The sequence below is a fragment of the Humulus lupulus genome, chromosome 1, assembly GCF_963169125.1.
Source record: "Humulus lupulus chromosome 1, drHumLupu1.1, whole genome shotgun sequence".
NCBI classification, from domain to species: domain Eukaryota; kingdom Viridiplantae; phylum Streptophyta; class Magnoliopsida; order Rosales; family Cannabaceae; genus Humulus; species Humulus lupulus.
In genome coordinates, this window is record NC_084793.1 from 215,646,623 (window position 1) to 215,706,785 (window position 60,163).

The window sequence follows — 60,163 nt, forward strand, 5'->3', positions numbered from 1 at the left end:
CAAATTCAACCCCTAAACTTCATTCATACCTCAACCTCATCAAAACCCAAGCAAACTTCTCTGAAAAACCTCATTGAATTCTCAACCTATCACTTCAAAATTCTCAGCTGAAAGCTAAATGAAAAACGGAGTATAACCAGAATTCATGGATGAATTCTTACCTCAAGCTTGAATTGAGTCCTCCTCAACGGTTGAACTAAGGTTCTAAGCTCCAAACCTTGATTTCCTAGCTTGGTTCTTCAAGTAGGGTTCAAAAATTAGAAAAGGAAAAGAAGAGAAGGAGAGGTACGGGAGAGAGAGATAAGATAGGATGATGATGCTTTGTTTTTCTTATATTTTCTACAACTTTCTTGTTTTATATCTATCCTTTGCCAATTGACCATATTGCCCCTAGGTTTAAATAAAGTCCTTTATAGTCTAGCAAGGGAAAAATCGTCCTTTCTTCTCTAATCCCATTAATCATAATTAACGACCTCTAATTCCTGTTATTCTCAATATTCTCAAATGTTAACAATTCATATCTTGTTACCCTTTAATTCCCGGCAACGTTCTAATCATCAAATTACCCCGTTATGACTAGACCGATAACTTGCATTCCATGATCATCTCATGTCGAATGGCTCGAACAAATCCACATATAACGTGGTATTATTTATAATTCACCCACATGCATGAAAATACACAATCACGCCCTCAACGGCCGAATTACCGAAATGCCCTTATAATTAAAAATGAACCCATATGCATGCATTTAGCATTTTATAATAATATAATACGCATAAACATGCATATAATCATTTAATAACATAGTAAATCAATTATGGCCCTCCCGGCCTCCTAATCAAGGTCCTAACCCTTATTAGGAAATTTGGGGAATTACAATAAAGTCTTGCGGAGCAAGACCATCACCTTAGTTAAAGTGTTGTGGAGAAACAGCAAGGTAGAAGATGCGACGTGGGAACTTGAGATAGATATGCGGGATCAGTATCCCGAGTTATTCAGGTAATTTTGAGGACAAAATTTCTGTGAGGAGGGGATAGTTGTAGTGTCCCAAATTTTCTAATAACGCTTAGGGCCTTGATTAGCATGCCAGGAGGGAAATAATTGATTTAATTACATTAATATGTGAATTTGATAATTATGTGATTAGAAATGCATGTTTAGGTGGATTAAATATGCATGTCGGCCCCATTTGGTTATTTGGGCATATTTGTAATTTTAGCCCATTGAGGGCATAAATGCAATATTTGTGTATATTGTAATTGATACCACATGTGAGTGGTGATAGATTTGTGATGCACAATCTGAGACGGTCCTAGGGAGCAGTTTAGCTAGAAAGTCACAACGGGGTCAAATACCCGGCTCAGGAGGAACCTAGGGGTATTTTGGAAATGTTATATGTGTTCGGGATTTGTTGAGTAATGGGTAGTAATTTAGCAATTATTTGGATATGTTGGGATTAAATGAGGATTTATAGGAATACTCGAGGGATTGGCGGGAATGTGATAAATGATGGATTTGCCCTTTGTAGTATTAAAAGGATAAGAGTTAAGTTATGGGAAATTTGGTCATTTTTGTGCAAAGGGGATAACTTAGGCTTTAGAAGTCTAGAACTGATCAGAAGAAACATACTCTCAGCTCTTTCCACGCTCTCTCTCTCTCGATCACATCTCTCTCTTGAGGCTAGGGAGGTTTTGGGACTTTTGAGGAGAAAGCTTTGAATTTGAGGTTGTGAATTGAGGAATCAAAGCTAGGAGCAGGATTATAGACTGCTGAGGGTCGAAACCATCCTTGAGATTATCAGCGAGGCTTGTGTTAGAGGACTTTGCTTGGGATTGCAGTGCTCAGATAGCTTGGGACACAAGTAAGAAAATTGTTGTACCCGTAGAGTAGGGCGTGGCCCTATTGCTTGTATTGCAGGGCATGACCCTATTGATTGAATTGTAGGGCGTAGCCCTATTGTCTATGTTTAATATATGTTTAAATATTTGTTGAATTCATGCTATGTAATGCATATTTTTTATTGAACGGTGAAGGTCGGGAACGGTGAAGGTTGAGAACGGCAGAAAGCCGAGCACGCCAAGGGGTCGGGAACAGCGTTGAGCACGCAGAGTGCAAAGCCGAGTATGGCAAGGATCCGGGAACGGCATTGAGCATGTGGAGTGCAGACCGTTAGGGAGAGACCCCCCCTAGGATGCTGGAGTCATCCTCTCGATGAAGACTGCGAACCCAGGGCCTGGTAAAGCGCCTGGGACGGCATGACCGCTATATGTTTAGCCTATTGGCTACTTTGTTATATGCTGCTAATAGATATGCATATGTAAATTGTTTTGTGTTGAGTTTTCTTGCCTGTCTTTAGCTCACGGGTGCTCTATGGTGCAAGTAAGGGCAAAGGAAAGGTCGACCAACCATGAGTACGGAGAGCGTGGAGCGACGGGTACATGTTCGGCCTACCTGGCTACCACGACCAGGGTTATTTTGGGAAAATGTAATGTATTGGTACAAATTTGTCGCTTAAGTCGACCTTAAATATATTTTGAGATGTAAATTATTTTCTAAACAATATTTTGGGATCCCAAATGTTTAACTCTTTATGTTTTTAATGAATAACCAAATATTTTATATTTAATGTCGTTAAATGAATTTTGTCTCAGTTTAGTTACACTTTTTACCTAAAACCTCGATTAGCAAGCTAATGGCACGTTTTTAACTCACTTAGTACAACTTTAAGGAAGTAGGATGTTACAAGCAACATTCATGGACATGATGAAGAGGGTATTTAAGGAATACTTGGATAAGTTTGTAGTAGTGTTTATAGATGATGTCCTTATCTACTCAAAGACAAGGGAAGAGCATGAGGAGCACTTGAGGTTGACACTAAATAGACTATGAGAGCATCAATTATATGCTAAGTTCTCTAAGTGTGAGTTTTGTTTGGAACAAGTGACTTTCCTAGGGCATATAGTGTCCAAGAATGGAATAGCAGTTGATCCGGCAAAGATCGAGGCCATTAGAGACTGCCCCAGCCAGAGAATTCCTTAGATGCTCGAAGTATCTTAGGGTTAGCGAGTTATTACCAGAAGTTTTTCGAGGGTTTTTCAAAGATTGCCACACCCTTTACCAACTTGAACCGCAAACACAAGAAGTTCACATGTACCAATAAATGTGAAGAAAGCTTTCAGAATATGAAGGATAAGTTGATCTCTGTACGTATCCTTTGTGTCCCGCAGAGGGCGGGAAATTCGTAATGTATTGTGACCATGAAAGAACGACTTAGGTTTTATGTTGATACAGAATGAGAAGGTGATAGCTTATGCTTCAAGACAGCTCAAGGACTATAAACAACAGTATCCCACCCATGATCTTGAGTTAGCAACAGTGGTGTTCGCACTGAAAATATGGAGACATCACCTTTATGGGGATAAGTGTGAAATTTACACTGATCACAAAAATATGAAATACTTATTCACTCAGAAAGAACTGAATATGAGACTGAAATACTTATTCGCTCAGAAAGAACTGAATATGAGACAGCGGTGGTGGTTAGAGTTAGTGAAGGACTATGATTGCAAAATTCTATACCACCCAGGGAAGGCTTATGTAGTTGTCGATGCATTGAGTAGGAGAGGACATGGGAGTGTCTCAGCTCAAAGTACAATAGAGATGCCTTTGTAGAAAGAGATTATAAATGTCGATATTGAGTTCGTGACAGGAGGCCTAGCGAACCTCACTATACAATCCTCCCTACTGGAACAAATTAAAGAAGGGCAGAAAATAGATGAAGCCCTAATAAAGCAAGAGACTTTAGAACAGAAAAGTGATAGCGGTGACTTCACTATGTCTAACGGTGGAATGCTGCAGTATAAGGATAGGATCTGTGTGCCTAACAATGATGAGATTAAGGAAGGTATTATGAAGGAGGCGCATACAACACCCTTCCAGGGTCGACTAAGATGTACCAAGGCATTATACTGGTGGCCTAGAATGAAGAAGGACATTGCTGAGTTTGTTGCCAGATGTTTGACATGTCAACAAGTCAAAGTAGAGCAGTAAAGGCCAGCAGGGTTACTTCAACCGCTTTATGTTCCAGAATGGAAATAGGAAGATATAGCAATGGATTTTGTGGTAGGGTTACCTAGGACAACAAAACAACATGATTCTTCTTGGGTAATAGTGGATAGGCTCACTAAGTCCGCCCATTTTCTACCAGTTAAGACCACCTACTCAACGAACCAGTATGCAGAATTTTATGTGAGCGAGATAGTGAGATTCCATGGGGTTCCAAAGTCGATTATATCTAATCGAAGGTTAGTATTCACGTTGAACTTTTGGAAGGGATTACAGAAAGCTGTGGGTACAAGGTTAAAGTTCAGTACTGCTTTCCATCCCCCAACCGATGGGCAATCTGTGAGGACTATACAGATTCTAGAGGATATGTTGAGATATTGTGCATTGGACTTTTAAGAATCTTGGAGTCGATATCTACCCCTGATGGAGTTCTCCTATAACAATAGATATTAGTCCACTATTGGGATGGCTCCTTATGAGATGCTTTATGGGCATAAGTGTAGATCTCCCTTGCACTGGGATTAGGTTGGGGAGAAGCAAATATTAGGCCCAGCGTCAATTAGGGAAGCCAGCGAGGCAATCGAGAAAATTCGCCAAAGGATGCTTACCACTCAAAGTAGGCAAAAGTGTTACGCAGACCTTAAGAGAAGGAACATCGAGTTTTCAGTGGGCGAGTTTATATTCTTGAGAGTCTCGCTGATGAAAGGTGTTATGCGTTTTGGGAAGAAAGGAAAGTTGAGCCCCAGATTTATAGGTCCATTTGAGATATTGGACAGAGTAGGGCAAGTTGCGTACTATTTAGCACTGCCCGCAGCACTAGCAAAAACGCATAACGTCTTTCACATCTCAATGTTGTGTAAGTACGTGTCAGATCCCTCTCATGTTCTGAGTTATGAGCTGTTACAGCTAAAGCAAGACCTGAGTTATGATGAAAAGCCAGAGCGCATCATTGAAAAGGGAATCAAGGAACTGAGATCCAAAAGTATTCCATTAGTTAAGGTCTTGTGGAAGAATAGCACGAAACGAGAAGCAACATGGGGGTTGAAGGAAGACATGAGAGAAAGATACCTTGAGTTATAAGGAGGGTATATTGTAGCGCACCAAAAATTTTATTTTATTTTATTAATTTTGTGCTTTGTTATAATAATAATTGTTAAGTGTTAGAAATTGTTTGGTAGGAATTATGTGAATTTAATTGTTAGTTGTTTTATTTATTTATTTATTCAATTAGTAAGAAAATGAGTATTGGTTGAATGCACCAAGATGCATGGTGATTAACGCCCAAATGTGACTTCCACTAAGTGGTAGTCGTAGTATAGATGGGTGGTTGATTCCACAAGGAGGTAAAGAAACAAAGAGACAAATAAAACGATTAGAAGGTAAGTAATATAATAACAGTAAAAAGAAACAATATTTTTGTGGATTTTTTTGTTTGAATGATTAAAATAAAAGACACTAAACAATAAAAGGCTTGGTGGTGACCGGGGTTCCACAATATATTTTGGTCACCTATTTACTTTGATAATTTGCAAATGTATTTGAGTAATAAAATTCCATACTTGAATTACATGCACATGTTATTGTTATGGGAAACCTAGAATCGACGTAATATCGTCGACAATATGCAGTAAAAGAATACTCAGAAAATAAGAAATTAATATCTCATGCTAATACTATTGTTATGAGAAATCTAGAAGCGACACTATACCATCTTGGCGATAATGCAGTAAAAGACTACCCACAAAATTATAAAATTAATATAATTATTTTAGTAAAATTACATAGAAAAAGCTTGATTGAATCTATATAAAATTAATAATAAATATTAATTGCATAAATAATGATAGAAATAATAAAACTCAAATATTTGAATATTAAAACACTTTATAAATTCAAAATAAAAAAATTATAAAATACAAAGCTTCACCCTTATCCTCACCAAAAGAAAACTCTAGCCTAAGTTAAAAGTCATTCTCACATTTTCCATTGAAAACCTGAGAAGACTAGGCTTAGAGATAAAATGGAGAAGAGGACATCGAGAGAAAAGATGGTAGGGAGAGAAATGTGTAGAAAATGTGTGTTTTACAAATGAAAACTACATCCTATTTATAGGAGTAGAATACAAATAAACTATGGTGGAAATGACATGTGGCACGCTACCATTGGTTGCGAGGGAAGCACATGGATTGCTAATTTTTGTTGAAAAGAAGACACTTCTATTGGTTGAAAATGAAGCACATGGATTGCCAATATTTGTTGGAATGAGTTGTAATTGACATCTCTTATCGATGGAAAAGAAATTGCATGGATTGGTGACATGGCATCTTCATTAATTGGATTGGGCTTTTTCAATTCGGGCTTGACTTCTTCAAAATGTCAACTTTCTTCATTTTCTTCCACTTTTACTTCTTTTTCTTTTTGCTTTATTTTATTCAACAAAAATTGTTTCATTTTCCTACAAAATGAAAAAATAAAAATTAATTCCAAATTAAATATTTTCATTTATAAAATATATCACATTAATTCTATGAAAATATTAATTAAAACTTAATTTATTTTGACAATTAAAATCAATAAATGTGTATTTTTGACCCTTAATCACAAGGTAAGTAGTGATGCACTTGAATAATTAGGTGTGTGCATGTGCATAGATTGCATGGTGGGCATGCAATAGTATTTTCTACACTTAATTTCCTTCTATTTTATTTATTAAAGAAATTATAGAATTAAAAAAAGAAGGGGAAAGAGAGTGATAGGCATGACTATAGTGGGAAAGCAATGGTCTTCTTTTTCTTTCTAGTTTGTATTTAAATAAATTAATTAAGGGATATTAGCTAAATTGGGTAAGGAAAATCACCAATTAATCAATAGAGCATTTTTGGTTGGATGTCTTGATTTGGTGAGTAAATAAATTGTAACAAAATAAAAAGGAGAGAGGGAATGAGTGTGGACGGTAGCACAAAGAAACGGAAATGATTGGTTTTGTTTTGTTTTCCTTTTTATATTTTTATTTAATTCTCTTGATTTGGGTCAATGCTTTAACTCCTAGATTCGGGAAAGAGGCTTGATTAGTTTCCCTTTCCATTAGCTTTGATTGATGGACCTTTAGGGGAATAAGAAGGTGAGCAATGGGGAGAGGGAGTTCATTGTGGCTGGCGTGCAAGAGGAGGGAGAGAAAGAGAGAGAGAGAGAGAGAGAGAGAGAGAGAGAGAGAGAGAGAGAACTAGAGAGAGAAAGAAAGAAAAAAAAATAGGGTGTGCGTGAAGAAGAAGAAGAAGAAGAAGAAGAAGAAGAAGAAGAAGAAGAAAGGAAGGAAATCTAGGTTTGTATTTTGTTTTTCCATAGTGATTATTCTCTAGTTCATCTCCCCCACCTTCTTGATTTCTAAGCCTTTATGTTGATGTTATGTTCTTCTCTTCTTTGTGTGAGCTTCGAAACCCTAGGGATGAACAAAGTGGTGGCAATAGTGTGGGTACTTGTGTACTACCAAGAGAGGTATTGGATTTCTCCTTCAATTTTTGGATTTATTTTTGTAAGATTATGATTTGATGTGGGTTGGTGTTTGGGCAAGATTATAACGTTTTGATTTTCCTTGTTATTTATGGTTGTTTTCGAAAATCGTGTTTGGAATGAAAGCTAATGTTTGGGTTATTTTGACCTTGTTGAATAATTGTTTTGGTGTATGCTTTGCACTATTTGATATAATGAAAGCATGGGTTGTTGTGATGGCTTGTTACGAAGCATGTTAGGTGGTTGTAATTTTGGATTCAAGAGTATAAATCCTATGTAGGTTTCAGTCACGACATGTGTAGAGAATGCATGTGGGGTTTTGTTTATGTTTCTCTTGATGGTTCTATGAACTTGTTCATGTTATATGGGAAATAGGAACATGCTAGGGTTCATGTGAATGTATATGAGGTTATTGAAATTTTTATGTTTATATTAAGTGGGTTTCGGCCTATACGGTTATTGATGCATGTTGGTCATTTATTTTTATTTGATGTCACATATATTCATTAGCAACATGATAGGTTATTGTGTTAAATTTGAGAATTTGTTTTAAGTCCCTTACAAATGATGATTTAATGATACATGAAGTTTTGGCCTAAGTATTTGTTTAAAACATGATTAAAAATGGTTTTTCTTCTAAATTATGCTTGTTCTTTTTATTTTATTTTATAATTTGTAATTATATTGGTGAGACAATGTTTTGAAATGCACATGTGATGCCTCAAGTGATATTTGATTTTTAAGTGAATAAAATGACACATTTTTTTCAGATGTTAATGGTGTTTTTGCCAACAACATAATACATGCAGATTTTTTGTGAATTTTATGAAACAAAAATAAAGTTTTAATCCAAGTTTGTAATTTAATTAAAAAAATAGTTGCTGGGATTTTGGATTAAAAATAAGAAAGGTTTCTTCAATGAGATAAATAATGCTAGTGCATCAAATAAATTAAACTCTAAGTTATATATATGATAAATGTTGTATTTTTAAAATGTATTTTTCACATTATTATTTAGGTGCAATTTTAATTTTTATTTAAATGTGAAAAAGATTATGGTTTAAATTCATTTGTGATTTTAAACAAAATAAATGGTTGTTGAAACTTTGAGATATTAAGCTAAAATAATTATTTTATTTAAGATTAATGAGTTCTAAATAATTTAGTCTTAAATAATTTTATTTATAAATTTTCACATTTGAAAGCATGTATTTTTTTTTTAGATTAGTAAATTTATTTTCTAAAAGAAGCAAGAAACTTATTAAGTATTTCTAATAGCTACAAAATTGTCACATATATTTTTTATGCTATTTAAATAATAAATGGAATTATTATTTTATGAGAAATTAGAAAAGGCTTAATGAATTATTTTATAAAACAAATATTATGTGTTAAAAAATTGTTTAACAATTTTGGAGTGTGAGAAACAAATAATGGGAATTAAATTATGTTGCTGAATTTTGATTTAAGAGGCAAGAAATAAGTATGTAGAAATTATCGTTATAAAACGCTAGATTTTAACAACACTCTCACGTATGCATATCGCATGCAAATGCATTTTTACATTCAAATATATGCCTATTATTCAAACACATGACTTTTACTTCGTAACCATGAAGGGTTAATAGGCATAATTAGCATTATTCTGTTATGATTTAATGTGAAAATGTGTATGTTTGGAATTATTGGACAACTTGTACTATGTGTGCATGACCCATGCACACGTGGGGTAAATGTGTTGGGCATGAGTATTTTTTATGTGATTCTAAGAGACGACGTTTGATTATGACTATAGGCTCGTTGTGAAGTTTTTCTCAATTTTTTTTTGCTCGAGTCTGAGGTAAGGATGCTAGATAGAATTTCTATGTTTATGATATGAAATGGTGAGACTAGTATGTTACAAGGAATATTGTGCTTTGTGATATGGAAAATGGAATTCTATCTTGAGATGATATGACAAGTATGATTGCAACATGTATTTCTTTTGTCTTGATGTGAATTGGATTACATGTGCTGTGTGATGAATGAGAATAAAAGGTTGCTAGCGTGATGAACGCAACATAACAAAGGAGTTACTAAGGATATGACATAACTCAAAGGGCGGATGCGCCGAGGTTATTCAAGGACCTGAGATCTTGTTTACCTCATAGAGAAGGTTTTACCATCTTTGCTATACTGGTTACCTCAAGATGTGACATGGACAACATAGGTGCCATGGTCACAAAGAGTATGCTTATGTTGAATGAATGTGATGTATGACTGTGTTTCATTTTAATTATGGGATATGAGTATGATGATGTTATGAATTGCATTGTTATGTTATATATGTTTTTCTTGTCTTATCTTTGATTTTGTTGTACTTTTTTACTAGGCTTTTAGCTCACCCCCCCCCCCCCTTACTTTCCCCCTTTTAGGTAATAAATAGGGTTTTTCTCTGGCATGCGTAGTGATGTGGAGAATTCTGACGTCTGAGTGTGTATGGCGTGGGGGTTTCCTATGGACGAATAAACGATCAACATAAGCATCGAATTTTTTTTAAGAACTATGTTATGGACCTTAAATTTTCAAACTTACCCGTGGGACTTAAATTATATATTGCATATGAACACATTATTTTTATTTTAAACTATTGGACCCAACTTGCATATTTTATCTAGGCCCCACTGAATTTATCTTTTAAGTGGTATTTTTCTAAGTATCTATGAGATAAGTGACGTTTGTACAAAGTAATAGAATAGGGAATTTTACACCTTTCTACGACCTCCATGGTCAACTTTGTGGCAACCTTTGTTCACCTTTTGCCTGTTAGGATTAATGCCCTAGAAGTATGTAAAGAAATTTTATTGAATTACATAAAAGAAAAATTTTATTATATTTGAATATTATAATTGTTGTTTGAATTAATTATATGATAATATCGAGAAAATATTCATTCATGAGAATATGATCTTGTATTAGTACAAGAGAATTAAGATCATATATAATGAATAAAATAGACAGTACCATATTAAAGTACGAAATCTTTAATGAATGGTTGCTAATGCAGTTTACTAAGCATACGGGATGCAAGTGATCTAGATTCGGATTACTGATGTGGATAGACATCTTAGTAAATGTGTTATATATAATAGACATTATATATGACAGGAACGATAAGAATTAATTATTTTTAGAAACTTGTTGTTTGACATAAATATTTGATTCTTATCATAATATATGATCATTTGTAGATCAGTCTATATTATGAGTATTTATGAACTCCTGTTTGTGTTTATTGGATCTTTTGATTCACTTGTTAAGGTTTCTTAGTATAATAAGGCTAATGAATTTTTTTTTGGAGATTCAATATCATGAATGGCTGGGAACATGAATTACAATAATGGAATCCATACTTTCCTAACGAATCGAATATTGGTTCCCTTAAGGGTTAATTCTGGAACTGAATAGTTATTGAGCTCAAATCTATAATTTGATTATAGATTAATTATTCATTAGTGAATTAATGGTACTTAAGGATCAAGAGGTAATTAGAATGGTAAAACGGTAATTTTGACCAGCTCTAATTAACGAACCAATAAATGAAGGACATAACTACATTTATTGATTATATCAATGGACTACAAAAGAAAACTCTATAAATACTTAGAGTGAAATTACATATTTATAGTGGAGTAATCATGGAATTAATAAATAAGAATATTGGATTAAAGAGTTTAATTAATAATCTGGTTTATTGGAGCTTCGTATTGTGGGTCCATGGTCCCCAGATCACCTCTGTCCTACACAATCAAGGGTATGAATGTCAAAAGAAAGATTTGTAGAGAGATGAACTTAATTGCAAAGGAATTAATTTTTCAGGGCAATAAAATAATTATGTGATAATTATAGGCAATTGATTAATTATGAATTAATTAATGATTTAACTATATACTTTTTATTTTGAAAAACTATAGGTTAAAATAAACATTAATATTATTTGGATTAATGTATAAAGAGAGATTAATAACTATCTTATTTAGAATAAGATTTTTATTTATTTAAAATTGATATTTTAAGATAAAGTTAATTTTGAATTAACTGATATTTATATTGGGATAAATATATTGTCTTAAATATTAATTAAATAAACAAATAAGAAAATTAGGGGTAACCCTAATGGTGTGGTCGACACACTCACAGTACAGTGAGTGTGGCGCCACACACAGAGATTTCCTATTCCTGAGATTTGAATTTTGAATTTCAAATAATTTATTTTATTTAATTATTATTTTTTAAATATGATTTAAATTAAATAAGGTTGTAACTGATCATTTTTATTTTAATAAAATAAAGATTATTTAAATTAGTGAATTATCTTTAAAAACCTAAAAAGAAGCTATACTTTTCAAGATTATTGTTTTCATAGACTATCAGACTCTCTCTTTAAGACATAAGTGATAGTTTTCCTAAAGCTGAAAAACTATTCAATTCCTCTTCTCTCTATCAAACCTCTCTAGATCTCACATGTTGACTTTAGTACATCTAGAGAGTCATAAATCAACCTTTTGAATCTTACGTACCCACACATGTCCTTGTGTGTTTGAGAATTAGTCTGCAAGATCAAGGTGTGAGCTTTCAGAACTTGGATAGGAAGATCGTTGATTTTATACAAAATGATTCAAGGACACTTGATAGGCTACGAGAGGCAATCTCTAATCTGATTGTATGTGATTTAATATATTTATATGTGTGTGTGTATGATTTTGGATGGTATTAATAACAATTAAAAAAAATGGTCCATTCTCCGTTGCGTGTCTTTGATTTGCTCTTTTAATACCAACATTACCTTCCCAAGTACATGCCATAAAACATATAGCATACAACATGCATTCCATAAACATTAGCACTCAAGCAAACATGTTTAACATCCTTACCTTGGAGTGTTTGTGGAATCTTTGAAAAAGAAGAAAGTGATCTTGTTTATCGATCAAAGCATATCCTTAAAATAACAATAACCTTATTTAGATCATATCATGCTTACAAAGATAAGTTACACGCCCAAGAATCCCTTTGCATGAGCCATGCAACAAATAGCCTTATTTTATTAATCATAAGTTGTGACAACACCCTATTCTACTCTCTTGGTAAATCTGACACTCAGTTTATAATTATTAGAAAAAATACCATTATTGAGAAAAGTCCAGTGGGACATTGTCAAAACATGCAATATGGGTCCAATATTTTAAAATAAAATAAAGTGTCTTTTATGCAGTTTTAAAAGCACACATAGAACAACTCATCTCAAAACATCATATCTCATACACTCAACATAAACTCATAGAAATTCTAGCTAACTTCCTTACCTCAAGTCTAAACAAAATAATTGGCGGTGTGCTTCACAACGAGCCTAGAATCACAACCAAACATTCTTCTCAATATCAAGTAAGACTACGCATACTAAACAAACATACCCCACGTGTGCATTGGCCAAGCAACAATCATACATTTAATTAAAAACGTATTTTGAACGTAAAACTACGTTTGCATGCAACATGCGTACGTGAGAAGGCTCTTAAAACGCGCTTAGAAGTTGGTCGATTTTAGTCCTTTTATTTCTTATTAAACTCATAAGATTAGTAAACAAACATATTTTACCAACTTGATTTATACTGCATTACTACATTAAAATGATAAAATTTTACTCAAAATTTTATTACAAAGAGTCATTTTATTTTAGTTGCAATTTCCCAATTATTAATTTCATTTATTATCCTAAATGAAATAAAATAAAAAATAGTAACACTTTTCTATTTCTATTTCTCATAAAATAATTCATTTTAACAAAACTAATTAATATTGAATAATTTGGCACTCGCTTACTTTACCAACTTTACCATTAATTTGGCACTCACTCACCAATTAATATTAATGATTAATTTTAACAAAATTAATTAATATTGAATAATAATTTATCTTGTAAAAATATTTATGTCTCAAAGTTACCAACATTACATACATATCATAATTTTAAATAAGTTATAAATTTTTATTTATACTCTCTTTTACTCATATAAATTTACTTAGTCTCATAAAAATAATGTTACTTAATTAATTATTTTCAAAATAAAAATGCATTATTATAATTAAGATATTCCATAATTAAATTATAGAAAAAAACACATTTTTCATGTATAAATTCTAAGGCTTAAATTATTTGAACATATACTTTATATATTGTATTTAAAAGAAACTTTCTTTCAAGAAATTAAAAATTCCGGCAAGCATTTTATTACACTAATTCTTAATAATTAGATTTGTAAGCAAAAAAAATATATAGTTTCTTTCACAAACTTTATAAAAAAAAATGCATGTATTTAATTGAAGAAAAATCACCATTAAAATGAGAAAAATCATCTTTTGCTTACATTAGTTCAAAAATATGAATTTTGAGACATAACTTGTGCATTTTCAAAATCATTGGTAAATTACCATAACATAAAATAAAATAAAATAAAAAGCAAGCATACACTTATTCAACATGTATTTTTAATCATGTTTAAACCATTACCTAGCATGGTTCTACAATTTTATGCATTCCACGAGAACAATTATCATGCATTAAGAATCTAACTCATCTATACACAAGAACCAAATTAGCATTCTTAATAACAACCACATTACCATCACCATTTCAAAGAAGCTTCATACCAAACTTTGAATCCTAAAATAATTTAGCATGCTTCTAAGATCACAAGTGATATCAAATTTGCATTTTTTATTAACAAGATTTCAAGGCTTATTAAAACATCAATCACCCAATATACCTCTTTCAAAATAAGATCATAATTCTTAAAAGATTTCATGAAATCCTAACATGTTTCTATTTTCAAAACATTAAACATACATAACATTAATACTTGTACTATACATAAGAACCCTAGAATAGGCTCAACTAAAATCACCTCATCAAACACCTAAACAAGATGATAGAAAATCAATTAAAACACCGCATGCGTTATCAAGACATGGAGAGAACATAAAATAATAAACCACTCATAAACATACATATAAACCCTAACAAGTTCTAATACAATATTTTGCATAGGTGAGGCCCCAAAATCGAAACAAAACAAACACAAGGTTCTTCCTCACCTTGAGTACAGCCAATGCCAAACCTAATGTCCTTTCCCTTTTGTTTATCAATCTCCAACAGCATGATCATCAAATCATTAGACAAAACAAGAACAAAATCTTATTATCAAATATAAGGGAAAAATATATCCTTACCCAAATCTCTAATATAAACACTAGCCTACAAAAATATCCTTTCATAATTTCTCCCATTATTTCTTTTTTTTCCTAAATAAATAAAATACTCATAAATAAAGAATAAATCAAATAATACATGGGAAACTAATGCATGTTCACCATGCATACATGCACACACACAAATGCTCAAGGCCATCTCTACTATCCATGTAGCCTAAGGCACACAATCAAAACTCAAGAACTCACAATTTACAAATAATTAAATAAAACAATTAACAAACTTAATTTCACTTAATTTCTACCAAACAATTCAAATAATAAAATTAAAATTCTAACACTTAACAATTAACAATTAAATTAATATGAACAAACAATTAAAATAAAAAAAAAAATTTGGTGCGCTACAATATACCCTCCTTATAAGGAATTTCGTCCTGAAATTCTTTCTTACCAAATAATTCAGGGTATCTTTCTCTCATGTCTTCCTCTAGCTCCCATGTTGCTTATATTTCCGTACTATTCTTCCACGGGACCTTAACTGAAAAATCTTCTTGAACCTCAGTTCCTTGATTCCCTTTTTGATTACACACTCAGGTTGTTCATCGTAACTCAGGTCCTGTTTTAGCTGCAACGGCTCATAACTCAAAACACGGGAGGGGTCTGGCACGTACTTATTCTACATTGAAATATGAAAGATGTTATGTGTTTCATCAAGAGATGGGGGCAATGCTAATCTATAAGCAGCTTGCCCAACTCTGTCCAGAATTTCAAATGGTCAACCTATATACCTTGGGCTGAACTTCCCTTTCTTACCAAAGCGCATAACTCCTTTCATTGGTGATACTCTTACAAACATAGACTCGCCTACCGAAAATTCAATGTCCCTTCTATTAAGGTCTACGTAGCTCTTGTGCCTACGCTGAGCGATAAGCATCCTTTGGCAAATTTTCTCAACTGCCTCACTGGCTTCCTTAACAGCCTCGGGGCCTAAAATCTGCTTCACCCCAATTTTATTCCAGTGCAAGGGAGATCTACATTTGCGCCCATAAATCACCTCATAGGGATCCATCCCAATAATGGACTGATAACTATTGTTATAGGAGAACTCCACCAGGGTAAGTATCGACTCCAAGACTCCAAAAATTCCAAAGCACAACATCTCAACATATCCTCTAAAATAGTCCTCTTAAACTGCCCATCAGTCTGGGGGTGAAATGCGGTACTGAATTTCAATCTAGTACCCATCGCTTTCTGCAATCCTTTCCAAAAGTTTGATGTAAATACTAACCCTCTGTCAGAGATAATCGAATTTGGTACTCCATGAAATCTCACAATCTCACTAACATACAACTCTACACACTAGTCTGGTGAATAAGTAGTCTTAACTGGCAAGAAATGAGCATACTTAGTGATTCTATCCACTATTATCTAGGCAGAGTCGTGTTGTTTTGTGGTCCTAGGTAACCTTACCACAAAATCCATTGCTATCTCTTCCCACTTCCATTTTGGGATATGGAGTGGTTTTAGTAGCCCAACGGGCGTTTGGTGTTCTGCTTTCACTTGCTGACATATCATACACCTGGCGACAAACTCAGCAATATCTTTCTTCATTCTAGGCCACCAATACAATGCTTTAAGATATTGGTACGTCTTGGTCGACCATGGATGTAAGGAATAGGGTTTTGTATGTGCCTCTTTCATAATATTTTCTTAATCTCATCATTATTAAGCATACAGATCCTATCATTGTATAGCAGCAACCCTCCTTTGGACATAGAAATGTCGTCGCTGCCACTTTCTTGTACCATAGTGTAACGCCCTACTTCCTTAGAGCCGTTACTAAGTGAGTTTTAAATGTGCATTAACTCGCTATTCGAGGTTTTATATCAAACAGTGTAACTAAGCCATAAACAGAGGAAAAACTTTAGAAATAAATTCATTTCATTGAAAATCATAAAATTTTAACACTTGGGATCCCACAATACAATTTAGAAGCATTTACAACATATAAACTAAACCCAGTCGACTAAACGACAAAATCTAGGTTTATTTACAAACATCTCCCAAATTCGACTGGCTGTGGCAGCCAGGCTGGCCAAACATGTACACACCGCTTCATGCCTGCTACACTGATGGTTGGTTGGCTTTCTCCTTACCCTTACCTGCACCACAGAGCATCTGTGAGCCGAAGCCCAGCAAGAAAACCCACAAGTAGAAAACATATGCAACACATATATCAAGCATATAAATAAGCCACCAATGGGCTAAACACATACGGCCTAGCCGTCCCAGGCGTTTACCAAGCCCTGGGTTCGCAGTCCACACCATGAGGATATCCCAGGTATCCTTTAAGGACTCGCCCTGGCAACTCGCACTCCACGTGCTCAACGCTGCTCCCGACCCCTTGCCGTACCCGGCCTCGCACTCAACGTGCCTAACGCCATTCCCGGCCCTTCGCCGTTCCCGGCCCCAGCTGTTCTCGACCTACACCATTCTCGACTCTTGTTGATCATTCACATAATAGCATACATAGCATAGCAAGCAAATACAAACTTCTAGAATACTCAGCTAAAGGGCTACGCCTCGCAGTTCTAATATATTGGGCTCGGCCCTGCATACCAATTCTATTTCAACACATTGGGCTCATCCCTGCACACAAGCTCTATGGGAACAAGGGTTTTCTTACCTGAGTTCCGAGCTTTCTGAGCATCGCTGCCCCGAGCACAGTCCTCTAATGTGAGCCTCGCTGAAACCCTAGTCACAACACATTAACAATGTCCATCTATCAAATTCTAATCAAATAAATAACTTCGAGCCATAACCCTAACCTTCGGGACCTTAAATTTTATCAATCCAAGTGATAAAATCCATCCCGAGCCTTACCCCTTGAGTTCCCAAGACTAAAATACCCTTAAAAACTCAAACTGGCACTAAGGGTCGCGGCCCCACCCCCAAGAGCCGCGGCTAGCCTCAAAACAGAGGCTAGCACACCCTTGCCACACACACGGGCCGTGGCGCGCGCACCAAGCGCCGCGGCGCGCATGAACTCTCGGCCACCCTCAGTTGCGCGCCGTGGCGCGCCCATCCTAGGGCCGCGACCCTCACCACCGAACCCAGATTTTCCACCATTTTTCCACACCTTTCCTCAAGCCAATTCACCCAAAACTCACCTATCTAAAGCAGATATTTAACACAAACTCCAGCTCAATAATAACTCAGTAACAACATCAAAACCCATTAGAATCCACCCCAAAACTCAACTAGACCACACAAGAATAATTCAAACTTGCTAGCATGCATACTCTAATAACCAGCTGCAACTCTAGACTTATCCACCATAATCAAAGCTTACCTCTTGCTGAATTGAGCCTTAGAACCAGCCCCCTTATGCTCCAAGCTTCCTAAATCCCAGCTGAACTCCTTAGATCCTCAAGTTGATTCCCAAAGTTTTCCCTTTGATTTTGCCTTAGAGAGTGAAAGAGAGAGAAGAATAAAAGCTAACCTTGGCTGAGAAGAGAAGTGCAAGTCGGTTTCTCCAAGTTTCTAATTAATTCCTCTTTTTTGTTTTATTTGACTTAAGTCTAAAGGGTTACCTCAAGGCTCGGGGTACCAAAACGTCCCCGAGGGCAAAATGGTAAATTTCCCCAATATTCCCGCCTAGACATTCTATCCTCAAATATATCTCCAAATATTTATTTTCATGTCCCGATAATCCCATAACACACCTAGTACCCAAATTACCCCTCGACTCGCCCCGAGTCGGAATCTCAACCCTGTTGCGACTCTCTGGCTAACCGCTCCCCAGGATTGTCTCGGATCGTGCTGCATAGACATTTCACATATATATAACATATATCACATTCATGCCCCTAATATCCAAACGGGGCCACATGCACATTTAACTCACTAAACATGCATCACTATCATATATTCACGTTAATTCACCCATTAACATATTAAAGCATATTAAATCATTTATTGCCCTCCAAGCACACCAATCAAGGCCCTAAGCCCGATTAGCAAATTCAGGTCGTTACACATAGCCTCTTGTTTCGTTAGTGCTTCATCTATCTTCTGCCCTTCTCTAATTTGTTCCCGTAGGAAGGACTGTAGAGTGAGGATTGTTAGGCCTCCTGTTACCAGTTCAATTCCTTCACTGATAATCTCCTTCTACAGAGGTGCCTCTATTGTACTCAGAGCTGAGACACTTCTATGTCCTCACCTACTTAATGCATCAGCCAACACATTGGCCTTACCTAGTTGGTATATAATTTCGTAGTCATAATCCTTTACTAGTTCTAACCACCTTCGTTGTTTTATATTTAGCTCTTCTCTGGGTGAAAAAGTACTTCAAACTTGTATGATCGATGTAAATCTCGCACTTATCTCCGTATAAGTGGTGTCTCCATATCTTGAGTGCAAAAACTACCGCTGCTAGCTCTAGATCATGGGTAGGATACCTCTGTTCATAATCCTTGAGCTGTCATGAGGTATAAGCTACTACCTTCCCATTTTGCATCAACACGCATCCTAAGCCATTTTTGGGCACATCACAATACACCACGAATTTTCCCCCTTCAATGGGAACACAAAGGATCGGTGTAAAGATTAACTTATTCTTCATAGTCTGAAAACTCACTTCACACTTCGCAATCCATGTGAACTTTTGGTGCTTGCGGGTCAGGTTGGTCAAGGGTGTGGCAATCTTAGAGAAACCCTCAACAAATTTCTTATAGTAACCTGCTAATCCTAAGAAGCTTCGAACCTCTGAGGCATTCTTGGGTTGGGGCTAGTCTCTAAGGGCCTCGATCTTTTTTGGGCCCACTACTATTCCATTCTTGGACACTATATGCCCTAGGAAATTCACTTGTTCCAACCAAAATTCACACTTAGAGAACTTAGCATAAAGTTTATGATCCTGTAGTCTATTGAGCGTCTACCTCAAATGCTCATCACGCTCCTCCTTAGTCTTTGAGTAGATAAGGATATCGTCTATAAACACCACCATGAATTCATCCAAGTAGTTGTTAAACACATTGGTCATCATGTCCATGAATTTTGTTGGGGCATTAGTGAGTCCAAAAGACATTACTAAGAACTCATAGTGCCCGTAGTGGGTTCTGAATGTTTTTTTGCGAATATCTCCCTCCCTCTCCTTTAACTGATGGTACCCGGATTGAAGATCAATCTTAGAGAACACTGTCACCCCTTGCAGTTGGTCAAAAAGTTCATCTATCCTTGGCAAATGATATTTGTTCTTGATTGTGACCTTATTTAGTTCTCAATAATCGATGCACATCCTCATGCTTCCATTCTCTTCTTCACAAATAGTATCAGTGCCCCCATGGAGAATGACTAGGTCGAATGATATATTTGTCTAACAACTCATGTAACTGGTTCTTAAGTTCTTTCAACTTTACAGGTGCCATTCGATAAGGTGTCTTAGATATTAGTGTTCTTTTTGGTGCAAGTTCGATCACAAATTTGATTTCTTTGTCCAAGGGTAAACCTGGTAAGTCCTCGAAAAACACTTCTGGAAACTCGCAGACTATGTGAACATCTTCTGGTTTCATTTCGGTCTCTCTGGATTTATCTACAACACTTGCCAAGTATGCTGAGCAACCATGCCATGTCATGTTTCAAGCTTCCAATGTCAATATGATGGGTGTTTGAAATCCCATCAATTCTCCCTTAAAAGAGAAAGATTCACCTTCATCTGGTTTGAACTCTACTATTTTCCTTTTATAGTCTATAGTAGCTCCAAACTTGGTTAACCAGTACATGCCAAGGATTACATCATAATTTGACATCTCTAATTCTATGAGGTTTGTTGGACATTCCCTGTCCTCAACTACTATTGAGATTGATTGTAACCACCTAGATGACAGCATAATCATAATTTATCAATTACATTTACAGCTACAGAAGAATGAGTTGCTCTAGAATCAATGAGGACTCTACACATCAAACCAGAAATAAGGAACTGACCTGTGAGAACGGTGTTACTGGCGGCTATCTCTCCTGGAGTCAAAGCAAAGACTCTAGCTGGCACTAGGTTGTCATTGTTGCCTTGCCCAGCTCGTACCTTCCACTGTGGGCAATCCTTCTTCAGGTGACCTGTCTGACAGCACTTGTAGCACTTGTCTGTGCCTACCTGATATTCCCCTAAATTCTGGCATGAGCATTTAGGGCAGCTGGGGTACTCAAATTTTCGGTTCTAATGATTTCCGCGGTTATGACCATTGTTGTGACTTTTGTGATTGTTATGATTGTTGTGGTTGTTACAATTGTTGTGGTTGTTATGATTGTTATGGTTGTTACCAATTGGAGTTGTGGTTCTGGACCTCTTGTCAACGCTACTGCTCTGCCCCTCTTGAGCCTTTCTCTTATTTCCCTCTTCGAAGGCCTTGTTCTTGTTGGCCTCCCTTCTTGCAGCATTGTATTTCCATATAGGGTTCTCTAAGTACTCTACATAAAGGGCCTTATCTAATACTCAGCATAACTAACCACTTATGTACTAGTCATCTTCACATCCCAAGCAATCATGGGCTTTAATACTCTCACAAACATTTGGACTCTCATGGCTTCAGTTGGTACTATCTCGAGAGCAAACATTGCCAACCTATCAAACTTTTGGGCATACTTTGTGACAGAAAGGTTGTTGTGCGTCAATGTTACGAAATAGTCAACCCTGATTGCTAGTACAGTCACACTATAGTACTTCTTGTTGAATACTTGAAGGAAGTCTACCCAATTCATGGTGTTCAAGTCACGTGTTTGCTTCGCCACATCCCACTAGATACTGGCATCCATCTTGAGTAAATGAGTAGCATAGGAAACCCTTTGACAATCATTCAACTCCTTGTGATCAAAGATCACCTTGACTGACTTCAACCAGTCCTCAGCCACCATAGGGTCGGGTTTTCCTTCAAAATTTGGTGGAGACTGTTCCCGAAAGCATTCATAGACCGGCTCGAATCCATAACCCAATAGCATTGGAGCAGATGGAGGTACTGGTTGTACGAGAGGCTTAGGTTGTGCCCTTAGTTCTTGTGGGGCTTGGGGCACTTGTTGGGCTTGGGCCAGCTCATCCTCCCTTTGCATCAATTGATCCCTTAGCCTTTCTACTTCTGCAGCTAGGTCCACAGCTGGGGCTGCTAGTTGAGCTGATGGCACTTTCATGCTAGGGATTTCAATGGCATTAGGGTTTGTAGGGGCGCCTCTTCCGTGGTCTATTCCCCTTCCTCTACCATGTCTTGCGCCTCTTCCTTCTAAGGAACCAAAAGAAATCATCACAAGAGAGGATAAATTGCATAGTGTTTAACTACTTAAGAGTAAGGTTTTCATGCATGCTCTTATTCATACAACATCCAAAGTTCACAAAAAGCGAGAAGAAAAGATAGGACTTTAAAGTATCCAAAATCACCCAAAAGCATCCACATAATTATAATATCCAAAATGTGTCCAAAAACATCTAACAAAACCAAAATATTTAAAAGTAACCAAGGGTCTTAATGGAAGTCCCAATTATTTGAGTAATACTACTAGGTTGGAAATTTGGGAAAGGACTCTAGTCCTCCACGTTGGACTCGTCCCCTGAATCGTAGTAAAAAATGTCATCTGAAGTGTGGAAGTAATCGAGGGTGTTTGCTAGATTCTTCCTCCTCTCATCCACCGCTGCAATGGCATGCATTGCTTCCTGACACGCAATTTATCCTTCCAAGTCATGAACTATCTCATAGCTCTCATCCAACTCCCCATCTTTGTTCCGAACAAGGATCTACTCCAAACATTGGAAATCAAAGTTCTCTATGAACCAATACATGGTGTACTCGAGAGTTACAAAGTCCAAATCATCCTCAACGACGTCGTGACATGCCGCGGTCAGCCATAGGAGAGGCTCAGGGTGTATTGCCAGTGTTTCCCTCAACACCCAATATTGATCAATGGGCCATAGGAGTGCCTCTCTTTCGTTGATTACTCCCTGAATGCGTTTAAAGACTGCTTGGGTTTTTTTTAGCACCGTAAACCTCCAGTCTCTATAGCTGGTGTCGACCTCAACCTTTGTTATCTCTCGAATCTCCTTAAGTAATTATTTCTTGGTGGTCCTAATAATGGGAGGCATCATCTCTATACTGCAGTCACAAAACTAGTCAACTCAAAAGAAGATCAAACAAATAAAAATTAAAGCAAATACTTACAACACGATGAGATGATATTTTCTAGTCTTTAGCATGTATGCGGAGAGTCCTTGGAAACATGAACAATCAGTCTCTAATACAATTTGTAACAATGCCCTATTCTACTCTCTTGGTAAAACGACACTCAGTTTATAATTATTAGAAAAATATCATTATTGAGAAAAGTTCAGTGGGGCCTTGTCAAAACATGCAATATGGGCCCAATAATTTAAAATGAAGTAAAGTGTCTTTTATGCAATTTTAAAAATTATAGATTAAGTCCCACTGTATCATAATAAAACATAAAAATAAACAATTCCATAAGTATTATTGGCATTAAACTAGATTTATTAATCATTCATGGATGCCCCGCGACATACATGCCTAGATCTAGGAACACCCCACATTACAGTGCGTGCTAATGAAAAACCCTATTGCCTACCTGAGAGGGGGAAAAGTAAGGGGATGAGCTAAAAGCCCAGTAAGAAAGTACAAACAAGTAAACAACAATTCACATAAGCACAACACAAGTCTATTCTCATCGTAACATAAGCTCACAACATATCATATCATAATCATATCATCATCATAACATAATCATACACTTTATCTGAATGTTTCATACTAACAAATAAAACAAACAAGTTCTAATAGGCAACCAATAAATCATCCTCTGTGAGGTACTCAGGAGCTCTCGTCCTAAAATAACATCGGCGCATCCGTCCTATGAGTTACGTCATACCTTAGTAACTCCTTTGTTGTGCCACGTTCAACACGCTAACAACCTCTGCTTTTCATACAACATACAAGTAGCTCATCTCATAACATTATATCTCATACAGTCAACATAAACTCATAGAAATTCTAGCTAACTTCCTTACCTCAAGTCCAAGCAAAATAAATAGTTGTGTGCTTCACAACAAGCCTAGATATATGAAAATAATTTTAAATAAGTTTGAAAATTTTATTTATACTCTCTTTTACTAAAATAAATTTACTTAGTCCCATAAAAATAATGTTACTTAATTAATTATTTTCAAATAAAAATTGCATTATTATAATAAAGATATTCCATAATTAAAGTATAGAAAAACATATTTTTCATGTATTAATACCTACCAGGATCATACATATATAGATATATGAAATCAAACACAATTAGATTAGAGATTACCTCTTGTAGCCCATCAAGTGTTCACGAATCTTTTTGTATAAATCACGATCTTCCTATCCTTTTTCTGAAAGCCCACACCTTGATCTTCCAGACCAATCCTCAAACACACAAGGACGTGTGTGGGTACATATGATTCAAAAGGTTGATTTAGAACTTTCTAGATGTACTAAACACATTAGATCTAGAGAGGTTTGATAAGAGAGAGAGGATGTTGTGAATAGATTTTTCAGGTTTAGAAAAATCTATCGCTTTCTTTTTCTAAGAGAGAGTCTAACAGTCAAACAACTTTGATCTCTTAAAAATCCTCTTCCTAAAAGTATGGCTCTTTCAGTTTTATAAAGAAAATTAACTTAATTAATTGTAGTGACCCAAAAAAAATTATTATTTGTCATGTTTTATTTAATTGTTTGTTTATTACAAAATAATTTGAATTGTTTGTTTTATGTGAATTAGGATTTTATTGATTTATTTGGAATAATTGTGTAACTTGTTTATTTTATTATTAATGTACATTTTAGTGTGAAAAATTATGTGGTTAGAATAGGTTGCATTTTTTTATTTTATTTACTTAAATGTGTGTGCCGAAAATTGTGTGTGTGAGAGAGAGTGAATGTGTTTTAATTTTTATTTGTTTATTTCTTTTAATTTAAGAAGAATAAAAGAAAGGTAGCATGAACCAAGACTTAATGTGAGTGTTAGGTTCATTTTAGGTTTGTTTTAGAGATTGTTTTATGCTATGTTTTTAGTTATTTAGGATTGTTTAGTTCAGATTTACGCTTGTTTTCTTCTTGTTTCAGGTTTTAATGGTCAAGTACATAATATGGACTAAAATGAGAAGAAACATGTTAAATATGATGAATAAGATGGATTTAGTGTTGATTGTTGGGTTTCAAGACATTATGTGTGGAAAATACTACATTAAAGAGGCTCAACACACGTTGTTTATGCTCTATAATGCAAGTCTGAGACTTCAAGCCGTATTTTGACTATAATTTCTTCACTTTCTGGAAACACTTCTAGAAACAGAAGTTATAGATATTTCTCTTAGCTTTCCATAGCTTTTTGAATCATTCAATCCGGATTTATATCGGAGTTATGATAAAAAATACGATGAGAAGATGCTGCAGGTTGTTTGAAATGAGTTCAGTTTTATTCTGTACAAAGTAGCGCCCCAGCGCTGTCGAGAAACAGAGAGCATGATTTAATGCAGGTTGTAGCACCTAGGAGCTACATTTCAGCACCCCAGTGCTATCAGTATTCCAGAAACGTGTTTTGTGACTTATCTACAACGCCTCAGCGCTATCTCGTGAAGCCCCGGCGCTAGGGTCCGTACGAAAACAGAATTTAGGGGAATTTTTAGGGGTAATCTTGTCTTTTCATGCAAAAATGAATTAGGGTCTATAAAATCTTCTTTAATGACGTTTTTAGGGGGGAGGTCAGATTAAGCAACAAGGAGGCTAGAGAAGTGTTGATCCCTAAAGAGGGTGTTTTAAAATTTAAACTCGCAAGTGCACGAATTGTTTCAGAATATAATGTTCATGTAAGTACGAGGTCGAACCCATGGGAGTTGACTAACATCAAAAGAAACTATTTCAAACAAAGCAATAATATTCTAACCTAGTTCCAAATATTTGATGAGATTTTGTTTTAGAAAAATAAAAGACAAGTAATAAAAAGATTTAAGATTAAATAGAAAAATGGTTTTCAAATAAGATAAGTAAAATAAGATTATTAATATATTAGAATCCACAAAATGCAAGTTCAATAGTATTTATAAGTATATTGATTCCCAAGTTTTGATATAGTTGAAATAAATCACACTATATATTTTTTCAAAATATATTTTCTATTCAAGCACAAGTTACTCTTTCAAAAAGGTAGGATTTTTCTTCACTTATATAAGATATAATTTCTAAGCATTAGTTGTGTTACAACCTAATGAAACTACAAAAAATCAAAGAGATTATGTTTAGGCAAAATATGATACTTATGCTCTAAGAATTAGATGTGAACAATTTAATGAAAAACATTTAATCAAAGAATATCATATTTTTGCATAATGAAGAACTAAGTGTAATATGCTTTAACACTCAATAATAGATGAAAAATGCATATCTTTGATAGAAAAATCCATAAACAATGTTACACAAATGGGAAATCAACATACAATAAAAAATACTATCTAGTTACATTTTGCTTCATCATCATCTTAATAACCTTTGAAAAAGATTAGAAGCTCATAACTAGATTGAAATAAAAATTACAAAATAACATACTTGACATGCTCTTCAAAAGATGAAAATGATAGAAACAATAGTGAAAAGAAGAGAGAAAATGTGGAGTGTAGAAGAGGTTGAAAAAAGATGAAGAAGAAGAGCTCCCCAAATGGTCTTACAAGACTCTATTTATAGGAAAAATATGGAGATTAAATTAATCAAATTAAAATAATAAATTGATTAATTTAATTGTGTTGGGAAGTGGTAGGATAAATAGAGTAAGTGTAAGAGTATTGGAAAGATGAAATGTTTTGTTGGGTAAAAGATTAGTGAAAAGCTAGGGTAAAAAAAATAAATTAGGAATGTTTATTTAGGTAAGAAAAATAGGGAAGAGTGAATTGATATTTTGGTGAAAAATATTGGGAATAAAAATGTGAGTTTTTGGTCTTATTTTTGTGGCTTTGGCATGGTTGACTTGGGCTAGGCAGATGGTGCTTGAGCCGAAGTGGACTGAAGAAAGGACTTGGGCTTTGGTGGAGAGAAGTCAGGCGTTGGACCTGGTGGCTAATTGGGCTGGAGAGGATTGATATATGCTGAAGAAGCTGGGAGGCACTCCGTACGGACGTTGATGCAATCAGGAGGCGTGATGGAGTTGAACGCTGGAGAGAAGGGACGTTGGTGTGTAGAAGCTTTGCTGAAGGAAGAAAAACGTGATGGGCCTGGCTGGAGCGGGCCCAAGATTGGGCTTGGGCTAGTGGTCCTCAAAAATGTCATCTTCTTATTTATTTTTTCTCAAAAATGCCACTTTTCTTCATTCTTTTTTCCTTACTTTTCAAAGCCCAAAATTGCAATAACTTCCCTACAAAATAAATATAAATTAAGTCATGATAAAATATTTTCAATTATAAATAATTCAACTTAATTCTTTGAAAATATTAATTATAACTTAATTTATATTTAACATTTAAGCTCAATAATACTACATTTTTTACCTCAAATTAAACAACAATAATTCAAATAATTAACTCCAACATTTTACAATAAAATAACTATAAAAACACACAAAAATCTAAAAAATTAAAATAAACCTAATAAATTCAAAATTACTTAAAAACTTAATAAATCAATTAAAAACTCAAGAATTAAGCAACAATTAGCACATAAAAAGTGGTAAAATAACTCAATTTTGTAGAGTTATCAAGAAGAAACAAAAACCTAGAGTTCTTTTCTTTATCTTTTGATTTAGATTATGTTAAATTCTATGTTTATGTTTGATTTAGTCATGTTTATGAACTAAATTTATGTTTAGGTTTTCTAATTGACTCTCTTGAAACTCTATTATGATTTAATGCATTTATCTATTTCTTCTTCACTGAAATCTATTCAGTTTGTGTTTATTGTGTATGTAATTGACTGCGCATCTTTTACATATGATTTATGAATTTGAATCAAAATCTGAAAAGTGAGATTTGAATATGCTAAAATTGAATAGACATAGATTTCAATTTAGAACGAGAGTATCAAATTGGTTTATGTGATTTAGGGTTGTATTCATTGCTTCCTATTGTTTGAATTGACCATAGAAATATAGGGAATTCACATTAGGTCGAGTTTTCTATTTCTTAACTCGAATAGTTAACACTTTTGCATGCCTATCATTTCAGTGAGAAGAGTTTCAGTAGTAATTGAATTAAAGAATAATAGAGTGGATAGTAGAGAAGATTAGGATTCCTAATTGTTTCATAGTGAATTTAATCCTTGTGTTCTTGTTATTATTTGATTTATGCAATTTTCATTTATTTCTATTTTCTTATTTTCAAATTTCACAAATCCAATTTTCATTAGCCAAATAGAAACTAGAAATGAATTATTTGGTAATTGAGAAATCGGTCTTCGTGGGACGACACTCATTCTTATCGAGATTTATTACAAATTGTGATTATGTATACTTGCGTAGCTATAAAATTCGCAACAAGTTTTTGGCGCCATTGCCGGGGACTGAAAAATTATCAATATTAAAATAGTTAATTTTATTTCTAATTTGGTTGTCTTTTAAATAATTTCTAACTTGTTTGGCTGCAGTTGTTCTCTATCTCAGGTACTTTCTTTATATGCGCAGTAGAAGAGGAGCTGACAGTCTAGTTCCAATTAATCTTGAGATCGAGAAGGAGTGCAAGCGAAACCGAAGAAACAAGAGGGCTGAAAGTTCCACTGTTGTTACCGCAGATATTAATAACAGTGTGGAAAACATGAGCGGGGGAGCACTACAAGATCATAATCCTGCTGGTCAAAGACCTCTACGAGACTATGTACTCCCTACAGTCACAGGGGTACACTCATGCATCTGTCCACCAGTAGTAGAGGCAAACAATTTTGAGATCAAGCCTGCTATCTTGCAGATGGTCCAAACTAAAGTTCAATTTGGTGGCCTCCCCACTGAAGACCCCAATATGCACATAGCCAATTTCCTGGACTTGTATGCCACTTTCAAGATGAATTGGGTGAGTGATGATGCCATTAGATTACGATTGTTCCCATTCTCACTAAGGGAGCGAGCGAAAACTTGGCTGAATTCACTTGAGGCCAATACTATCACCACTTGGGATGCTCTAGCTCAGAAGTTCTTAGCGAAGTTCTTTCCACCTGCTGAGACTGCTAAACTGATAGGGGAGATCAATAACTTCTCTCAACTTGAGGGAGAATATTTGTATGATGCTTGGGAGAGGTTCAAGGACTTGATCAGAAAATGTCCCCACAGTATTGAGAAGTGGATGTTGGTCCACAACTTTTACAATGGTTTATGCGGTACCACTCACACAATAATTGATGCAGCAGTGGGAGGAGCGTTTATGAGCAAAAGTGCTAATGAAGCTTATGAACTCTTAGAGGAAATGGCCACTAATAATTACCAATGGCCAAGTGAACGAGCGGGCATTAATAAAAAGGTTGCAGAGGTTCATGAACTAGATGCAATCACAACCTTAACTACTCAAGTTGTGTCTTTAACTAAGCAGCTGCAACAAAATACCAATTCTGCCCAAGTTGTGCAAGCCCAAGTAATGTGTGAATTGTGTGGAGGGCCTCATCCTTTTGACCAGTGTCAAGCTATTTTAGACCCCAACAATGTCCCATTAGATCAAGCTCAAGTCCAGGCAGTGGGTAATTTTCAGAGGCCCTACAACAACCCCTACTCCAACTCATATAATCCGGGGTGGAGAAACCATCCTAACTTTTCTTGGAGAAATAATCAGGACAAGCAACAACCGTTTCAACCACAGTATCAGCGGCCTATGACTCAAGCTCCACCACAAGCATCAACCTCTCAGCAACCTAGGCCACCAGCTCCTACAAAACAGCCTAGTGAATTGCAGGCTGCCCTATTGACTCTCACCAACACTCAAACTCAGTTTATGACTGAGACTAGATCCTCCTTCAGAAATTTGGAGATGCAAGTGGGGCAGCTGGCCAATATGTTGAATACTAGGCCCCAAGGGAATTTGCCTAGCAATACTGTGGTAAATCCTAAGGAGCAATGTCAAGCTATCACTCTGAGGAGTGGGAAAGAAATTGAGGGTCCTTCTTTAAAAGAGACTCAAGAAAAAAAGGCAGAAGAAGAGGAGAGTTGTGAAAAAATTGAGCCCCAAGTGGAGGAAAAGGTTACTGAAGGCCTTGCAACCAAAGAGAATATTCAACCGGTAGTTATTGATTCTAATGTCAAAATCCCGTATCCACAACGACTCCGGAAGAAATCTCTTGACAAACAATTCTCAAAGTTTCTTGAGGTGTTTAAACAGATTTACATTAACATCCCATTTGCTGAGGCTTTGGAGCAAATGTCGAGTTATGTGAAATTCATAAAAGAGATTTTATCAAAGAAACGAAAGTTGGAAGACTTTGAGACAGTGGCACTTACTGAAGGGTGCAGTGCAATTCTCCAAAGGAAGCTTCCACAAAAGCTTCAAGATCCAGGGAGTTTTACTATCCCTTGTACTATAGGGAAATTTGAATGCAAACATGCTCTTTGTGATCTTGGAACAACTATCAATCTCATGCCACTATCTGTATTTTGGAAGCTTGGTCTTGGTGAGGCAAAGCCTACTACTATTACTCTTCAGCTCGCGGATCGATCAATCAAGTACCCAAGGGGAGTTATTGAAGATGTGCTAGTCAAGGTAGACAAGTTTATTTGTCCAGCAGATTTCATTGTTCTAGACATGGAAGATGATGCAAACATTCCCATTATTTTGGGAAGACCATTCTTAGCCACAGGGAGAGCACTAATTGATGTACAAAAGGGGGAGTTGAAGCTGCGAGTGCAAAATGAAGAGGTAACATTTAATGTTTTTTCAGAAAGTCATATTCCAACTTGTTGTAGAGTGGATGTGGTCTGTAGTGGTGGTAGTAATTTGGAAACCACCAAGAGAAAAACCAATGCTAAAACTGGTAGTCGAGCAATTCGTCATTATTTGAAACAGTTTTCTAGTGGGAAGGCTCGAAGGCTGCACGAGCGGTGGAAGGCTTCAACGATTAGCAACATCAAAAGATGAGTTTTTGCTTATGATACTATGGCTCTAAAGGATGAGCAGGGTGGACTTGACTCGAGTTGAAATTTGATGAAGGAAGTGAGCGTCCAGCTAGAGACGTTAAAGAAAGCGCTTTTGGGAGGCAACCCAATGTTATTTTTAATTCAATTTTTTATGAGTTTGTAATTTTTATTTTCTTTTAAACTCTTTTTAATTTTTGTTCTTATGCTTAGATTTTATTTTCAATAATTTTTAGTTAGTTAATAATTTTTTAATCGTGAAATACATGAAAGAAAAAAGAAGAAGAAAAAACTTTATATTGACCTGCAGCGCCTGGGACAAACTGAACTTTCCAATCACCGCCTTCGTCACCTCCATTTTGATGATGTTTAGCTAGACTGTTGGTAAGTTTTCTTTCCTTTTCTTTTTATGTCACATTGGGGACAATACGTCAATCAAGTTTGGGGGAGGAGTCTTACTATTTTGTGTGTTTGTGTTGTGTTGTTAGTCTGTGTTTGTTGTTGTTTGAGTTATATTTTAGTTAAATGTTGTGTTGCATTGTGTTTGTGTGAATCAAGTTGTCAATGCTAGCCTATGAAGTGGAAGAAAATGCCGTGCAAATTTTTTGAAATTTTTTATCAATTGAATCTGTGTGCTTGGTTAGACTGCATTGGTAGCTTGTTTCGATCCATAAAAAAAATTGAATGTTTAGCCATGATTGAAAAATGCTTTGCAATTTGAATTTGAATGTATGCATTGTTAAAAAAAAATTGGCTTGTGGTTTGATGAATGAATGAATCTAGAACTTGCTTGTTTATCATTTGAGACGAAATCCTAAATGAGATATGCTTAGGAAAACGATTTAGGCAATTTCTTGGAACGTTTGAGCTTTTCAAGCCAACCCAAAAGTAATTCTCCATTGTTACCCTTGTTGAGCCTAAAATTGTCCTCTTTGTTGCTTGACACCAATTGTGAGCCAAATAGATATTTTGTTAGTTTTCATTCCTTTACCAAATTACTATGAGCATATGGATAAATATTGGGGAATGAATTGTAATGGGATGTGATTAGTTTGTAATTTGGTGTATTGTAATTAAGAGTAAAAAGAGAATTGAAAAAATATACAAAAATATATATATATATATATACAAAAGCAAAATAATAGAAGTTTAAAAATCCAAGCTACACTCTTTGTATGCTTTCACAAAAACAAGTTTGGGGGAGTTGAGTTTGAATAATAAAAAAAATGTTCAAGTGAAATAAGTGTTTCTCAACCTTTACTTGGGTTCATATGGAGTTTTCTTTGGGTGAATTGTTGGTTTGTAAGTTTATATGCTTATGGTAATTTGGAGATTAAATGACATATATTTACCCATTGCGTAAGACTATTGTTATGAGCCTAAAGTCCTAGTGATTCTTGAGCATATTTTGTCTACATTAGTGGAGAGTGGTGAACAATGCAAGCATATAGATCAATGGTTCGATGGGTTGATGGTGAATTTTTGGCATGCATACATAGATTCAATTATTGAGTAATTTTTGTGGTTGTGGTTGAATAGGCATTTTTGGATTGAATCAAGTTGTTGGTGTGGTTTAACTAAAATTCTGGATTGTTTCTACAAATCGGGATTTTGGACTTTTGTGTGAGATTTTCTGACATTGAGTCTAATTCAGTATTGTTGACTTGATTCAAGAGTTTGTGTCATCTGTGTTTTTGAGTTTTCTAGTTTTGTCAGTTTAGTGTGAGTCTTTACTCGAGGGCGAGTAAAGGTTAAGTTTGGGGAAATTTTTTAGGTTCATTTTAGGTTTGTTTTAGAGATTGTTTTATGCTATGTTTTTAGTTATTTAGGATTGTTTAGTGCAGATTTACGCTTGTTTTCTTCTTGTTTCAGGTTTTAATGGTCAAGTACATAATATGGACTGAAATGAGAAGAAACATGTTAAATATGATGAATAAGATGGATTTAGTGTTGATTGTTGGGTTTCAAGACATTATGTGTGGAAAATACTACATTAAAGAGGCTCAACACACGTTGTTTATGCACTATAACGCAAGTCTGAGACTTCAAGCCATATTTTGACTATGATTTCTTCACTTTCTGGAAACATTTCTAGAAATAGAAATTGTAGATATTTCTCTTAGCTTTCCATATCTTTTTGAATCATTCAATTTAGAGTTATATAAAATAAGTTATGATAAAAATACGATGAGATGATGTTGCAAGTTGTTTGAAATGAGTTCAGTTTTATTCTGTACAAAGTAGCGCCCCAGTGCTGTCGAGAAACAGAGAGCATGATTTAATGCAAATTGTAGCACCTAGGCGCTACATTTCAGCGCCTCAGCGCTATCATTTTTCCATAAACATGTTTTGCGACTTATCTACAGCGCCTCAGCGCTATCTCGTGGCGCCCCAGTGCTAGGGTCCGTACGGATACGGAATTTAGGGCAATTTTCAGGGGTAATATTGTCTTTTCATGCAAAAATGAATTAGGGTCTATAAAATCTTCTTTAATGACGTGTTTAGGGGGAGGAGATTAGATTAAGCAACAAGGAAGCTAGAGAATAAACAAAAACCTAGAGTTCTTTTCTTTATCTTTTGATTTAGATTATTTTAAATTCTATGTTTATGTTTGATTTAATCATGTTTATGAACTAAATTTCTGTTTAGGTTTTCTAATTGACTCTCTTGAAACTCTATTATGAATTAATGCATTTATCTATTTCTTCTTCATCTGAAATATATTCAGTTTGTGTTTATTGTGTATGTAATTGACTGCGCACTTTTTACATATGATTTATGAATTTGAATCAAAATCTGAAAAGTGAGATTTGAATATGCTAAAATTGAATAGACATAGATTTCAATTTAGAACGAGAGTATCAAATTGGTTTATGTGATGTAGGGTTGTATTCATTGCTTCCTATTGTTTAAATTGACCATAGAAATATAGGGAATTCACATTAGGTCGAGTTTTCTATTTCTTAACTCGAATAGTTAACACTTTTGCATCCCTATCATTTCAGTGAGAAGAGTTTCAGTAGTAATTGAATTAAAGAATAATAGAGTGGATAGTAGAGAAGATTAGGATTCCTAATTGTTTCATAGTGAATTTAATCCTTGTGTTCTTGTTATTATTTGATTTCTACAATTTTCATTTATTTCTGTTTTCTTATTTTCAAATTTCACAAATCCAGTTTTCATTAGCCAAATATAAACTAGAAATTAATTATTTGGAAATTGATAAATCAGTCTTCGTGGGACGATACTCATTCTTATCAAGATTTATTATAAATTGCGATTATGTAAACTTGCGTAGCTATAAAATTCGCAACAATGAGTCCTGAACATTTTCCTTTTATTAAGAAAAGAAAATAAAATAAATATAAAATTGCCATCTTTTAGGATAAGATGATAAGGCTTATATTTTGATTTGGTTCACATTGGGAAAAGGGTTAGGTGAGGTGTAAGGAGAGGAAATGGTGGGATTTAACTTATTCTATGGGATAAATTTTGAGCTTTTCACACTTGGGTGCTCTTCTTAGGGTTAGGTCACTAAAGGGTTATAGATAGAAGACATATGAACCTTGTAAACCATTGTTGTGTGGCTGCCCAAATTGAGAGAGAGAAAAAAAAAAAGCAAAGAGTGCACGAAAAAGAGAGTGTACCACACCAATTTTTTTTAATTAATCGTGTGCCTTATTTTATTATTAATTGTTAAATGTTAGGAAATTATATTTAATTTTTCAGTAGAAATTATGTGAATTTAATTTGTTAATTGTATTAAATATTTTAATTTTCAAGTTCATGAGCTTTTGTTGTATGCACCAAGGTGTATGGTTAGTAGAGATGCACTTGAGCACTTGTGTGTGTGCATGTGCATGGTTGCATGGTGAGCATGCAATAGTTTCCCTATGCATAATTTTCTTTTTATTTTATTTATTCAAGAAATTAAAACAAAATAAAAAGGAAAGAACTAGAGAGATAGGGCCGTGAGCATAAGAATTGGGAAACCTCTTCTAGTTAATTATTTATTTTATTATATTTTTCCTTGGTGGAAATTAGAGGTAAGTAGATAAAGAGACAAATTGGGTGAGGTAACACTTGATGATTAAACTAAATACGGAAAGGAAGGATTGAGATGAGAGGATGTAATTTTTCTCCAGGTGGTCATGTATAGAGAGGAAGGGAGAGGCAATGGGTGCTCAGTCAAGTTAGTGTGAATGCATAGGGAAGTTTAAATTCTAGGACAATGCAACCAAGACATAATTTTCAATATCATGGATTTTGGGAGAGGCAATTGGGGAAAGATTGAAGCCAATTTTGGGCAAGTGACTCAAGGGGTTCTGCTAGGTTAAGAAGAGAAAAAAGTGAGTTTTAGAAGACTCATTTGTGGTGGATACCGAATCCTAGAGAGAGAAGGAAGAAAGAAGTGCTTGTGAGGCTAGGAGAAGAGGAAAAGAAGAAGGAAGAAGGAAGGGATTAGGGTTCGACATCCCTAGGGTAAGTATTTGGTTAATAGTGGTTTTGCTTTTAGTTTTGATTTATTCCTCTAAGTATGTTTCTTCTTCTCATTGCTAAGTCTCTCTTTTTCTCCTTCCTTGTGGTTCGAATATGGTGGTAGGGTATTCAAGGTGATTGTACTGTAGGATTCTTGTCACTCTTGTATTCTTGATTCCACAAGCATGAAAGGCAATGGATTCTCTCTCATTTTGATTGATTTTGTGTTGATCTTGGATTTTGGCTTTGAAGTATGGAATGATATCAAATTTCTAGCCTTGTGGTGGTTTTTTTGTATTTTGATTCTTGTTATGCTTTTATGGTTGTTGTTGAGACGAGGCATGATCATGATATGAGAGTTTTTGGATGGTGTATGGTTAGCCTAATGCATGTTTTGGGGCTCTTGTTATTGAGTCTTTTGATTGATAAACATGCTTATGGAAGTAGGCATATTATTTTATGTATTATATCAAGGCATGCTAGGGTCTTGTATGTGTTGTGCTTGCGTTTTTTTGGCAACCTAGGGTGCTTATGTATAGTACTAATATTGTTTAATGTATTTTCAGTGTTTTGAAAGTAGAAACATGTTAGGACTTCTTACATTTTTGCATGTTTGATTTTAATTCCCTTCCTAGCTTGTTGTCACTTGTAAAATTAGAAATATGCTAGGATTTTTCTTTGAGTTTTGGAAACAATACGGATTTGAAACATGCTATGTAATTTTTGGCATAGGCATAATTCTTGAATGATGAGTTGATGTTATTCCTTGTAGCTAATATTAAAACTATTGATTTGGAATAGGTTAATTGGTATTATTTTCATGACTTGTGCCATGAAGTTTTCGGTCTTGTGAGTGTGATTTAAGATGATTTAATTTTTTATTGCATGCTAATGGTAATATTAAAATATATAAAAAGGATATAAAGCATGCTAGGTTAATGATTCAACATGATTAAGAACATATTTAAGCAAATGTATGCTTTCTGAATTTTGTTAACTCTAGATTGGTAAATTATAAATTTATTAGTAAGAAAGCAAGCTATGACTTAAAATGCATATTTTAAAAGCAAGACAACAAAAAGAGTGATTTCCATATGTTAATAATGTATTTTCTTAAATCAAAAGCATGCATTTTTTTATTTTTTTTTTCAAATAATATTTTTTTTAATTCAATTATGTGAATTTAATTAAATAAAATGCTTGCTGGAATTTTGGGTTTATTAAGAGAAAATGTCTTTTGATTAAGATAAGTAAAGCATGTACTCAAATAAATTAATTCCTAGATTTTATATATGAAATATGTGATTTTTCCACACTTTAAAGATGTATTTTCACATTTATATTTATGCATTTTTTTATGATAAGTAAAATTATTTTCCTAAAGGTGATCAAGAAATTCATTGGTAATTATAAGTAATTACAAATCTTGTCACATTCTTTTTATTGTTATTTAATAATAAATGGGATTATTATTTTATGAAAAATTAAAAACTAATAAATTATTGGACATTAGATTTTTGTAATAAAGTTTATGAATGACAAATATGTGGTTAAAAGAAATAATGAAGTAATAATTAAGTGGTAAATTATTTATGCTTGCTGAATTTTAAGAAAAGGCAATATGAAATTAGCATGTAGAATTTATTGACTTTAAATGTTAAATTTTAAGAACACTCCCACGTATGCATGTTAAGTGCAAGTGTATTTTTATGTTCAAACATACACCTATTATTCAAACATGTGATTTTTATTTTGTAACCATGAATGATTGATTAGTAGAATTAACCTTATTCTTTTATGATTTTATGTGGAATTATTGTATGTTTGTAATTGTAGTGCAACTTGTGCCACGTGTGCATGGCCCATGCACACGTGGGGTATGTATGTTGGCATGAGTATTCTTACGTGATTTCAAAGACAAACATTTGATTATGATAATAGGCTCGTTGTGACGTTTTCGCACTTTACTCTGCTTGGATTTGAGGTAAGGAAGTTAGATAGAATTATCTATGTATTATGCTATGAAAGGTATGACTTGTTATGTTGCAAGAAATAAAGTGCTATGGAAAGTGTAAATTCTATGTTTTGATATGTCATGATAAGCTAAGTGTATGAAAAGTGGAATTATATGTTTTGATATGTTATGATAAGTCAAGTGTTATGGAATGTGTAAATTCTATGTTTTGATGTGAACTGTGACACATGCACTTGTATGATGAATGAAAAGAAAAGTTTCCTAGCATGTTGAATGCGATGCAACAAAAGAGTTACTAAGGATATGACGCAACTCAAAGGGCGGACGACCCGATGTTATTCGAGGACTCGAGATCATGTTTACCTTATAGAGGAGGTCTCACTAGCTTATGTTTTACTGGTTGCCTCAAGATGTGACATGGACAAAAGAGGAGCCATGACCACAAAGAGTATGTTTATGATGTGTGATTGTTATGTATGACTATGATTTTGTTTATGATTATAAACTATGAGAATGAAGATGATATGTTTTTCCATGAGTTTTACGATACATGTTCTTCTTGCGTTTTCTTTGATTTTGTTGTACTTCCTTACTGGGCTTTTAGCTCACCCCCTTACTTTCCCCCTTCCAGATAAACAATAGTGTTTCTCCTTGGCACACGCAGTGATGTGGGGAGTTCTAACGTCTAGTATGTATGGCGTGGGGTGTCCTATGAATGAACAATGATCAACTTGAGCGCCAAGAATAAAAGAGGTTGTGTTATGATTTTTAATTAAATTTTGTCAGTGGGACTTACAACTTTATTTCATTTCTGAATATTTCATAAAGACCCATTATTTTATTTTTCAACTATTGGGCCTAATTGGCACATTTTATCAAGGCCCCATTGAGTTTTTCCTTAAAGTTGTATTTTTCTATTAACTATGAGTATAGTGTCATTGTTTTTTAAAGAATAGAACTAGGGCGCACTTTACAAATGATATCAGATTCGGTCATTCATGTTTCCAAGGACCCGCCCCATACATGCTAAAGATGGGAAAATCTCACCTCACCGTGTCGTATGTACTTGCTTTAATTGTTATTTGTTTTCTCCATTTTAAATTTTTAGTTTTGTGATTGCAGTATAGAAATATGTCTCCTATCATTAGGACCACTATGAACTAGTTGCTTAAGGAGATCTGCTCTATACCTAAAGTGCAAATCGACGAGGAGAATGAGAATTGGAGGATCGTAGTACCTAAGATGACTATAGGAGTATGCGAGCGTATTCAGGGAATGATTAACAAAAGGGGAGCGCTGCTTTGGCCCATTGAGCAATACTGGATGTTGAGGGAATCACTGTCAATATATCTTGAGGCTCTCCTTCAGTTGACCATAGCATGTCACGACGTCGTCCAGGGCAACTTGGACTTCGACACTATCACGTACACTATTTACGATCTCGTGGACAATTACGATTTCAATCGTTTAGAGGCAGTCATAGTCAAGAATGACGACGGAGAGATGGAGGAACGTTACGAGACCATGACATGGAAGGGGAAATGGCACAAAAATGAGTGTCGGGATAAGGGCGATGGCTAGCGCCCCTGACTACTTCCACATCTCAAAAAACATTTTTGATTATGATTCAAGGGATGAGTCCACGAACGAGGATTAGAATCCGTCTCAAATTTTCACCAATAAATCATATTTAAATAAAATGGGACTTCTTTTAAAAACCCTTAAAAACCTATGGATTCTTTTTATGCTTTTATTTAGATACTTTGTTGGATGTTTGATTATGGGGTAATTTTGAGAAAACTTTGGATATTATAGTTTTATATTTCTCTCTCTTGCAAGCTCTAAATGTTGTGTGGATGTATGTATGACAACTTTCATGATTGGCTTTAAGCAACCAAAAACACTATGTGTTTTATCTCCTCATATAATTTTCTTTTGGTGACATAAAATTTCATAATGTCTTCAAGAGGAAGAGGAACAAGAGGTGGAAGGGGTAGAGGCCGAGGAAGAAGTGCCTTTGCAAATTTGAATGTTGTAGAAATACCTGACCCAAGGATGCCACCAGCCCAACCAGCAGCCACAATTGCACCAGCTGTGGATTTGGCTGCAGAGATAGCAAGATTGAGGGAACTAGTTGAGACAGAGGGACGAGAAGTTGGCCCAAGCCAGAAAATTACCCCAAGCGCCGCAAGTACCGTTGGCACAACTTGAGCCTCCAGTACCACCACATGCACCATTGCCAATGGCTTACAGTTTCGATCCAGTCTATGAACGATTTAGGAAGCAAGCTCCACCTAGTTTTGAAGGGAAAGCAGAACCTATGGAAGTAGAAGATTGGTTGAAGTTAGTAGAAGCCATTTTTGACCACATGGAGCTAAACGACCATCAAAGGGTTTTGTGTGCAGCTCACTTACTCAAGATGGATGCAAGGATATGGTGGGATGTGGTGAAACAGACTCGTGACTTGAACACTATGACCTGGGCAGATTTTTTTCAAGTTGGCAAAACGTACTACAGTGCAGCTATATTGGCAACCAGGGTGGATGAGTTCATGACTTTGGTTCAAGGGAACCTTTTCATCACCAATTACACTCAGAAGTTTGACAGGTTTGCTAGGTTTGCACCTAAAATAGTACTAACTGAGGCCATGCGGGTTCAAAGGTATATGAGGGGACTTAAGCATATGATTGCTAGAGATGTCAAGATGACCAATGCTGAGGTGGTTAGTTACGCTGAGGTTTTGGACAAGGCACTTGAAGCAGAGTAATTGGAGGACCGCATATGGAAGGACAATGCTGCAAGAAGAGAGGCCAATAGAAATAAGGGCTTCCATGAGGGCAACAAGAGGAAGGCCCATGAAGGACAGAGCAGTGGCAATGACAAAAGGCCTAGACCCCCGGCCACAAATGGCAACAATCACAATAATAATAACCACCACAGCATCCATAACAGTCACAACAATGACTGTAACCGCAGAAATTACTAGAACAACAAAGTTAAGCACCTCAGCTGCCCTAAATGCTCGCGTCGACATTTGGCGAAATGCTAGGCTAGCACCAACAAGTGCTACAAGTGCAGTCAGACAGGCCATCTGAAGAAAGATTGCCCACAGTGGAAAGCATGAGCAGGGCAGGGCAGTAATAGCAATCTAGTGCCAGCAAGAGTCTTTGCATTGACCCAAAAGGAAGCAGCCAACAGTAACACCGTTGTCACAGGTCAGCTCCCTATTTTTGGTATGATATGTAGAGTCCTCATTGATTATGGAGCGACTCACTCTTATGTTACTATGAATATAATTGATAAACTAGGTATCCCTTGTAAACTGTTTGAGCATAGCTTTAGTACCATGTTACCATCAGGAGACATTATGTCATCAACTAGGTGGTTACTGTCAGCTTCTATAATAGTTGAGGGCAGAGAGTGCCCAACATACCTCATAGAGTTAGAAATACCAGAATATGACGCCATACTTGGCATGGATTGGTTAGCCAAATATGGAGCAACGATAGACTATCAGAAAAATATTGTGCAGCTCAGACCGGAGGAAGTAGAACTATTTTCTTGTAAAGGAGAAGTGACGGGATTTCGTACACCCATTATATTGGAATTGGACTTGGAACATGATGCAGCATGGGTGTTCAGCATATTTGGAAAATGCGGTTGATAAATCTAAGGAGACAGAGTTGAAACCAAAAAATTTCCACATTGTTTGTGAGTTTTCAAAAGTGTTTCCTGAGGATTTACCAGGTTTACCCCCAGACAAAGAAATCGAATTCATGATCGAACTTGCACCAGAAACAACACCAATATCGAAAGTCCCCTACTGAATGACACTTGCAGAGTTGAAGGAACTCAAGACCTAGCTACAAGAATTGTTGGACAAGGGGTTCATACGACCTAGTCATTCGCCATGGAGGGCACCAGTCCTGTTTTTGAAAAAGAAGGATGGATGTATGAGAATGTGCATCGATTACCGAGAACTCAATAAGGTCACGATCAAGAACAAATATCATTTTCCCAGGATAGATGACCTTTTTGATCAACTGCAAGGGGCAGCAGTGTTCTCAAAGATTGATCTGCAATCCGGGTACCATCAGTTGAAAGTGAAGGAAGAAGATATTCCTAAAACAACTATCAGAACTCGCTACGGACATTATGAGTTCTTAGTGATGTCTTTTGGACTCACTAATGCCCCAGCGACATTCGTGGACATGATGAACAGAGTACTTGTGGACTACTTGGATAAATTTGTAGTGGTGTTTATAGACAACATCCTTATCTACTCAAATACTAAGGAAGAGCATGAGGAGCTCCTGGGGTTGACGCTCAATAAACTACGAGAGCATTAACTATATGCTAAGTTCTCTAAGTATGAATTTTGGTTGGAATAAGTGACCTTCCTAGGAAATATAGTGTCCAAGAATGGAATAGAAGTGGATCCAGTAAAGATCGAGGCCATTAAAGATTGGCCCCAACCCAAGAATGCCTCAGAGGTACGAAGCTTCTTAAGGTTAGCAAGTTATCACTGGAAGTTTTTCAAGGGTTTTTATAAGATTGCCACACCCTTGACCAACTTAACCCACAAACACAAAAAGTTCACATGGACGGAGAAGTGTGAAGAAAGCTTTTACACTATGAAGGATAAGTTGATCACTACACCTACCCTTTGTGTTCCCACAAAAGGCGGGAAGTTTGTGGTGTATAGTGACACATATAAGAATGGTTTAGGTTGCGTGTTGATTCATAATGGGGAGGTGGTAGCCTATGCCTCAAGACAGCTCAAGGTCTATGAGCAGAGATATCCCACCCATGATCTTGAGTTAGCAGCAGTGGTGTTTGCGTTGAAAATATGAAGACATCACCTTTATGGGGATAAGTGTGAAATTTACACCAATCACAAAAGTCTAAAGTACTTCTTCACTCAGTAAGAGCTTAATATAAGACAACAAAGGTGGTTGGACTTAGTAAAGGACTACGTGTAGCGTCTCGGAATTTTACTTAGCTTGTAGTATTTTAATTTTTTTTTTATTATTGGTTCAAGCTGGGATTTAGTTGGAAACTCATAGAAATAGTTATGGATTTTACAAGTTTAACCTATAGTTTAGAAATATTAATTTTAACATAAGGTTTGATTAATATAGCTGGTCCTAGAAATATTATTTATTATAACCTAAAGTTTAGATAGAATAATTAAGAACGTGACACTTGTCACATGCATGTTTATTAAGGATTTAAGGATTTTAGATTAATAAATTAATAAAAGATAGATCTAGAAGCTCTAGAACCTTCCAGCAACTGTTAGGATCACGTTTTACTCATTCAAAGTTGTTTGAAAAAACTTCAAGTGCGTTGAAAATGTGAAAAAATGTGTTTAAAATATCAGTGTATGCCGATATATCGCAGCTATAGGGGTTGATATGTCGCCTAAGGTTGATACGAAAAACACGTCGACTTTGCACGAACGAAACCACGAAGGCTCGGGGCATAGGTGTGGGCGATATATCGCTTGTAGGGGGCGATATATCGGCCCTTGGTGGCATTTTTGAAACTTCGTGTAATTCGAGCTTAAAACAACCCTCAACAACTTGGACTTGCTCTTGAACGTTTTTGACTGAGTTCTAGGCATCTGTTGAACTAAAAATTCAAATTTATTCAATTTATATTCATTTATTTATTCTTTTTAAAAGGGGTTAGTTTCACTCCTTGAACTCTATAAATAGGACATAGTACTCAGCCATTTCATTCATCATTCCAGCATTCTTCAGAGCCTCCAAGCTGCTAAGTTTATTCTAGAGAGAAAACACTAGGGTTTATGGATTTAAAAGCTTTTCAATCTAAGCTTTTTCTAAACACTTGGGAAATAAGATAGAGTGACATTTCGGTATTGAGGTGTAGATCAAAGTCCTAGACTATCCAAGGTATTCTTATCCTCAAATTTAGTTCATTATAGTTCTTTTCTTTTCTTTCATTTTCTTTTAGATCCTAACTTGATTTTATGGCTTTTGGTTAGGTGTTTAAGTTTCTTGAAACTTAAGGTTTTTCGGTAAGTTTCTATCTTGATGGTTTAGATCTCCTTTTTCTCTCCATTTCTTTAGAAACTTATGATTCTTACTGTTGGTTTTAGGAGTTTTCTAATCCCGTTCTTGTCTCCAATATCCCAGTTTTTGGTCAGGAAAATAGGTTAGATTATATGTGCTATGATATGTTTGTATGATATGATATGTTATAGTGCTATGTTATATATGTATATGAATATGTTTTATGTTATAGTCGCTTGGATATTATAGTTGCTTAGATAGCAAATCAAAACCCAAGATTTTTTTTCATTATTGTAAATTAGAGTTATGATTTACCCTACCTCGATTAGTAGACAGAGGACCTAGATGGGTTATCATATACTATTTTGTGATCTAACCTACCTCGATTAGTAGACTGAGGAACTAGATGGTTTATCACATACTACGGTAATGAGTTAATGGCCATTAATATTGTAGTCCTATGTTTATATGATATATGTTTTTTTTACGTTATATGTTTTATAGTATGTGTTTTAGTCTTATGATTTATGTTATGTTTTAGTAGATTTTGCTTGTTGGGTATTAGGCTCATTCCTTTTATTTTAGATGGTGCAGGAAAATAAGCTTGGATGGCAAGATGGATTCATGGCAGCTTTGGCATGTGTATTGGGGATGGACTGAATGGATGGACTGCTGGAAGATCGATGATGAAGTTTATATTTTTTAGTCTTTTCAATTTATGTACTTATTTTTCCGCAATTAGTTTTTGAACAATTAATTAAAGGTTATGTTTTCTTCAATGTTTTTATGTAAATAATAATGGGATCCCATATTTTGGATTTTTATAGTAAAGTTCTATTATCTCTTGAATGTATTCCAAAATAGTAGTTATGTATTAATAGTTTTTAATGGTCTGAGGTCTTAGAATTAGTCAGGTCATTACACTAAGATTGTGAGATTCTATACCACCCAAGCAAAGCCAACGTGGTGGTTGATGCATTGAGTAGACGAGGACATGGGAGTGTCTCAGCTCTGAGCACAATAGATACACATCTGTAGAAAGAGATTATAAATGTCGGTATTGAGTTAGTAACAGGAGGCCTAGAAAACCTCACTCTACAGTCCTCCCTATTGGAACAGATTAGAGAAAGGCAAAAGGTGGATGAAGACCTAATGAAGCAAGAGGCTTTGGTACAGGAAATTGGTAGCGATGACTTCACTATGTCTAACAGTAGATTGCTGCAATATAAGGATAATATTTGTATGGCTAACACCCTATTCATTACATCCAGGGTCGAAAAAGATGTACCAAGACCTCAAAGTGTTGTATTGGTGGCCTGGAATGAAGAATGATGTTGTTGAGTTTATTGTCAGGTGTTTGACATGTCAATAAGTCAAAGCAGAACACCAAAGGCCAGCCAGGCTACTTCAGCCACTCTACGTTCTGGAATGGAAATGGGAATATATAGCAATGGATTTTGTAGTAGGGTTACCTAGGACCACAAAATAGCATGATTCCACTTGGGTTATAGTGGAAAGGCTCACTAAGTCTGCCCATTTTCTACCAGTTAAGACCACCTACTCAATGGATCAGTATGCAGAGTTGAATGTGAGCGAGATAGTGAGACTTCACGGGGTTCTAAAGTCGATTATTTCTAATCGAGGGTCAGTGTTCAAATCGAACTTTTGGAAGGGATTGCAAAAAGCTATGGGCGCAAAGTTGAAGTCCAGTATCGCTTTTCATCCCCAGACCGATGGCCAGTCTGAGAGGACTATTCAGATCCTAAAAGATATGTTGAGATGTTGTGTGTTGGACTTTTCGAAGTCTTGGATTCGATATCTACCCCTCATGGAGTTCTCCTATAACAATAGCTATTAGTCCACTATTGGGATGGCTCCCTATGAGATTCTTTTTGGGCGCAAGTGTAGATCTCCTTTACACTGGGATGAGGTTGGGGAGAAGCAGATTTTAGGCCCCGAGGCGGTTAGGGAAGCCAACGAGGCGATTGAGAAGATTCGCCAAAGGATACTTTCCGCTCAAAGTAGGAAAAAGAGCTACGCCGACCTTAAGAGAAGGGACACCGAGTTTTCAGTTAGCAAGTTTGTGTTCTTGAGAGTCTCGCCAATGAAGGGTGTTATGTGTTTTGGGAAGATATGGAAATTGAGCCTAAGATTTATAGGTCCATTTGAGATTTTGGATAGGGTTGGGCAAGTTGTGCCATTTAGCACTGCCCCCAGAACTAGCTGAAACGCATAACGTCTTTCATGTCTCGATGTTGCGTAAGTACGTGTCGGATCCCTCTCATGTTCTGAGTTATGAGTTGTTATAGCTGAAGCAAGACCTAAGTTACGATGAATAACCAGAGTGTATCATCGAAAAAGGAATCAAGGAATTTAGATCCAAAAGGATTCCATTAGTTAAGTTCAAGTGGAAGAATAGCACAGAAAGAGAAGCAACATGGGAGCTAAAGGAAGAATTGAGAGAAAGATACCCTAAGTTATTTGGTAAGAAAGAATTTCAAGATGGAATTCCTTTTAAGGAGGGTATATTGTAGCGCACCAAAAAAAATTAATTGATTTTTTGAGATATTTAATTATTAATTGTTAAATGTTAAGAAATTATTTTTAAATGTTTGAATTGTTTGGTAGAAATTATGTAAATTCAATTTGTTAATTGTTTTATTTAAATATTTTAATATGCATGCTCGTGAGTTTTGGTTGTATGCACCGAGGTGCATGGTTAGTTGAGATGCACTTGAGCACTTGTGTGTGTGCATGTGCATGGTTGCTTGGTGAGCATGCAATAGTTTTCCTATGCATAATTTTCTTTTTATTTTATTTATTTAATAAATGAAAAATAAAATAAAAAGGACAGAACTAGAGAGATAGGGGCGTGAGTGAGCATTAGAAGTGAGAAAACTCTTCTAGTTAATTATTTATTTTATCATATTTTTCCTTGGTGGAAATTAAAGGTAAGTAGATAAGGAGACAAATTGGGTGAAGTAACACTTGATGATTGAATTAAATAAGGAAAGGAAGGATTGAGTGGAGAGGATGTGATTTATCTTTAGGTGGTCGTGTATAAAGAGGAAGGGAGAGGCAATGGGTGCTCAGCCAAGTTAGTGTGAATGCATAGGGAAGTTTCAATTCTACGACAATCCAATCAAGCCATAATTGTCAATTTCATGGATTTTGGGAGAGGGAATTGGGGAAAGATTGGAGCCATTTTTGGGCAAGTGAGTCAAAGGGTTCGACTAGGTCAAGAAGAGAAACAACTGAGTTTTGGGAGGCTCATTTGTGGTGGCTGCTGAATCCTAGAGAGAGAAAGAAGAGAGAAGTTCTCGTGAGGCTAGGAGAAGAGGAAAAGAAGAAGGAAGAAAGAAGGGATTAGGGTTTGAAATCCCTAGGGTAATTACTTGGATCATAGCGTTTTTGCTTTTGGTTTTGATTTATTCCTCTAAGTATGTTTCTTCTTCTCATTGCTAAGTCGCGCTTTTTCTCCTTGCTTGTGGTTTGAATATGGTGATACGATATTGAAGGTGATTGTAATCTAGGGTTCTTGTCACTCTTGTATTCTTGATTCCACAATCAAGAGAGGTGATGGATTCTCTCTCATTTTGATTGATTTGGTGTTGATCTTGAATTTTGGCTTTGGAGTATGGAATGATATGAAATTTCTAGCCTTGTGGTGGTTTTGTTGTATTTTGATTCTTGTTATGCTATGATGGTTGTTGTTGAGAGGATACATGATCATGATATGAGGGATTTTGGATGGTGCATAGTCGGCCTAATGCATGTTTTGGGACTCTTGCTATTGAGTCTTTTGATTGATAAGCATTCTTATGGAAGTAGGCATATGTTTTGTATGTGTTGTGCTTACGTTTTTTTTTTTTTTTTTGCAACCTAGGGTGCTTATGTGTAGTACTAATTTTGTTTCATGTATGTTCATTGTTTTGAAAGTAGAAACATGTTAGGACTTCTTACCTTCTTGCATGTTTGGCTTTAATTCCCTTCCTACCTTGTTGTCACTTGTAATCTTAGAAATATGCTAGGATTTAACTTTGAGTTTTGAAAACAATAAGGATTTGAAACATGCTATGTAATTTTCGGCATAGGCATAATTCTTGAATGATGATTTTATGTTGTTCCTTGTGGCTAATATTAAAACTATTGATTTGGAATAGGTTAATTGGTATTATTTTCATGACTTGTGTCATGAAGTTTTCGGTCTTGTGAGTGTGATTTAAGATGAGTTAATTGTTTGTTGCATGCTAATGGTAATATTAAAATACATTAAATGGGTATAAAACATGTTAGGTTAATGATTAATCATGATTGAGAACATATTTAGGCAAATGTATGCTTGCTGAATTTTGTTAACTCTAAATTGGTAAATTGTAAATTAATTGGTAAGAAAGCAAGCTATGACTTAAAATGCACATTTTAAAACCAAGACAACAAAAAAAGTGATTTACACATGTTAATATTGTATTTTCTTAGATCAAAAGCATGCATTTGTTTTTTATTTATTTTGTGGAAGAATATGGTTTTAATTCAATTATGTGAACTTAATTAAATAAAATGCTTGGTGGAATTATTTTTGGTTTATTAATAGAAAATATCTTTTAATTAAGATGAGTAAAGCATATACTCAAATAAATTAAGTCTTAGATTTTATATATAAAAAATGTGATTTTTCCACACTTTAAAAATGTATTTTCACATTTATAATTATGCATTTTTTATGATAAGTAAAATTATTTTCCTAAGGGTGATCAAGAAATTCAATTGTTATTATTTTTGTCACATTCTTTTAATTGTTATTTATTAATAAATGGGACTATTATTTTATGAGAAATTAAAAGCTAATAAATTATTGTAAATTAAATTTCTGTAATAAAGTGTATGAATGACAAATATGTGGTTAAAAGAAATAATGAAGTAATAATTAAGTGGTAAATTATTTATGCTTGCTGAATTTTAAGAAAAGGCAATGAAATGAGCATGTAGAATTTCTCGACTTTAAACGTTAAACTTTAAGAACACTCCCACGTATGCATGTTACGTGCAAGTGTATTTTTACGTTCAAACATACGCCTATTATTCAAACATATGATTTTTATTTTGTAACCATGAAGGATTGATTGGTAGAATTAGTCTTATTCTTTTATAATTTTATGTGGAATTATTGTATGTTTGTAATTGTAGTGTGCCACGTGTGCATAGCCCATTCACACGTGGCGTATGTATGTTGGGCATGAGTATTCTTACGTGATTTCAAAGACGAACATTTGATTATGATAATAGGCTCGTTGTGACGTTTTAACACTTTTCTTTGCTTGGACTTGAGGTAAGGAAGTTAGATAGAATTTTCTATGTATTATGCTATGAAAGATATGACTTGTTATGTTGCAAGAAATAAAGTGTTATGGAAAGTGTAAATTCTATGTTTTGATAGGTCATGATAAGCCAAGTGTATGAAAAGTGGAATTCTATGTTTTGATATGTTATGATAAGTCAAGTGTTATGGAATGTATAATTTCTATGTTTTGATGTGAACTATGATACATGCACTTGTATGATGAATGAAAAGAAAAGTTTGCTAGCGTGCTGAACGCGATGCAACAAAAGAGTTAGTAAGGATATGACGCAACTCAAAGGGCGGATGCACCGATGTTATTCAAGGACCCGAGATCTTGTTTACCTTATAGAGGAGGTCTCACCAGCTTATGTCTTACTGGTTGCCTTAAGATGTGACATGGACAATAGAGGAGCCATGACCACAAAGAGTATGTTTATGATGTGTGATTGTTATGTATGACTATGATTTTGTTTATGATTTTAAACTATGAGAGTGAAGATGATATGTTTTGCTATGAGTTTTACGATACATGTTCTTCTTGAGTTTTCTTTGATTTTGTTGTACTTCCTTACTAGGCTTTTAGCTCACCCCCTTACTTTCCCCCTTTCAAATAAACAATAGTGTTTCTCCTTGGCACGCGCAGTGATGTGGGGAGTTCTGACGTCTTGTATGTATGGCATGGGGTGTCTTATGAACGAACAACGATCAAGTTGAGCACCAAGAATAAAAGAACCTGTGTTTTGATTTTTAATTAAATTTCGTCAGTGGGACTTAAAACTTTATTTCATCTCTGACTATTGCATAAAGTCACATTATTTTATTTTTCAACTATTGGGCCCAATTTTCATGTTTTATCAAGGCCTTTTAGTGGTATATCTCTATTAACTATGAGTCGAGTGACATTTGTTTATAAAAGAATAAAATTAGGGCGCGCTTTACAGAGAGAAAGAAGGAGTATAAGGTTGGGGTTCAAACTCTTTAGGTACTTAAGAATTGGTTTTTTTTGTGTTCTTAAACACGATCAAGAAAGGTAATGGGAATTTCTAACCTCTTTGTTGATTTGATGTTGTTATATTTTGTTTATGATTTTTGACATGTTGACTTGAGAAAATGTGTTTATAACGTATGATGATGTTTATAACGTATGCACTATCGCTATGATGAACATATGTGTGGATATGGTATCTTGATTTGAAACATGTTACGTTTTAATTAAAATATTGGAAACAAGGGTACGTTTTTGGGGTATAGCTTTCAGCCACAGGTTGTTTATGGGTTTTGGCATTTTTCTTTTATGTGATTATGTTGTGTAAGATGAATCATGAGGATAAATGATTACTATATAGGTTGTTAAATATTTTCATAGTTTTTGTTTTGAGATATGTTGGTGCATACTAGGTTTGTTAATAATATGATGATAATTGTTGCCTTGCTTTGGTGTTTCTGTAGCAACATGCTAAGTATATTTGTGATGCCTAATATTGTAATTTTGATAAGTATGCATGCTAGATTTTTTGTACTATTATTTATTTTATGAGCATGTTGTACTGTGATTCTTGTCTTGATGATTTGGGTGGGAGCATGATTAGGATTTTATAATTTGTAAAAAATATTGATGAGTTTATGCTATGCTATGAAAAGTCATGATTTTATGATAAGATTTAAATGGAGAATTAAGTTTCCCATTCTTTATAGAGTTTTCGGCCCATATGTATAAAAAAGAAATTTTGGTTTTCTTGAGTTAGTTACCAAATGATTATTATGATTTGTTACTCTGAGTTTTGGCCAATGTTTTGTAAAACAAAGTGTCACATTTTGTACATTTCTGCCTAGTATAGAAATTTTAACAAGGAAATATTTTGGTAACTTTTCAAGAATAATTGGTAACATTAGGTGTTACATATGACATGAAACTTTGTTGTTATTTTATGGAAATAAAAATGGCACATTTCTTTTAAAATAAACTATGGTTTCGGCATAGCTAGGGAGTTTCACGTCAAAAAAAAAATTAAAGTGTAAAATCATTCTCCATGATTTTATAAAGTTAAAATAAGAAATAAATTTGGTCATTTGATATTAATAATATTCGGCCAAGTCTAGAATGTCAAGTTGGATTTGTTTAATTCTTATGTGATTAAATTTATGATTATATGTACAAATAGTATCACGATAAGTGGTATTCCATGTATTATGAGTTTTGTGAAATTCTTTGGTTTCGGCAAAGGCACTTAGAAAGTATACAAGTTCATGCAAACTTTTGTGATATGCTTGTGTGAGTATGAATTATGATTGAGACCAAATTGTACTTGCTAGGTTTAGGATTTTGAGGAAGTGGTCTTGTACTGTTTGGGTTTTGTGCTTGGACTTGAGGTAAGGAAGTTAGTTAGATTTATGTATTGTTTTTTAATGTGCTCTAGTTATGATGATATGTATGGAGCCAGATTTTGGTATTTGTTTATGAATAAAATCTAGTTATGATGATATTTATGGATTTGTTTGTGTTTGCTTCACCTAGTGCTGCAGCATTATTAAAGGTAGATGTGTCTAGATTCTAGCCAAGAGGGTGCCAAGAAAATCATGGCCAAGAGAGTGCCAGGTGAATTATGGCCAAGAGGGTGTCATGGAAGTGACCAAGAGGGTGTCACAGATGTTCTTATATTTTGTGTTTATGAATCTTATGCTGAGTTGCTTATGCGTATGTTGCAAATGATCTTATGTTATGAATATGATCTGACAATGCACTATTATGCTTATATTGCAAGAATCTTATGCTTATAATTATGACTTATATTGACAATGGTTGCTATAGGAAAAGCATGTTATGAATTTAAAAGATATGTCGCTTATGCTTGAATGCTATGTATGTACTTCCTTATTGGGCTTTTATCTCACACCCCTTACTTTTCCCCCTTGCATGTAGAAAATAGATAGACTTGTTTTGGCACGCATGGTGAGCTGAGTCAGTTTTTCCATAAGTATGTATCTATGCTGTGGGGAGCCAATGAATGAGGAAACGATCCAGAATGTCGTAGTGCCTTAGAGTCTTTCTTATGTTAATTTATTTGTGGGATGTATTTTAGTTATTTTTAAGACTGCATCAAACTCTCTTTTGTTTTAAACATTGGATCCAAACTCTGATGTATTTCCAATAAATTTTCAGTGTGTTTTCAGACTAAGTTATGAAATCTTTTGAACTATTATTAAAACTAGTATTTTAATAAGGATAGGAAATTAGGGGCATTATATAATTCATCTTTATTTTATTTAAAATAAAACTGATCAGCTATAACCAATTTAATTAGTTAATATAAATTATATTTAAAAAGAATAATTAAATATATAATTGAATAAACAAATAAATTTGAAATTAAAAATAATAGGAATATTTCTATCCTTGAGTGGCATCGCACACTCACTGCACAGTAACTGTGTTGTGCACCACTATTAGGGTTATCCTTAATTTTCTCATTTGCTTGTTTAATTAATATTTAAGATAATATATTTATCCTAAAATAAATATCAGTCAATTCAAAATTAACTTTATCTTAAAATATCAGTTTTAAATGAACAAATAAATAAATATCTTATTATAAATAAGATAATTATTAATCTCTCTCTATATTAATCCAAACATGATTAATACTTATTTTAACATATAGTTTTTCAAAATAAAAATTATATAGTTAATTAATTAATTCATTCATAATTAATCAATTACCCATAACTATCACATATTTATTTCCTTGTCGTGGAAAATCTTTAGCCCTTCTCTCTACAAATCTTCTTTTGGCATTCTTACCCTTGACAGTGTAGGACAGATGTGATCTGGGACCCATGGACCTATAATACGAATCTCCAATAAATTAAATTATTAATTAAACTCTTTCATCTAATAATCTTATTTATTAATTCCATGATTACTCCACTGTAAATATGGAATCGCTCTCTCAGTATTTATAGAAATATAATCAATAAATGTAGTTGTGTCCTCCATTTATTGGTTAATTAGAATTGGTAAAGAATACCGTTTTACCTTTCAATTACCTCTTGATCTTTAAGTATCATTAATTCACTAGCGAATAATTAATCTATAATCAAATTATAGATTTAAGCTCCATAACTATTTAGTTTCGGAAATAACCCTTAAAGGAACCAATATTCGATCTGTTAGAAAAGTATGGATTCCATTATTGTAAATCATGTTCCCAACCATTCATGACATTGAATCTCCAAAAAAAAAAATCATTAGCCTCATTATACTAAGAAATCTTAATGAGTTAATCAAAAGATCCAATAAACACAAATAGGAGTTCATGAATACTCAGGATTTAGATTGATCTACAAATGATCATATATTATGATAAGAATTAAATATTTATGCCAAACAGTAAGTTTATAAAGATAATTAATTATCATCGGTCCTATCATATAGAATCTCTATTATATACAATACATTTACTAAGATGTCTATCGACCTCAGCAATCTGAATCTAGATAACTTGCATCATGTATTCTTAGTAAACCGTACTAGTAACCATTCATTAAAGATTTCTTACTTTAATATGTTACTGACTATTTTATTCATTATATATGATTTTAATTCTCTCATACTAATACAAGATCATATTCTCATGAATGAATAAGGAATTTTCTTGATATTATTATATAATTAATTCAAACCATAATTATAATATTCAAATATAATAAAATTAATACTTTTATTTAAATCAATAAAATGTCTTTACATGCTTTTAGGACATTAATCCTAAAAATCTCCCACTTTCCCTCAAAGCAAGTGAGGCATCTCCCTTAATCCCATGTTACATATATGACCCATAAACGATTTGCAGTAAGCGTTTTGGTAAAAGGGTCTGCTAGGTTCTGTTCTGACGCTATCTTCATAACAGTCACATCACCTTGGTGCACAATCTCTCTAACCAGATGGTATTTTCTTTCTATATGCTTTCCTCTCTTGTGGCTTCTTGGTTCCTTGGAGTTAACTACTACTCCACTGTTGTCACAGTACAAGAATAATGGCTTATCCATATCTAGAATTACTTCCAAATCAGTGTAGAACTTCCACAACCAAACCGCTTCCTTAGCTGCTTCACAAGTCGCTATGTATTCGGCTTCCAAGGTTGAATTAGCTATGCTAGATTGCTTAATGCTTCTCCAGACCACAACTCCTCCACCAAGAGTGAACACTGACCTAGACGTCGACTTACGATTGTCTTTTTTAGATTGGAAATCAGAATCAGTGTATCCAATAGGGTTTAACTCACCCCCTGAATATACAAGCATATAATCTCTCGTTCTCCTATGATACTTGAGAATGTGCTTTACTTCAATCCAGTGTTCCAAACCAGGATTTGATTGATAACGAATCACAGTCCCTACTACAGAGCATATGTCGGGCCTAGCACACAACATAGGATACATAAGAATCCCAACTACTAAAGAATAGGGATATTTTCTTATGTCCTCTTCCTCCTGAGGTGTCTTTGGGAATTGCTCTTTGTAAAGAGTAATTCCATGTCAGGTCGGTAACTTTCTTGTAATTCTCCATAGAGAAAATTTCAAGAACCTTATCTATATAATTAGCTTGAGAAAGTGCCAATAGCTTTTCCTTCCTATCCCTTAGGATTTGGATTCCCAGAACATAGCTCGCCTCGCCCAAATCTTTCATTTGGAACTTTTTGGCTAAATACTTCTTTACATTTGACAATGTCTCTACATCGTTGCCAATGAGGAGAATGTCACCCATGTAAAGATATAGGAAAAATTTAATACCCAACTACCTTAGAGTCGTTACTATGTGAGTTATAAATGAGTCATTAGCTCGTAAATCGAGGTTTTAGATTAAAAGTGTGACTAAATTGAAATAAAACTTGTTTAATGACATTAATGAAGAAGATTTGGACATTCATTGAAATCATAAAAAGCTATATAGTTGGGATCTCAAAATACTGTTTAGAAAATGTATTACAACTCAAGAATATATATACGGTCGACCAATGCGACAAAGCAGTTCATTACAGTACATTCCCAAAATAACCATGATTGTGGCAGTCAGGTAGGTCGAACATGTACCCGTCGCTCCATGCTCTCTGTACTCATGGTGGGTCGACCTTTCCTTTGCCCTTACCTGCACCATAGAGCACTCATGAGCCGAAGCCCAGCAATAAAACTCAACATATAACATATCACATATCAATCCAGAAATATACAGCAAAATAGTCAACAAACTAAACACATAGCGGCCTATGCCGACCCAAGTGCTTTACCAGGCCATGGGTTCGCGGTCTTCACCGAGTGGGTGGATACAGCACCCTTGGAGGGTCTCGCCCTAGCAGCCTGCACTCAGTGTGCTCAACGTCGTTCCCGGCCCATTCCCGTATCTGGCTTTTTACCATTCTCGGCCTTCACCATTCATGACCTTCTCCGTTCTCTCATAAACATGTATAACACAGCATAGCATTCATAGATATTCACACATAAGTTAAACATAAACAATAGAGTCACGCCCTGAAATACAAACAATAGGGCCATGCCCTGCTCTACGGGTACAACAGTTTTCCTATCTGTGTCCCGAGCCGATTGACTACCGCAATCCCAAGCACGATCCCCTAACCCAAGGTTTGTTGAAAACCTAGTCACAACGTATTCACAATAACCATCCATCAAGCCCTAAACCAAATAAGAACTTCGTAATATTAATCTACCCTCCGTGGCCTTGGATTCTACTAAATCGGGTAATAAAATCCCTCCCGAGCCTTAACATTTGGGTTCCCAAGCTAAAACCCTCAAACAGCCATTATTTCACATTTGAGTCGCAGCCCAGCCCTTAAGGACTGTGGCGCACTCAAGTCAGAGGGCAAAGCCCTCTCTGCTGAAGGACACGAGCCACAGCGCACTATACCTTGCGCCGCGGTGCCTAGGCAAGTTTCTGAGGCCCCCAGGCCTAAACGTTCAAACGGGCCGCGGGGCCTGATGAACAAGGTCGCGGCTCGAGTCCCAAAACCCATAATTCCCCATGCATTTTACAAGCGAACCTCCCTAAAACTCACCAATTTCGAGCCTTAATCCTAGAATTCAACCTAGGATTCATATCCAAACAACAAAATTGATACAAGCATCCAAAAGCTCAACTAAAACCTAAACTCAACACTTAAATTCAACCAAACTTGAACCTAGGCCATCATACCAAAAATTACAGCAAAATACTTAGATAATTCAATACAGGATTCTTACCTCTGTGATAGTTCTGGCCTGAGGTAATTCCCTAAGTCTTCAAGCCTATTTTCTCCAACAAATCCCAGTCTTGAATCCTCAATTTTTTGGGCAACTTCCTTCAAAATTCAATAACCACTCCAAGGACCAAGAGAGGGAGAGAAACCCGTGAGAAAGAGAGAGAGTGTGAGAGCTTCTGTTTTCTTCTAAGTGACTCTAGAGTCTTTGCTGCCTAAGGTCTAAGGTTATCCCCTACCTAAAAAGTCCAAAACGCCCTCAAGACTAACCTAAATCCTCTATTGTCACCAAGTGCAATCCCGTCAATAGCCACATCCCACTAAATCCTCGAGTGTTCCTATAAATCCTCATTTAATCCCAACATGCCCAAAAAATCGCTAAATTACTACTTGTTACCTGGTAAATCACGAACACCAACAATGTTCCCAAAATACCCTTAGGCTCCTCCCAAGCCAGGTATTCGACCCTGTTGTGATTATTTAGCTAATCTGCTCCCTAGGACCATCTCGAATCACACATCACAAGTATATAACCACACCCTCATGGTATCAATCACAATACACACATATATCACAATTTTTCCCTCAATGGACTAAAATTACAAATATGCCCCTAATAACCAAACGGGGCCCACATGCATATTTAATACACCTAAACATGCATTTCTAATCACATAATCATTTAATTCACATATTAGCATAATTAAATCAATTATTTCCCTCCTGGCATGCTAATCAAGGCCCTAAGCCCTACTACCAAATTTGGGACGCTACAACTATCCCCTCCTTATAGAAATTTTGTCCTCAAAATTTACCTGAATAACTCGGGATACCGATCCCGCATATCCTTCTTAAGCTCCCAAGTCGCCTCTTCCACTTTGTTGTTCCTCCAAAGCACTTTCACCAAGGCAATGGTCTTGTTCCGCAAGACTTTATCTTTTCGGTCTAGAATCTAAACTGACTTCTCTTCATACGATAAACCTTGATCCAGGTCCAAGTTCTTGTAACTTAGCATGTGTGTAGAATCTGATACATACTTCTGGAGCATAGACACATGAAACACATTGCAAACCCCTGATAGAGCTGGAGGCATCGCCAATCTGTAGGCTACCTCTCCAACCCGTTCCAGAATCTTAAATGGGCTAACAAACCTAAGGCTCAGCTTGCTCCTCACTCCAAATTGTTTCACCCCTCTCGAGGATGAAACTCTAAGAAACACATGGTCCGCGACTTGAAACTCTATGCTCCTGCGTCTCAAGTCTGAGTAACTCTCTTGCTGACTGTAGGAGGCGAGCATTCAAGCTCTAATCTTTTCAATCGCCTCATTGGTCCTCTGAACAACCTCGGGACCTAAATAACTCCTCTCACCCGTCGTATCCCAATGGATGGATGATCTGCACTTCCTCCCATATAACATTTCATACGGAGCCACCCCGATAGTTGCCTGATAACTATTATTGTATGAAAACTCAATCAAAGGGAGATACATACTCCAAGATCCCCCAAAACCCACTACGCAAGCTCATAACATATCCTCTAGTATATGAATTGTCCTCTCAGACTATCCATCTGTCTGGGGATGATAGGCGGTACTAAACTGCAACTGTGTACCCATAGCCTTCTGTAGGCTCTCCCAAAACTTGGAGGTGAAGGTGGGATCCCTGTCAGATACTATCGACCTCAGAGCCCCATGTAGTCATACAATTTCCTTCACATACAATTCAACATACTGATCCACTATATAAGTTGTCCTAACAGGCAAAAAGTGGGTTGATTTGGTGTACCTATCCATAATCACCCACACTGAATCATGTTGTCCCATAGTCTTCGGTAATCCAACCACGAAGTCCATGGTGATATCCTCCCATTTCCACTCTGGAATCCCTAAAGGTTGCAACAACCCTGCTGGCCTCTGATGTTCAGCCTTTACCTGCTAACAAGTCAAACACTTGGCCACATAATCCACCACATCCCTCATCATTCCCGGCCACCAATACAAGGTTCTCAAATATTGGTACATCTTCGTCGTACCCGGATGTAAGGAATTGGGAGTGGTATGATACTCATCTAAAATCTCTCACCGGATACTAGAATCCATCAGAATGCAAATCCAACCTTTGTACATCAATAAACCCATCTCCGAAATAGAAAAGTCCTTAACCACTCCGGCTAAGACACCCTCTGGGAGCTCTCTCAATTGGGGATCCTCCCCTTGTGCCTCCTTGATCCTCTCAAGGAGCGTGGACTATAGAGTGATGTTGGCTAGCTGACCAACTACCAACCCAATACCTCCTCTAGTCATCTCTTCAGCTAACCTATCTGATATCTGGGCCCTTCCAACTCAACGTGTTGGCCACCACATTGGCCTTCCTAGGATGGTATAGAATATCACAGTCGTAATCCTTTACCAATTCCATCCAATGTCTCTAGCGCATATTTAGATCCTTCTGAGTAAAGAAGTACTTCAAACTCTTATGGTCGGTGTATATTTCGCACTTCTCGCCATACAAGTAATGCCTCCAAATTTTTAATGCAAATACCACCACTGCCAATTCTAGATCATGTTTGGGATATCTCTGCTCATACTCCTTCAACTGTCTCGATGTTTAGGCTATCACATTTCCAGCTTGCATCAATACACACCCTAAACCCTATCTGGAAGCATCACAGTAAACTACAAACTTCTCATTGTCTTACGGCAGACTCAATACTAGAGTGGTGATCAATCGCCACTTTAACTCCTTGAAACTGTTCTCACACCTATCTGTCCACACATACTTAGTCTTCTTATTTGTCAAATTGGTCAACAATGTAGCTATTATGGAGAATCCCTCAACAAACCGCCAATAGTACCCTTCCAATCCCAAGAAACTCCTAACCTGTGGTACACTGCTCGGCCTGGGCCAATCTCTCCTGCCTCAATCTTACTTGGGTCCACCAGAATCCCCTCCTTACCGACAATATGGCCTAGAAATGTTACTTGGGGTAACTAAAACTCCCACTCACTGAATTTAGCATATAACTTCTGCTCTCTCAACCGCTGTAGTACCAGGCGAAGATGATACTCGTGCTCTGCCTCTGACTGAGAGTACACCAGTATGTCATCAATGAATACGATCACAAACTTATCTAGATAATCCCTAAAGACCTTATTCATTAAGTCCATAAAGGTTGCTGGGGCATTGGTTAATCCAAAGGACATGACCAGGAATTCATAGTGTCCATACCCTATGCGGAATGCGGTCTTTGGTATGTCCTCCTCTTTAATCCTTAACTAGTGGTAGCTAACAAAAGGTCAATCTTGGAGAACGTTTCCTTCCCTTATAGCTGATCAAACTAGTCATCGATCCTAGGTAGTGGGTACTTATATTTGATGGTCAACTTGTTCAACTTTCTGGATTCAATACACATCCTTAAGGATCCATCCTTCTTCTTGATGAACAACACTGGAGCACCCCATGGCGAAAAACTCGGCCTGATGAATCCCAAATCCAGTAACTCCTGCAAATGAATCTTCAATTCCTTCAACTCTGCTGGAGTCATTCTATAAGGTGTCCTAGATACTGGCTCCATCCCAGGCTCCAATTCTATGACGAACTTGATCTCTTGGTGTGGTGGAAACCCTGGCAAGTCTGCTGGGAACACATCAGGAAATTCACATACTAATCTGGTCTCATCTGATCCAACCAAAACAACTCTAGAAGTATCCACAATGTTCACTAGGAATCCTATGCAACCCTCTTACATTAGGTCTCTAGCCTTTAGTGCCGAAATCATAGGTACTCGCGGTCCACTCACTGTCCCCATAAACACAAAGGGTACCTCCCCTTTCGGTTCAAAGGTCACCATCCTACGCTTGAAGTCAATCGTCACCCCGTACTTTGATAACCAATCCATCCCTAGGATCATATCAAAGTCATCCATCGCTAACTCAATTAGGTCCACAGACAATTATCTACTGTTTATCTCTACTTGTAATGCTCTAACCCATCTTCTAGAGACTACCAGTTCCCCAGTCGGCAGCAAAGTCCTGAATCCCCTAGTATACAAATCACTAGGTCTACACAACTGATTTATCACTTTGGCAGATACAAATGAATGAGTAGTCCCTGAATCAATCAATGCAGTAAATGAAGAACCGGCA

The 60,163-nt window shown here is 35.6% G+C and overlaps 2 protein-coding genes and 1 non-coding gene across 3 annotated transcripts; 2 read left to right on the forward strand and 1 right to left on the reverse strand.

The window, feature by feature from the left end:
* The first annotated feature begins 28,507 nt into the window (after positions 1–28,507).
* Positions 28,508–30,943, forward strand: LOC133829307 (uncharacterized). The gene has a single exon (XM_062259113.1). The coding sequence runs from the start codon at positions 28,508–28,510 to the stop codon at positions 30,941–30,943; it is 2,436 nt and encodes an 811-aa protein (XP_062115097.1).
* LOC133813757 (small nucleolar RNA R71) lies at positions 29,054–29,157 on the reverse strand. Its single transcript, XR_009884756.1, has one exon. It is a non-coding gene; the product is annotated as a small nucleolar RNA R71 (small nucleolar RNA).
* Positions 30,944–39,635: 8,692 nt separating the features above from the next.
* LOC133829320 (uncharacterized) lies at positions 39,636–40,160 on the forward strand. The gene has a single exon (XM_062259117.1). It carries the CDS (start codon positions 39,636–39,638, stop codon positions 40,158–40,160), a length of 525 nt encoding a protein of 174 aa, XP_062115101.1.
* Positions 40,161–60,163: the final 20,003 nt, after the last annotated feature.

Excerpts from the sequence above, each read along its gene's own strand:
- LOC133829307 (XM_062259113.1), top strand. The coding sequence starts at position 28,508 with ATGCGCAGTAGAAGAGGAGCTGACAGTCTAGTTCCAATTAATCTTGAG.
- LOC133829320 (XM_062259117.1), top strand. The coding sequence starts at position 39,636 with ATGGCTTACAGTTTCGATCCAGTCTATGAACGATTTAGGAAGCAAGCT.